The sequence below is a fragment of the Bos indicus genome, chromosome 22 (assembly GCF_029378745.1).
Source record: "Bos indicus isolate NIAB-ARS_2022 breed Sahiwal x Tharparkar chromosome 22, NIAB-ARS_B.indTharparkar_mat_pri_1.0, whole genome shotgun sequence".
In the NCBI taxonomy this organism is placed as follows: Eukaryota; Metazoa; Chordata; class Mammalia; order Artiodactyla; family Bovidae; genus Bos; species Bos indicus.
Window position 1 is genome coordinate 45,499,935 of NC_091781.1, and position 72,089 is coordinate 45,572,023.

At 42.9% G+C, this 72,089-nt stretch overlaps 2 long non-coding RNA genes across 2 annotated transcripts; both read right to left on the reverse strand.

Moving 5' to 3' along the window:
* Window positions 1-15,993: 15,993 nt before the first annotated feature.
* LOC139178616 (uncharacterized) lies at window positions 15,994-23,575 on the reverse strand. The gene is made up of 3 exons (XR_011563009.1): window positions 23,249-23,575; window positions 19,781-19,900; window positions 15,994-17,671 (listed from the first exon to the last, which is right to left on the reverse strand). It is a non-coding gene; the product is annotated as an uncharacterized lncRNA (long non-coding RNA).
* Window positions 23,576-31,058: 7,483 nt separating this feature from the next.
* LOC109575800 (uncharacterized) lies at window positions 31,059-55,320 on the reverse strand. Its single transcript, XR_002183296.2, has 3 exons — window positions 52,497-55,320; window positions 39,158-39,327; window positions 31,059-31,425 (listed from the first exon to the last, which is right to left on the reverse strand). It is a non-coding gene; the product is annotated as an uncharacterized lncRNA (long non-coding RNA).
* Window positions 55,321-72,089: the final 16,769 nt, after the last annotated feature.

Here is a 72,089-nt window from a genome sequence, read left to right on the forward strand (position 1 = left end):
GACGTTCCTTAAAAGCTTAAAAACAGAAGTAGCAGAAGATTCAACAGTCCCACTCCTGGGCATACATGCAGAAAAAAATCTGATTAAAAAAGATACGTGCACATCTATGTTCATAACAGCACTATTTACATTAGCCAAGACATGGAAGTAACCTCAATGTCCCTCAGCACATGAATGAATGAAGAAGACGTGGTATATATACAGTGGAATATTGTTGTTTATTCAGTTGCTAAATTATGTCTGACTCTTTGTGACCCCGTGGACTATAAACATGCCAGGCTCCCCTGTCTTCCGATATCTCGCAGAGTTTGCTTAAATTCACGTCCTTTGAGTTGGTGATGCTATCTAACCATCTCATCCTCTGCCACCACCTGTCCTCTTGCCTTCAGTCTTTCCCAGCAACAGGGGTGGAATACTACCCAACCATAAAAAATGAACTAATGACATCTTCAGCACATGGATGGACCCAGAGATTCTCATGCTCAGTGAAATAACAAAGACAAATATCATACGATATCACTTACATGTGGAATCTAAAAAACATGATACTCATAAACTTATTTCCAAAACAGAAATAGACCCACAGATAGGAAAAAAATCTTATGGTTACCAAAGGAGAAAGGAGAACAGGGATAAATTAGGATTATGAAATTAACATATACATATTGCTATTTATATTTATATAAAACAAATAACAAACAAGGACCTACAGTGTAGCACAGGGAACTATATTCAGTATTTTTAATAAAGTATAAGGGGAAATAATCTAAAAATACATTATATATATGCTTATATATAAAATGTGTTTATATATACATACATAAAATATACACATATGTGTGTGCATGTATATCTACATACACACAGCCACAGAACATTGTAAAGAAATTGTAATTCAATAAAAAATGATAAAAATTAAAAAATCTTTTGAACCTATGGAAAGAAAAAAAGTAAAAGAAGAAATTATGGCTGAAACATTCCCAAACCTAAAGAAGGAAAAAGATATCTAGGTATAGGAAACGCTGAGAGTCCCAAACAAGATGAACCCAAAGAAACTTACACTAAGGCATATTATAACAAAAATGGCAGAAGTTAAAGATAATAAAAGTATTCTAACAGTCGCAATAAAGAAAAAAGAGTTACTCTGGAACCTCCATAAGGCTATCAACTGTTTTCTCTACAGAAACCTTGCAGGCCAGAAGGAAGTGGCAAGATATATTCAAAGTCATGAAAGGAAAAATCTGTAAGCTGAATACTCTACTCAGCAAGCTCATCATTTATCAAAAGAATAGAGAGAGAGATAAAGAATTTCTCAGACAAGCAAAAGCTAAAGAAATACACTACTATCTATCATAAAAGAAATATCAAAAATTCTTCTCTAAATAGAAAAGCATAAAAACCTGTAGAAAAGAGAAAATCATAACTGGAAAGTAAATCACTTAAATAAGACAGTGCATATATTATAAAAAAATTGAAAAAACTCTGTGAAGTACAGTCATTACAACAGCACAGTATTAGCACAAAAACAGAAATAGAGATTAATGGAACAGGATAGGAAACCCAGAAATAAACCCTTCCAATATGGTCAATTAATCCACAACAAAGGAGGCAAGACATACAACGGAGAAAAGACAGTGTGTTCAATAAATGGTGTTGGGAAAACTGGACAGTAACACGTTAAAAAAAAAAGGAAGTTAGACCATTCTTTAATACCATACACAAAAATAAACTCAAAATGAAATAAAAATCTAAATTTAAGACCGCAGAATGTAAAACTCTTAGAGGAAAACGTAGGCAGAATACTCCTTGACATGAACTCTAAGAATATTTTTTTCAGTCCATCTCCTTGAGTACTGGAAAAACAAGCAAAAATAAACAAATGGGTCCTAATTAAACACAAAAGCTTTTGCACAGCAAAGAAAATCATAAACAAAACAACAACCACCACCTCATAATGAGAGAAAATGATGCAACAGACAAGGATTAAGCTCCAAAATTTATAAACAGCTCATGCAGCACAATACCAAAAAATAAACCATCTCATCAAAAAAATGGGCAGACCTAGACATTCGTTCAAAGATGGCATACAGATGGAGACTAGGCACATAAAAAGATGCTCAAGATTGCTAATTATTAGAGAAGTGCGAATGAAACTACAATGAGGTATCACCTCACACCAGTCAGCATGGCCACCAACAAAAAGTCTACAGACAATAAATGCAAGAGGGGGTGTGGAGGAAAGGGGACCTCCTACACTGATGGGAATGTAAACTGGTACAGCTGCTATGGAGAACAGTATGGAGGTTCCTTGCTGCTAAGTCGCTTCAGTCGTGTCTGACTCTGTGCGACCCCATAGACGGCAGCCCGCCAGGCTCCCCCGTCCCTGGGATTCTCCAGGCAAGAACACTGGAGTGGGTTGCCATTTCCTTCTCCAATGCATAAAGTGAAAAGTCAAAGTGAAGTCGTTCAGTCGTGTCCGACTCTTAGCAACCCCATGGACTGCAGCCCACCAGGCTCCTCCATCCATGGGTTTTCCAGGCGAGAGTACTGGAGTGGGGTGCCATTGCCTTCTCCGATCGATGTTCCTTAAGAAACTAAAAACAGAGCTACCATATAAACCAGCACTCTCACTCCTATGTACATATCCAGAGCAAAACATGGTTGAAAAGGCTGCAAACGGTTGACCACTGCACTGCAATGGTCACTGCAGCACTGTTTATAATAGCCAATGTATGGAAGCCATCTAAATGTCCATTGACAGATGAATGGATAAAGAAGATCTGCTATGTATATACAGTGGAATATAATTCAGCCATTAAAAAGATTGAAATAATGCCATTTGTAGGAGCATGTAGGGACCCAGAAATAATTATACTAAGTGAAGTAAGTCAGACAGAGAAAGACATTTTTATATATATATATATCACTTAAGTGTGAAATATATATATATATAAACTAAACAAATGAGCTCATTTACAAAACAAAAAACGACACAGAAAATAGACTTCTGGTTACCATGGGGTAAGGATCGGGGAGAGGGATAGAGTAGAAGATAGAGATTGACAAGTACACACGGCTGTCTTTAAAACAGATAACCAAAAAGAAATTATCATATGTGCACAGAGAACTCTGCTCAATACTCTGTAATAAGCTAAACAGGAGAAGAGTTTGAAAAAGAACAGATATCTGTATAACCGAATCACTTTGCTGTACACCTGAAACAACACTGTTAACCAAATACACTCCAAAATAAAAGTTTTTTTTTTTTTAAAACAGGAATAAAAAAACAATTATATGACAAAAAATGGACAAACTATTAGAAATGGACAAGTGTCTAGAAATGCACAGCTTACTGAAACTGAATCAAGAAGAAATAAGATATTCTGAACAGAATGATCACTAGAAGTAAAATAGAACTTGCAGGGAGTTTTTAAAAACTCCCTGTGGAAAAAAAAAGTCCAGCACTAGATGGCTTCACTGGAGAATTCTACCAAACATTTAAAAAAGAACATGTACCAATGCCTCTCAAAACTTTCTAACAGACCGAAGAGGAGAGAATACTCTCAAAGTTATTCTGTGAAGCCACTCGGATACCAAAACCAGACAAAGACACTACCAAAAAAAGAAAATCACAGATCATGTAATTTGATGAATGTACATGCAAAAATTCAACAAAACATGAGCAAACGAAACCCAACAATACATAAGAAGGATCATACACTGCAATCAAGTTGGATTCATCCCAGGGTCACAAGGATCATTCAAAATAGGCAAACCAATCAGTCTGATACACCACATGAAAAAATGAAATAACAAAAGCCACACGATCATCTCCATAGATTCAGAAAAAGCAACTGACAACATTCAACATCCATTCGTGATAAAAACTCTTACCAAAGTGGATACAGAGGGAACACATCTCAGCATAGTAAAAGCAGTTTAGGATAACCTTACAGCCTACATAATACTCAAACACTGATCTATTTCAAATCTTCCCACTAAAGTCTGGAATAAGACAAGGAAGCCCACTCTCACCACTTCTATTCAACAAAGTATTGGAAGTCCTAGGCTTAGCAATCAGATGAGAAAAATAATAAACCATATCCAAATTAGAAGGGAAGAGGTAAAATTGTCATTATATGTAGATGACGTGATACCATATTAGGAAATCCTAAGGACTCCACACAAAAACGATTAGAATAGAAAAACAAATTTAGCAATGCGGCAGGATATAAGATTAACATACAGAAATCTACTGTATTTCTTTACACTAACAATGAATGGGAAGAGAAAGTGAAAAACAAATCACTTTTAAAACTGCATCAAAAAGAACAAAATAGGAATTAACCTAACTGAGGAGGTGAAAGACTTATACACTGAGAACTATAAAACATTGATAAAGATAAGAGAAGATGGTTTGAAGAAATATACCATTTTTTGGTATTAAAAAAAAAAGAAAGAAAAACAAATAACCTAATAAAAAAACTGGCATGTGGGTGCGTGCTAAGTCGTTTCAATTGTGTTTGACTCTTTGCGACCCCATGGACTGTAACCCACCAGTCTCCTCTGTTCCTGGGATTCTCTAGGCAGGAATACTAGACTGGGTTGCCATACCCTCCTCCAGGGGATCTTCCCTACCCAGGGATCGAACCTGTATCTCTCACGTCTCCTGCACTGGCAGGCAGGTTTTTTATCACTAGCACCACCGGTATAAGACCTAAATAGACATTTCTCCAAGGAAGACATACAGATGGCTAAGAGGCATATGAAAAGATGCTCAACATCCACGAGAATCAGATAAATGCAAGTCAAAAGTACAACTGAGGTATCACCTCACACCAGTCAGAATGGCCATTGCCAAAAAATATACAAACAATAAATGCCGGAGAGGGTATGAGAAAAGGGAACCTCTTACAGTGTGGATGGGGATGTACACTGATACAGCCACTGCAGAGAACAATACAGAGGTTCCTTGCTGTGCTGTGCTGAGTTGTGTCCGATTTTTTGCGACCCCAAGGACCGCAGCCTGCCAGGCTCCTCTGTCCACGGGGATTCTCCAGGCAAGAATACTGGAGTGGGTTGAAAAAATAAAAATAGAACTATCACATGACCCAGCAATCCCACTCCTGGGCATGTGCCTAGGAACATCACAATTCAAAAGGATACATGCACCCCAATGCTCATCGCAGCACTATTTACAATAGCCAGGACATGGAGACAGCCTCCTTGTCTATCGACAGAGGAATGGATAAAAATGATGTGGTGCCTATACACAATGGAATATTATTCAGCTATAAAATGAATGAAACGCTGCCATTTGTTAAGGCATGATGGACCTAGAGGCTGTCATACAGAGTGAAGTCAGTGAGAAAAAGAAAAACATAGAGTGTACATTAATGCATCTATGTGTAATCTAGAAAAATAGTACAGATGAACCTATTTGCAAAGCAGAAAGAGAGACACAAACATGAGAGCACAAACGCATGGACAGCAAGGGGTGGGGGGTGGTTAGGACACACTGGGAGACTGGGATTTACGTATATACACCGACTGCTGTGTATGAAACGGGTAACTAATGAGAATCTACTGTATAGCATGGGGGGTGGAGGGGAGAATCTGTTTGTAGCATATACATTAAGTTAACCTTAAAATGCATCCTAATATACATTGCTGCTAAGTCGCTTCAGTCGTGTCCGACTCTGTGGGACCCCGTAGACGGCAGCCCACCAGGTTCCCCCGTCCCTGGGATTCTCCAGGCAAGAACACTGGAGTGGGCTGCCATTTCCTTCTCCGATGCATGAAAGTGAAAAGTCGAAGTGAAGTCGCTCAGTCGTGTCCCACTCTTAGTGACCTCATGGACTGCAGCCTACCAGGCCCACTGTGCTAATTTGATCTCCTCTCCTTATCCCCTGGGGCTTCCCAGATGGCACAGTGGTCAAAGAATCTGCCTGCCAATGCAGGAGATGCAATATACATGAGGTACAGACAAATCGAATGGTTCAAAGCTGAATGGTTCTATGAAGACCTACAAGACCTTCTAGAATTAACACCCAAAAAAGATGTCCTTTTCATTATAGGGGACTGGAATGTAAAAGTAAGAAGTTGAGAGATACCTGGAGTAACTGGCAAATTTGGCCTTGGAGTATAGAAAAAAGTAGGGCAAAGGCTAACAGAGTTTTGCCAAGAGAATGCACTGGTCATAGCAAACACCCTCTTCCAACAACACAAGAGAAGACTCTACACATGGACATCACCAGATGGTCAATACCCAAATCAGATCGATTATATTCTTGCCATCAAAGATAAAGAAGCTCTATACAGTCAGCAAAAAAAAGACCAGGAGCTGACTGTGGCTCAGATCATGAACTCCTTATTGCCAAATTCAGACTTAAATTGAAGAAAGTAGGGAAAACCATTAGACCATTCAGGCATGACCTAAATAAAATCCCTATGACTATACAGTGGAAGTGAGAAACAGATTTAAGGGACTAGATCTGATAGACAGAGTGCCTGATGAACTATGGACGGAGGTTTGTGAGATTGTACAGAAGGCAGGGATCAAGACCATCCCTAAGAAAAAGAAATGTAAAAAGGCAAAATGGTTGTCTGAGGAGGCCTTAAAAACAGTTATAAAAAGAAGAGAAGTGAAAGGCAAAGGAAAAAAAGAAAGATATACCCATTTGAATGCAAAGTTCCAAAGAAGAGCAAGGAGAGATAAAAAAGCCTTCCTCAGGAATCAATGGAAAGAAATAGAGGATAACAACAGAATGGGAAAGACTAGAGATCTCTTCAAGAAAATTAGAGATACCAAGGGAACATTTCATGCAAAGATGGGCTCAATAAAGGAGAGAAATGGTATGGACCTAACAGAAGCAGAAGATGTTAAGAGGAGGTGACAAGCATACACAGAAGAACTATATAAAAAAGATCTTCACGACCCAGATAACCACAATGGTGTGATCACCAACCTAGAGCCAGACATCCTGGAATGTGAAGTAAAGTGGGCCTTAGGAAGCATCACTACCAACAAAGTTAGTGGAGGTGATGGAATTCCAGTTGAGCTATTTCAAATCCTGGAAGATGATGCTGTGAAAGTGCTGCACTCAATATGCCAGCAAATTTGGAAAACTCAGCAGTGGCCACAGGACTGGAAAAGGTCAGTTTTCATTCCAGTCCCAAAGAAAGGCAATGCCAAAGAATGCTCAAACTACTGCACAATTGCACTTATCTCACACGCTAGTAAAGTCATGCTCAAAATTTTCCAACCCAGGCTTTGATAGTATGTGAACCGTGACCTTCCAGATGTTCAAACTGGATTTAGAAAAGGCAGAGGAACCAGAGATCAAATTGCCAACATCTGTCGGATCATTGAAAGAGCTACAGAGTTCCAGAAAAACAACATCTATTTCTGCTTTATTGACTATGCCAAAGCCTTTGACTGTGTAGATCACAAAAAAATGGAAAATTCTTAAATAGATAGAATACCAGACCACTTGACCTGCCTCCTGAGAAATCTGTATGCAGGTCAAAAATCAACAGTTAGAACTGGACATGGAACAAAAGACTGATTCCCAATCAGGAGAGGAGTACATTGAGGCTGTATATTGTCATCCTGCTTATTTAACTTCTATGCAGAGTACATCATGCAAAATGCCAGGCTGGATGAAGCACAAGCTGGAATGAAGACTGACAGGAGAAATATCAATAACCTCAAATATGCAGATGACACCACCCTTATGGCAGAAAGTGAAGAGGAACTAAAAAGCCTCTTGATGAAAGTGAAAGAGGAGAGTAAAAAAGTTGGCTTAAAATTCAACATTCAGAAAACTAAGATCATGGCATCCGGTCCCATCATTTCATGGCAAATAGATGGGGAAACAGTGGAAAGAGTGAGAGACTTTATATTTTTGGCCTCCAAAATCACTACAGATGGTGACTGCAACCTTGAAATTAAAAGACGCTTGCTCCTCAGAAGAAAAGCTTTGACCAACCTAGAGAGCATATTAAAAAGCAGAGATGTTACTTTGCTGACCAAAGTCTGTCTAGTCAAAGCTATGGCTTTTCCACTAGTCATGTATGAATGTGAGAGTTGGACTGTAAAGAAAGCTGAGTGCCAAAGAATTGATGCTTTTGAACTGTGGTATGGAGAAGACTCTTGAGAGTCCCTTGGACTGCAAAGAGATCCAACCAGTCAATCCTAAAGGAAATCAGCCCTGAATATTCACTGGAAGGACTGATGCTGAAACAGAAACTCTAATACTTTTGGCCACCTGATGTGAAGAACTGACTCATTAGAAAAGACCCTGATTCTGGGAAAGATTGAAGGCGGGAGGAGAAGGGGACGACAGAGGATGAGATGGTTGGATGGTATCACCGACTTGATGAACGTGAGTTTCAGCAAGCTCTGGGAGTTGGTGATGGACGGGGAAGTCTGGTGTGCTGCAGTCCATGGGGTCTCAAAGAGTTGGACTTGGCTGAGCGACTGAACTGAACTGAACAGACACATACTGTTTGATTCTACCTATTTGAGATACCTAGAATAGTCAAATTCACAGAGTCAGAAAGTACATTGGCAAGTCCCAGGGGCCAGAGGGTGGGGTGGGGTGGAGAGGGGAAACGGGGAGCTAGTGTATAATGGGGACAGAGTTCCAGTTTAGGAAAGTGAAAAATTGGGGAGGTAGATGATGGTGGGGGTTGTACAACAGTGTGAATATATCTAGTGGTACTGAGCTGCACAGTTAAATATGATTCAAATAGTGTGTTTTATATTATATGACTTTTACCACATAAAAAACATACAAAAAAAAAAAAAAAAAAAGAGGAAAGCTATTCCATGCGCTTGGGTTTGAAGAATACTGTTAAAACAGCCATGCTGCCCAAGGCAATCCACAGAGTCAATGTGATTCCTGTCAAACTAGCCATGATATTTTTCATAGAACCAGAACAAATGATCCTAACATTTATATTGAACCATAAAGATCCAAACTGCCAAAAACATCCTGAGGACAAAGAAGAAAACAGGAGGGATAACTTTACCAGACTTCAGACAATACTATGAAGCTACCACATTTGAAACAGAATGATACTGGCAGAGAAACAGACGCACGGATCAATGGAACAGGAGAGAAAGCCCAGAAATAAAGCCACACATCCACAGTCGACACATTTTCACAAAGGAGGCAAGAATATCCAATGGGGAAAAAACCATCTTTTCAGCAAGTGGTGTTTGGAAAGCTGGACAACTGTATGTAAATCAATTAAGTCAGAATGCACCCTCACATCATACACAAAAATAAACTCAAGATGGTTCAAAGTCTTAAACGTAAGACATAACACTATGAAACTCCTACTAGAGATTATAGGCAAAAACTTCTCTGAGATAAATCATAGCAATGTTTTCTTAGGTCACCTCCCAATGGAACGTGCTCAAGCTTATAAGCTTTTATACAACAAAGGAAACTTATAAACAAATGAAAAGACAACCACCGAATTGGGAGAAAATATTTGCAAGCAATGTGACCAATAAGGATTTGATATCTAAAGTATACACATAGCTCAGTTCAGAAACACACACACAAAATTAAAATGGGTAGAAGACCTAAATAAACATTTTTTTTCAAAGAAGGCATACACATTTCCAGTAGCCACATGAAAAGATGCTCAACATTGCTAATTATTAAGGAAATCCAAATCAAAACTACAGTTGGTCTGAGGTATCATCTCAGACCAGTCAGCATGGCCACAATCAGCAAGTCTACAAATAATAAATGCGGGACAGGATCTGGAGGGAAAAAGAACCGCCTGCACTGTTGGTGGGGAAGTAAGTTGGTGAAGCCACTACGGACAACAGGGAAGAAGTTCATGAAAAAACGGAACATAGAGATGTCGTTTTGTTCTTGTTGTTGAGTCTCTTAAGTCATGCCTGACGCTTTTGTGACCCCATGGACTGCTGCCCACCTGGCTCCTCTGGCCATATGATACAGCAATTTCACTCCTGGGCATGAATTTGGAGAAAACTCTTAATTCCAATAGTTAAATGCAGCTCAGTGTTCGTAGCAACATTATTTACAGTAGCCAAGAGATGGAAGCAACCCAAATGTCACGAACAGATAAATGAGTAGAGAAGATACACATACACAGAATGGATTACTACTTGGTCATAACAAAGAATTAAATAATGCCATTTGTAGCAACATGGATGGATCTAGAGATCATCATACTTAGTAAATCAGTCAAAGACAAATTCCAACGACATCACTTATATGCCCAGTCTAAAATATGACACAAATGAATGTATTTACAAAACTAAAACAGACGCATGGACTCAGAAAACGAATTTATGATTACCAAAGGGGACAAAGAATGGGAGGGGGTGTAAATTAGGGACTTGGGATTAACAGATGTAGAGAACTATGTATAAAATACATTAACAACAAGGTCCTACTGCATACCACAGGGAACTATACTCAGTATATTATAACAACCTATAATGGAAAAGAATATGAAAAAGAAAAAATAGAGAGAGAAACATACGCAGACCAGAATCACTTTGTTATACACTGCACACTAACACACCATTCTATATCAACAATACTTCATTGAAAAAGAAAACACAAAATGTCAACTAACTACCAAAAAGTCCCTCTTCCCAGCTCTAGATTCAGTGTTCTCCATCACCTGAATGCAACTACAAACTACCCAAGTGAACTCAGATTTGTGACACCCGATCATTACAGAGAAAGCAAGCTTTCTGCAAGCCAGTGCTGTATGAGTTTTGGTGTACTGTAGATCATTGCATTCATAGCAACCAGAAATTTCCATAAACCACTTGCAACCCTAAAATATGTGTTTTTGTTTTTAACTTTCTGTGAATGGAATTCCTCATTTACACATCCATCCTTTTGGATTTTTTTTTTTTAACACTGAACATTTATGTACATTTTTAGAATGATAGTAAAAGCAAATGTATAAGATTAATTGTGATTTATTGTTTTCACTAGGTGGTAAGTGAGGTGACACTAGGCAAGTTTTTTTCTTCCTATTCTTTGGGGGAAAAGATTTGCTGAAACATCTATTATCATGAGCAGACTGTATGCGCTATTTTAATGCATATAAGAGATGACTTCAGATTAAGTTACCCAGTAGTCACACCGTAACCTGGCCCAGTGGAAGAACATGGAAGCTGGAGCTAGCAGACTTGGGTTTGAATCCTGATACAACTCTTGAGTGAATGGCATCATGGCAAAGCTTTGAGTCTTAAGTGTCTCTTGTCTATGGATCCAGGGATCACACTATTTCGTAGGAGTTAATATTTAACATGGTGCTGCATGTGAAGAACAGATTACTTGGAACCATTCAATAAATATTGGCATTTGCTTTCCCCTTTGCTTATGTTCCATGAAGCTGGGCTGTTCAAACCTCCACATTATTTATTCTGCTAGCCGCGAGTTAGAATCACAAACTGCAGTTAAACATACTAATATTGCATTTCTTAAAAACAAATGTCTTATTCTAGCTGGTGTTTCTTCTACATTCTCCTCAGCAACAAAGTTTGTTTCGTACCCTCCACAGAATAGCAATATCCCAGAACACCAATATGCCAGGTAATTTGATAGGGATCTCACTGAATCTGCCCACTGCCTTGGGTAGTATGGCTATTTTAACAGTATTCTTCAAATCTAAGAGCATGGGACAGCTTTCTTTTCCTAATGTTGTTTGTGTGGTAACAGTCACATAATATAAAACATACTGCTGTAACCACATTTAACTGTACAGGTCAGAGGCGCTATGTACCCTCATATTGTTATACAACCCTCACCATCATCCGCCTCCCCAGTTTTTCACTTTCCAAAACTGAAACTCTGTCCCCATTAAACACCAACTCCCCGTTTCCCCTCTCCACCCCACCCCACCCTTTTGGCCCTTGCGTTTGCAAGCAATGCAACCAATAAGGGCTTAATATCTAAGGTATACAGATAGCTCCGTTCAGTAACAAGCACATTTTAAAAATGAGTTGAAGACCTAAATAGACATTTTTTTCAAAGAAGGCATACACATTTCCAATAGCCACATGAAAAGATGCTCAACATTGCTAATTATTAGCGAAATCCAAATCAAAACTACAGTGAGTTATCACCTCAGACCGATCAGAATGGCCAGCATCAACAAGTGTATGAATAATAAATGTGGGAGAGGACGCGGAGAGAAAAGGAGCCCTCCTGCACTGTTGACGGGGAAGCAAATCGGTGTAGCCACTACGGACAACAGTGTGGAAGTTCATTAAAAACTAAAAGCAGAGGTGTCATTTTTCTGTTGTTTTTCTTAATTCTCTAAGTCATGTTTGACTCTTTTATGACCCCATGGACTGTAGCCCACAGACTCCTCTGTCCATATGATAACAGCAATTCCACTGCTGGGCATATATGTGGAGAAAACTCTTAATTCCAAAGGTTACATGCAGCCCAGTGTTCAGAGCAGCATTATTTACAATAGCCAAGACATGGAAGCAACCGAAATGTCCATTAACAGGAGAACGGATAGAGGAGACACACACACACACACACACAGAGGCTTGCTGCTCAGCCGTAAAAAAGAGTGAAATAATGCCATTTGCATCAACATGGATGTACCTAGGGATTATCATTCTCAGTGAAGTAAATCAGTCAAAGATGAATTCCAATGATATCACTTATACATACAATCTAAAATATGATACAAATGAACTTATTTAGAAAACCAACAATTTTGTAAAGTTTAAAAATAAAATCAAAAAAAAAACTAAAAAAAAAAAAAGACAACCAAAACAGACTCATGGACCCAGAAAACAAATTTATGGTTACCAAAGGGGCCAAAGGATGGGGAGGGATAAATTAGGGATTTGGGATTAGCAGACATAAACTACTATGTATAAAGTACATTAACAACAAGGTCCTACTGCCCAGCACAGGGCACTACACTCAGCATATTGTAACAGCCTACAGTGGAAAAGAATGTGAAAAAGAAAACATATACACATAGATATACATGTAGAACTGAATCACTTTGTTTCACACCGGACACTAATACAACATCATAAATCAATTATACTTCATTTAAAAAGAAAATACACAAAAAACCAAATGACTACTGAAAAGTCCCTCTTCCCAAAACTAGATTCAATGTTCTCCATCACCTGAACGCAACTATAAACTACACGAGTGAACTCAGATTTGTGACACCCGATCATTACAGAGAAAGTAAGCTTTCTGCAAGTCAGTGCCATATGAGTTTTGGTGTATTGTAAATCATCGCATTCACGTCCTATAGCAACCAGAAATTTCCATAAACCACGTGCAACCCTAAAATATGTGTTTTTGTTTTTTAACTTTCTATGAATGGAATTCCTCATTAACACATCCACCCTTTTGGATTTTTTTTTAAACATTGAATCTTTATGTATATTTTTAGAGCTATAGTAAAAACAAAATGTTTAAGATTAATTGTGATTTATTATTTTCATTAGGTGGTAATGGAGGTGACGCTAGGCGAGGTTTTTCCCTCATATTTTATGGGGGAAAAGGTTTGCTGAAAAATCTATCATCGTGAGAAGATTGTATGGGCTATTTTATTCCATATAAGAGATGACCTTCAGATTAAGTGCCCCATTAGTCACACGGCAACCTGGCCCAGAGGAAGAAATGGATGATGGAGCCAGCAGACTTGGGTTTGAATCCTGACACAGCAACTCCTGAGTGAACAGAATCACAACAAAGCCTTTGAGTCCTAAGTGTCCCTGTCTATACAACCAGGGATCACACTCTTTTGTAGGATTCAATGTTTAACACAGTGCTGCATGTGAAGAATAGGTTACTTGGAACCATTCAATAAATACTGGCATTTGCTTCCCCTTTTGCTCATGTTCCATTAAGCTGGACTGTTCAAACCAAACTGCCGTTAAACATACACTATAATGCATTTCTTAAACACAGATATCTTATTCCAGCTGGTGTCAAAATCAGAAATCAGATTAGATCAGTCGCTCAGTCGTGTCCAACTCTTTGCTGCCCCATGAATCGCAGCACGCCAGGCCTCCCTGTCCATCACCAACTCCCGGAGTTCACTCAGACTCACGTCCATTGAGTCAGTGATGCCATCCAGCCATCTCATCCTCTGGCGTCCCCTTCTCCTCTTGCCCCCAATCCCTCCCAGCATCACAGTCTTTTCCAATGAGTCAACTCTTCGCATGAGGTGGCCAAAGTACTGGAGTTTCAGCTTTAGCATCATTTGTTCCAAAGAAATCCCAGGGCTGATCTCCTTCAGAATGGACTGGTTAGATCTCCTTGCAGTCCAAGGGACTCTCAAGAGTCTTCTCCAACACCACAGTTCAAAAGCATCCATTCTTCAGCGCTCAGCCTTCTTCACAGTCCAACTCTCACATCTGTACATGACCACAGGAAAAACCATAGCCTTGACTAGACGAACCTTTGTTGGCAAAGTAATGTCTCTGCTTTTGAATATGCTATCTAGGTTGGTCATAACTTTCCTTCCAAGGAGTAAGCGTCTTTTAATTTCATGGCTGCAGTCACCATCTGCAGTGATTTTGGAGCCCAGAAAAATAAAGTCTGACACTGTTTCCACTGTTTCCCCATCTATTTCCCATGAAGTGATGGGACCGGATGCCATGATCTTCGTTTTCTGAATGTTGAGCTTTAAGCCAACTTTTTCACTCTCCACTTTCACTTTCATCAAGAGGCTTTTGAGTTTCTCTTCACTTTCTGCCATAAGGGTGGTGTCATCTGCATATCTGAGGTTATTGATATTTCTCCCAGCAATCTTGATTCCAGCTTGTGTTTCTTCCAGTCCAGCGTTTCTCATGATGTACTCTGCATAGAAGTTAAATAAACAGGGTGACAATATACAGCCTTGACGTACTCCTTTTCCTATTTGGAACCAGTTTGTTGTTCATGTCCAGTTATAACTGTTGCTTCCTGACCTGCATACAAATTTCTCAAGAGGCAGGTCAGGTGGTCTGGTATTCCCATCTCTTTCAGAATTTCCCTCAGTTTATTGTGATCCACACAGTCAAAGACTTTGGCATAGTCAATAAAGCAGAAATAGATGTTTTTCTGGAACTCTCTTGCTTTTTCCATGATCCAGCGGATGTTGGCAATTTGATCTCTGGTTCCTCTGCCTTTTCTAAAACCAGCTTGAACATCAGGAAGTTCACGGTTCACATATTGCTGAAGCCTGGCTTGGAGACCTTTGAGCATTACTTTACTAGTGTGTGAGATGAGTGCAATTGTCCAGTAGGTTGAGCATTCTTTGGCATTGCCTTCCTTTGGGATTAGAATGAAAACTGACCTCTTCCAGTCCTGTGGCCACTGCTGAGTTTTCCAAATTTGCTGGCATATTGAGTGCAGCACTTTCACAGCATCATCTTTCAGGATTTGGAATAGCTCAACTGGAATTCCATCACCTCCATTAACTTTGTTCGTAGTAATGCTCTCTAAGGCCCACTTGACTTCACATTCCAGGATGTCTGGCTCTAGATGAGTGATCACACCATCGTGATTATCTGGGTTGTGAAGATCTTTTTTGTACAGTTCTTCTGTGTATTCTTGCAATCTCTTCTTAATATCTTCTGCTTCTGTTAGGTCCATACCATTTCTGTCCTTTATTGAGCTCGTCTTTGCATGAAATGTTCCTTTGGTATCTCTGATTTTCTTGAAGAGATCCCTAGTCTTTCCCATTCTGTTGTTTTCCTCTATTTCTTTGCATTGATTGCTGAGGAAGGCTTTCTTATCTCTTCTTGCTATTCTTTGGAACTCTGCATTCAGATGTTTATATCTTTCCTTTTCTCCTTTGCTTTTCACTTCTCTTCTTTTCACAGCTATTTATAAGGCCTCCCCAGACAACCATTTTGCTTTTTTGCATTTCTTTTCCGTGGGGATGGTCTTGATCCCTGTCTCCTGTACAATGTCACGAGCCTCATTCCATAGTTCATCAGGCATCTATCTATCAGATCTAGGCCCTTAAATCTATTTCTCACTTCCACTGTATAATCATAAGGGATTTGATTTAGTTCATACCTGAATGGTCTAGTGGTTTTCCCTACTTTCTTCAATTTCAGTCTGAATTTGGCAATAAGGAGTTCATGGTCTGAGCCACAGTCAGCTCCTGGTCTTGTTTTTGCTGATTATATAGAGCTTCTCCATCTTTGGCTGCAAAGAATATAATCAATCTGATTTCAGTGTTGACCATCTGGTGATGTCCATGTGTAGAGTCTTCTCTTGTGTTGTTGGAAGAGGGTGTTTGTTATGACCAGTGCATTTTCTTGGCAAAACTCTATTAGTCTTTGCCCTGCTTCATTCCGTATTCCAAGGCCAAATTTGCCTTTTACTCCAGGTGTTTCTTGACTTCCTACTTTTGCATTCCAGTCCCCTATAATGAAAAGGACATCTTTTTTGGGTGTTCGTTCTAAAAGGTCTTGTAGGTCTTCATAGAACCATTCAACTTCAGCTTCTTCTGCGTTACTGGTTGGGGCTTAGACTTGGATTACTGTGATATTGAATGGTTTGCCTTGGAAACGAATAGAGATCATTCTGTCGTTCTTGAGATTGCATCCAAGTACTGCATCTCAGACTCTTTTATTGACCATGATGGCTACTCCATTTCTTCTGAGGGATTCCTGCCTGCAGTAGTAGATATAATGGTCATCTTAGTTAAATTCACCCATTCCAGTCCATTTCAGTTCGCTGATTCCTAGAATGTCGACATTCACTCTTGCCATCTCTTGTTTGACCACTTCCAATTTGCCTTGATTCATGGACCTGACATTCCAGGTTCCTATGCAATACTGCTCTTTACAGCTACGGACCTTGCTTCTATCACCAGTCACATCCACAGCTGGGTATTGTTTTTGCTTTGGCCCCATCCCTTCATTCTTTCTGGAGTTATTTCTCCACTGATCTCCAGTAGCATATTGGGCACCTACTGACCTGGGGAGTTCCTCTTTCAGTATCCTATCATTTTGCCTTTTCATACTGTTCATGGGTTCTCAAGGCAAGAATACTGAAGTGGTTTGCCATTCTCTTCTCCAGTGGACCACAGTCTGTCAGATCTCTCCACCATGACCTGCCCATCTTGGGTTGCCCCACGGGCATGGCTTAGTTTCATTGAGTTAGACAAGGCTGTGGTCCTAGTGTGATTAGATTGACTAGTTTTCTGTGAGTATGGTTTCAGTGTGTTACAAAACTTAATTCATAGGACCGGTAAAATTTTTTTTTGTTTAAAACGTTGGATGATGGAAGAAGTAACAAAGAATTAATAAGTGAGAAGAATCAGCACCCATATAAGGCAAGTAGTCTCTTTTCTAAAGTGAAGTCAAAATCAGTAGAACATATCTCCTACCATTCCCCAGCACCAAAGTTCATTCCATTCCCTCCACAGTACACCAATATTCTAGGACCCGAAAAGGATCGTCTAGAAGCCAATTCCTTTGTTCCAAATCAACAAGAAGCAACAGCAGCCGGTTTCTGTGGGCCACAAACAGTTAGTTCACAAGATCTGCACTTACCTGGATCCCCGTGTCTCACTGTCATAATCAGAGCACCCTCAAGACGTTGCCTGGAGACTGAGGCTGGAGGCCAAGGATGGCCCAGGTCACATCTCCCATCCTCTAGGAGCTCACAGCCTAGTGAAGAGGAGATTAAGTACTCACTAAATACATATTAATATGAACAGCTACCATTTACTGAGGACTTACTCTGTGGCACCGGTAGGCACTGCTTTAAATACAAACCCTGTATGCACTCACTTAATCCCCATGAGAACTCTGAGATGGTCACTGCCACTTGACAGGTGAGGAAACGGGTGCAGAGGGGTTAAGATGTTTGCAGAGACCTAATCACACTTAGCGTTTTGCATGGCGAAGGAAACTAGAAGCCTGAGACAAAATATCTGCAAACATCCAACTGACAGTGGATTAATCTCCAACATATAGCAACAGCTCACGCAACTCGATAAAAATAAAAACAAAGGTCCCAGTCAAAGAGTGGGCAGAAGACCTAAATAGACATTTCTCCCAAGACGACATACAGATGGCAACAGGCACATGAAAAGATGCTCAACATCTTTAATTATTAGAGAAACAGAAACCACAATGAGGTTCCACCTCACACCAGGCAGAATCGTTGTTGTTCAGTTGCTAAGTTGTGTCCAACTCTTTGCAACCCCACGGACTGTAGCACACCAGGCTTACCCGTCTTGCACTATCTCCCAGAGTTTGCTCAAACTCCAACCACCACCACCACCGCCACCTCACACCAGTCAGTATGGCCATCGTCAAAATGTCTACAAATAATAAATGCTAGAGAGAAAAGGGAACCCTCCTACACTGTTGCTGGGAATGTAAATTGGTGTAGCCACTATGGAAAACCAATATGGAGATTCCTTAAGAAACTAAAAATAGAGTTACTATATGATACAATTATCTCACTCTAGGGCATATATCTGAAGAAAACTCTTAACTCAAAAAGATAACATGCAGCTCAATGTTCATAGCAGCACTGTTTACAATAGCCAAGACATGAAACAACCTACATGTCCAACAAAGACGAATGGATAAACACGTGGTATGTATGTGTATATCATAAACACGTGCACACATGCGCACAGAGGACTACTACTCAGTCATAAAAGAGAGTAATACCAATGGCAGCTTCAGAGCCTGCCTCCATACGGTCCTGAGCGCACTCCTTTATCCCTCTGAGCCTCAGCTTCATCGTTACATGGGCTTGATTGCAGGGATTAAAGGCTACAAGCAAATGTGCTTGGTGAGTATCAAAGGCCTATAGATCACAGGGGCGTCTTTCTGCCCCCTTTTCTTTCTGCTTTTGGAGTTCTAAAAGCAGAAGTGTGCACTTGGTTGAGCTGATGGGAGGGAAGCCTGTGTGGTTGGAGTGGGGTTCTGCAGAAGACAGAGCCTGAATTCTTGAGGAAGGGAAGTCAGGGAGATACCCTCCAGCAGGAGGGCTCTGGAAGGCGAGGAGCAGTGGGAACAGGGAGCACCCAGATGCCTGGCTCTGCCCTGGTATCAGTGCTCACGGGGGTGCAGCTCAGGGGGAGAGGCCAGGCTCGATGGGCCCAACACTCCTGTTGGGCATCTGCGCTGGGGTGATGCAGCTGAGGTCAGGTAGCAACTGGTTCTAGACGGAGGGCAAGCCCAGGCCCATGTTCCTTGCACCCCAGGAGCCAGGAGCTCATTAAAGAGAAGGGAAGGAGCAATTACCTGCCAACTTCAGAAGCAAAAGACCAGAAGGAGCGGGGGCAGGAGGAGGGTGGTTCTCCACCTGGGGCTCCAGAAGTGTGCCAGGACACAGAGGGGATGAAAGGAAGATGGAGACGGCTTCTGGGGTCATCAGCTGAGGTCAGGACAGGGTCAGTCAACCAGGTGGCCCGGAAGGCTGGGGAGAGTGGCTGAGGCTTGATCTGACCTGTCATGGGGAGCCCCAGGGTGCCCTGGACAAGGAGGGGCAGGCTTCAAGGGAGAGAGGGGCTGTGGGCGACTGAACTGCGGGGGAATGGGGAGGAAGGAAACCCCAGATGGGGCTGTGCCCTGTATCAAAGGTGGTGCTGTCAAACAGAAATATGCCAACCCCCTGGGTAATTTACAATTGTAGGATAGCCCATTAGAAACAGCAAGAAGGTGAAATTACTTCTGATAATATATTTAACCCCATATATCAAATATTTGTTATTTCAACATGAAATCAATGCAAAAATTACTATTGCAATGACTCACATTTCTCCTGTGCCAAGTCTTCAAGGTCGGGAGTGTCTCTTGGCCAGGACACCCGGATGCAGATTAGCCGCTTTTTGGAGTCATAGGCAGCTGGCAGCTGCAGCATAGGACAGCACAGGTCTAGACAGAGGAGAGGCTGGGCTGAAATGACTGCGGACGAGGCCTTTCCCGGCTTCCATCTGTGCCCTCTGTAAACTGCCACCAGCTCGAGGGCTCTGCTGTCCTTCAACACGAGCCATGAGCAAGGCAGCACCCCTGGCCAGCCTCCTCTCTGCTCTGGGGCCAGGCTGGTTACCTGTCTCCCGTGAATGCCTTGAACATTACTTAGCCCTGGATTTCTCAGATGGTCCGGGAGAAAGGAGTTGGTCTTAGAAAATTAATGTCTCTCTATTCTGAAGCGCCCCCATCTTCCGAGGGCTAGGGTGGGCTGAGGAAGTGGGTTTCAAGTCCATGGTAGTCGCTCACCCCAAGATAACGCGTGGAGAAGGCGGCGTTGGAGACCTGATCGGGAGCTGCAGCCAAGAGCAGGGGAGGCTAATTTAAAACAGCTGATTGGTATGGGTAACCAGGTGCCACGGATAAGACGCTTTCCCTTGCTTTTAAGCCCCTCCTTTAAGCTGCCCCTGCACCTCCTTGATTCGGGAGAAGAGGAACTGGCTTCTAGAGAATCCTTTTAGGTTCCTGGGATGCCAGTGTGCCATGGAGGGCACACGACAAACCGGTGCTGGGCAACTCGGGTCTGAGTCTCAGCTTTATGGCCTCGAGAGAGTCGGGTCGTCTTCCTGCACCTCAGTTTCCTTACCTGAGATGTGAGAACGGGAATGCATATGGTTGGGGGGTTTATTCAAAGGCTAAGATGTGCGTGAAGCCCCTCACCTGGGACACGAGGGCCCCACAGATGGGAAGTGACTTACGGGTTCCGATTACTGTCACTGCCATTGCTGTTCATGGAGCAGGGCCTGGGCTGAGTTTGTGGTTTGGGTCGGCAGAAGCAACAGGAAAAAGATGTGGGGGGCAGGGAGGGGCCCATGGAGGGATGTCTCCTTACCACAGCCACTCTGCAACGGGTCTTTGAGGGATGAAGGTGGAGCCAGAGGCCCCCCATGATGGGCAGGGCGTGAGAGGGGGCGGCCGGGAGCTTGTCCTGGGCGGGCAGGCGGGCGGGCGAGCGGCTCTCCAGCCATAACTGTGAACTCTGTCTGGGGGTCATGTTCTTCCCCACAGGTTTCCAGCTCCACCTCCCACGTCCAGAGTTACCCAAACATTTTCCAAACCAGTCTGACCCCTTTCTAATGTGTTCCAGATGCACTTGCAAGAAATTGGAAAAATGCAGAGCCAAGTGGGAGGCTGTACATTTATAGGACTGTACTGGGCCCGAAGATTTTGCCCACTGGGTGCCCAGTCCCAGGGGTCCATTTGCCTCCAGGCCTCCTCCTCTCGTCTCTCCCGGGAGGAGTCCTCCCCCAGCCACTGCCCCTGCTGAGGTAGGGTTTGTCTCGGGCGTGTGCACTGACCCTCGGACCCATCACTGGGCTGGTGTCACTCATTTTCTGGCTGTTTATTGAGCACCTACTATTATTATTTTCTTTGTATGATTTTTAAAATGGAGATAAAACTGACATAACATTGTGTCAGTTTCAGGTATACTGTATTTTCTTAATAATTTAGAAAAACAGTTTTGGTCTCACAAACTCCCTGAAAGGGCTTAAAGGAGCTCCAGGGGGTCCAGGGATCACTGGGAACAATGTCTTTAGAGGAAAACTATGTGGATTGAGAGAGCTTAAAATAGGGCAACCTAACCCAGGCTCAGGGACAAGACACTAGAGTGAAAAGGAGGACAGGGTACAGTATGTGCAAAGACCAGTGGTGAGGAAGAGTGGGGTACTCTCGAGGGACTGAATGCAATAATTATGAATCCTCAGCCTGGTGTATACTGGGGCCGCTGCAGGTCCCTCCGCCCCTTAGATTCATATCACTAAAAATGTGTTGACATGCCCAGTACAGAGCTCATCCCTTCCCTCTTGGAACTGACAGCCTGGGAGAGGGACAGGGGATGGCCATTCCCACCAGCATGACTATGATGTGTGCAGAGATGGGGGAATTGGTCTGATTTGTGTGCGAGCAGGTAGGGCACAAACAGCAGGTTTGGAAAGTCAAGGTGGAGGGGGATTTAAGTTCAGTCTTGAAGGGAGAGTAGAGGTGATCCAGGCACAGAGGATGGTGTGTTCATACCCGGCTGAAGGACAGCAGGGCTTAGAGGTTGGGAAGGAAGAGTTAGCCTGTCCTGTGGTGGGAACGGGAAGGTGCGCCGTGGAGGGGTGGGGAGACCAGCAAGACCAGCAAGGGCGATGGCCATTCAGTGCAGGGTGCAGACCAGACCAGCTGACTCAAAGCTCTAAACCCATCGTGGTTTGCTGTTAAGACCACAGGCTGAATTCTAAGCCTTGGCTCCATATCTTGTAGGTAAGTCACTTCATCTCTTTGGACCACCTTATAGATACCACATTGATTGGAGTTTTGGATTCCGGTCTGGTCTGCCTGGGTTCAGATACCAGGTCTGTGATAATTCACCTGTGTGACCTTGGATACATCACTGAAACTCTCTGTGACTTAGCTCCTCCTCCTTATATAATAGGAATAATGCTGGTACCTACTGCATATGATTACTGTATGGAATCAGTTATATGTACAGTTATGGGACTAAAATATTATTCCTGACAGATTCCTCACCCCTAAGAGGGATGTTCATCCCAACTTCCCCACTTTAGGTTTCAGCATCTGAAAAACTCAGGAAATTTGCATCAGGTACTATTTTTATATGAGTACTTCAGAGAGGAGCTGAAGCAGAGGATATGGGGGAGGGGTCTGTCCAGGGAAGGCCCCATAGGGTCCTGCTTGGTTACATCCAGTCCTCTGGCAGGCCTGGGAGGCTGCTTCTGCTCTCCCTGCACAGAATGACCCACCCACCATGGCTCCTTTCCCTCCTCATCCCCATGGACTTGTTCCAAAGGACAGCCTTGTTCTATGATGAAAAAACGCCTCCTGTGCTTTCCAGACTGAGTCTTGTTTTACTACCACACTCAAAGCAGGTGAAGACAGAGTAGTTTGGCAGAGAGTGTTGGGTGTCTGCAGCCTCACCGCACCGGTTTGAATCCTGCCTTCCCTAGGTAACAGCTGAACAATTGGAGCATGTGACTTACTACAAAATGCTCATCTGAAAAGTGAGATAGTAAGACCTCCCCAGCAAGCTGTTAAGAACAACAGAAGCACTTGGAATAGTAGGTTCTCAGCAGATACTTGCAAGGCTTGCTGCTTCTCAGGCAGTGTGCTCAACACTTTGTGTCGCTTGGCCTGACGAGGATACCTTGTAATTGTTCCCACTGGCAGGTGTCAAGTCCATGGCCCAAGGACGCAGAACCAGGAAGGTCCACACCCCACTCCACCTTATTCCAAAGGTTATGCTCTCACCTGCTTTCCATGTTGCCGCCAACAATAAATGCTTTCCAGTCTTCATTTTGCCACTTTCTGGTTGGGAAACTTTGGTTAAGCTGATTCCTTCATCTGAGCCCCGGCTTCCTCCTGCATTAAAAGATAATATGAAGTCTGAGATGTGAGTGGAGAAGAATGTGCCCATGAGGTTGGACTCCCACTGAGATCCTGGCATGGCCTTCCTGCTCCTTCTTGGGGAGAATTTGACCAAGTCTGCATGGTTCCTGCCTCAGTTTCCCCCTTCCATAAGAACAAAGTAAACTGCCTTGATGGATTCTGAGGCTCTTCCTATAACTGGGCCGTCTGAGCTGCTTCTGGGGAATCTGAAGTCCAGAGAGGCTAGGAAAACAGCAGAGCACGGAACTGTCAGAGCTGACAAAGCAGCCAGGGCCCTTCCCTCACCAGCTTGCTGAGACTCAGTGTGGCAATCAGGATGAGCCCCCTCCGGGATGCCGTACCCAACTGAGAGGCCCCTCAAGTGTTGCAGAGTGGGGGCACTGGGATTCAGCCTGCCTGCCGCTGAGTTCTGGCTTTACTTCTTAGTTGCTGTGTATGTGACCCTGTAGGATGAGTCACTTACTCTCTCTAAACTTTGGTTTCTCCATGGGTAAAATGGGGTAGGAATGCCTCCTTCGTTGGGTCGCTGAGGGAGATGAGGTCATTCACATAATGGGCTCAGCACTGATCACAGAGTCGAGCAGGTGAAGTGCTGACTGTAGCCGAGAGCCTCGCATCCGATCCAATGTACACTCCAGTCTCTTCGAGGGCAGGCACCTGTCTACCAAGATCTATATCCCCGGGGCCCAGCACAGCACCTGTCCGTGCTCAGCAAATGCGTCTGAAATAGGGAATTAGCTCCTTCCAGTCACAGATGAGGAGTCTGAGAATCAGAGAGGGAACAATCAGTGCCCAGACAGCCAGGTGGTGGGAAAGGCAGTATAGGAACCCAGCTTCTAGAATTGAGGCTGATGGTGTATCCGTGGCCGTGCACAAAACCTTGAACTTTGTCATTTTGTCGACAGTCACCTGAGAGTGACTTGGCATGTCTTCACTTAGTGCCATGGAGTGGGAGAGCGGGGATTCAATGTCTTTGGGTTTCCACTGGACCTTGGGAGCTAGCAAACACCTCTATGAAACTGATTGTGATCATTTATATGTAGAATCTAAAATATGGTACACATGCACTTACCTATGAAACAGAAACAGAGTCACAGACATAGAGAACAGATTTCTGGTTGCCCAGGGGTGGGGTGAGGGACAGACAGATTGGGAATCTGGGGTTAGCTCATGCAGACTGTTATATACAGAATGGATAAACAGTAAGGTCCTAGTGTATAGCAGTATACACTGTATACACTCAGTATACACAGTATACTCTGTTCAGTATCCTGTGATAAACCATAGTGGAAAAGAATATGCAAAAGAATGCATAACTGCATCACTTTACTGTACAGCAGAAATGAGCACAGCACTGTAAATCAATTACACTTCAATAAACTAAAACAAAGACAAAAAGCCAAACCCTGATTTTGGGAGGTCCTCACAGCCTGAGAGAATGCAGAGGGAATCTCTGGGGTACAAATAGCGTAACTGTGCTTGCATACTTACAGTGGGGCTTGCCCAGGAGATGGGGGGTCTGGTGCCAATGTTTCCAGACAGTGATCTTGCTAATAGTCTTTCAGTGACCCGAACATGTCCAAAGGCTTGCACAAGTCTGTCGAGCTCTCCCGTCTACCTAACTGCCCTGGTGTTTCCTAGCTGAGCTTTCTTGCTGGAAGCAGGAGGTGGGTTGAGCAGGAAACACTTTTCTGAGCCCCGTATAATGAGGTGTGGTGACCTCTGGTAGTGAAAGCTCATCCTCCCTCTAGGAAGGCCGCTTGGTGCCTGGGGACAGTAGGCATGGATGGGTGTGATTTGAGGAGATAACGAGAGAGAAAAGGTACTGAAACATGTTTGTCAGATGCAACTTCACTTTCACCTTTCACTTTCATGCATTGGAGAAGGAAATGGCAACCCACTCCGGTGTTCTTGCCTGGAGAATCCCAGGGATGGCGGAGCCTGGCGGACTGCCGTCTCTGGGGTCGCACAGAGTCAGACACGACTGAAGCGACTTAGCAGCAGCAGCGCCCATTCTCTATTTGCCATTTTTCCTTGGGCTTCTTAAAGGCAAGTTCTCCACCCTCCTGCCAACTCCTGCACAAACTGTAACTTCCGGTCCTCTCCATCTCAGCAAGGATGCCATCACCTGTGCAGTTTAAGCCAGCTATCCAGTCCCCACCCTTACCTTTTCCCTTTCCCCACGTGCAATCCAGCACTGAGTTTCGTGGGCTCCATCTCCAAAATATATATCGACTCTAGGCGGGCTCTGCATTTGCACCTGCCACTTTGGTCTCAGCCACTTTGCACCTCTCCTGGACTCCTGGAAGAGCCAGCTGCCTTCTGCTTCCACCCTGCTCCCGTGTGGGCCCAGTGATCAGATGCTGCTCAGGTCTTGTCTCATCAGCCTCCTCTCCCCCCATTCCCAGCTGCCCCAGCACAGGTGGGTTTTCTGAACCTGCATGCCCCAGGGTCTTTGTATTTGCTGTTTCTGTGTGCCTGGAATTTGTTTCCCTCATGGCCCTGCACAAGCTCTACTTCTGTCCTCCTTGGGGTGTCAATTCAAATCACATTTCCCCAGTGATGCCGTCCCTGACCCTGGCCCTCAGTGCCTCCCTGCATCTCACCCCAGCGATGTGCTCCAGGGTGTCTTGCTTAGTCTATAATCATCTTATTTTCCTGTTTAGTCTGTCTTCTGGAACAACAAACCTTTTCAGTAAAGGGCCAGATAGAAAATAGTTCAGGCTCTGTGGCCCTATGTCTGTCGCAATGATTCCACTCTGCCGTTTTAGTGTGAAAGAGTGCGATGTATAAGTGAATGTGTGTGGCTGTGTTCCAACACTTTACTTGTAGACATTGAAATTCATGTAATTTTCATGTGTCACAAAACACTCTCTTTTTGACTTAAAAAAACTTCAAAAATTAAACAAAACAAAACAAAACAAAAAACTCAAAACATTTTTTTTAGCTCCTGGACCTTATTCAGTGGGACAGTGCGCTTTCATTCGCCAACCCCTGTTTTAAAACATAAGCTCTATGAGGCCAGGCTTCTACCTGTCTTTTCCATCACAGTACCCCAAGTATACCACAGTTCTTGGCACATAAAAGATGCTCACTAAATTCTGGGGGAATAAAAGGAGACAGAGGGGGCTGTATCTGGAGCTCACTGGACTTGTCTCAAACACGCAGCCATGATGTTTCTGAAAACAAGGAATAAAGGAACCAGGATAAAAAGGAAGAATGATTATGAGACAGGCATCTGAAGACCTGTCAACACAACTCTCTGGACATCATGTCCATCCTCGCAGTCAGAACAACAATCGACCACCCATGATCTGTATTTTCTAGGCCTAGAGATTCTTTCAAGTCAGCCCAAGGAGCCATTGCGCTGTGTGAACAATCTGGTGAGCTGGCAAGTCAGCCAGGCTTTCAGAATTCTAACCCGTGGAAAAGCCATGGACATTTTGTCCTGGCTCCGAGAGTTACCATCTGAATAAATTAATATTTACATGCTTTTATGAGGAAAGTTACTCTTGATCTTTGAAAAGGAAAATCAACCTTTCAGTCCCACTTGGCATTTGTATCTTTGTATCTCTCTTAGTTGACACCTTGCCACTGGCTCAGAATAAATATTTCTCTGATATTTTTTTAATAGCATTTGTCCCCCTGCTATAGCTTTGAGACAAAATACTTTTCTGGATAATACTCTAAGAAGGAAAATACTTGGCTCTCTCCTCCATAATTTTTGATGGAACCTGTTTATTGCCTGTGGTCATTCCACTGGCGGTCATTTGATGCTTTGGGCTGCTGAATGAGGCCCCGTTTGGGCTGTGTCTCCGGACACCAGTAGAAACATTTGGAAACCTTAAAGAAAACTCAGACAATTGGCTGAATTTTGGGCAAAATATAACCAGATTCTACTTCTCACCTCATATCAAAATTCTGGATGAGCTAAAGATTTAAACAAGGAGAAAACATGAATGAACAAAGCACGGGGGATAAAAATGTCTCTAAACATGTTACTGAAGGCAGAAACATAAAGACAATTACAGAACTTCCTTGGTGGCTCAGTGGTAAAGAATCTGCCTGCCAAAGCAGGAGACACAGGTTCGATCCCTGGTCTGGGAAGATCCCACATACTGTGGAGCAACTAGGCCCACGCGCCACACTATTGAGCCTGTGCTCTAGAGCCTGGGAGCCGTGACGACTGGAGCTTGCGTGTCCTGGAGCCTGTGCTCAGCAGCAAGAGAAGCCACCACAATGAGAAGCCTGCTCACCTCAACTTGAGAGTGGCTCCTGCTTGCTGCAACTAGAGAAAAGTCCATGCAGTGAAGACCCAGCACAGCCCAAAATAAAGTACAATTAAAAAAAAAAAAAAGACAATTACATAAGAGGTAAAAATCTTCAGCACCAGACTATCCCCGCCAAATCTCTTAAAATCTTGAGAAACCACAACCTTACAGAGTTATTTGCTGACAAAGCGTTAATTAATTAAATTGTTTTTTATCTATCTTCGGGAGAGGACATTTAAATTCTACTTTATTACCATATTTCAATTATACAATGCAGTGTTATCAACTAGAGTCACCATTAGACATTGATCCTCGGAACTTACTCCTTTTATACCTGAATTTTTTTTTAATTTAATTTTATTTTTTAACTTTACAATATTGTATTGGTTTTGCCATATATTGAAATGAATCCACCACAGGTATACATGTGTTCCCCATCCTGAACCCTCCTCCCTCCTCCCTCCCTGTACCATCCCTCTGGGTCATCCCAGTGCACCAGCCCCAAGCATCCAGTATCGTGCATCGAACCTGGACTGGCGACTCGTTTCATATATGATATACATATTTCAGTGCCATTCTCCCAAATCATCCCACCCTCTCCCTCTCCCTCTCCCACAGAGTCCAAAAGACTGTTCTATACATCAGTGTCTTTTTTGCTGTCTCGTATACAGGGTTATTGTTACCATCTTTCTAAATTCCATATATATGTGTTAGCATACTGTATTGGTGTTTTTCTTTCTGGCTTACTTCACTCTGTATAATAGGCTCCAGTTTCATCCACCTCATTAGAACTGATTCAAATGTATTCTTTTTAATGGCTGAGTAATACTCCATTGTGTATATGTACCATAGCTTTCTTATCCATTCATCTGCTGATGGACATCTTGTAAGTTTTTACCAATTTCTCCTTATTTCCCCAGCTCCTAGACCCTGATGATGACTTTTATACTCTCTTTCTCTTTTTTTAGATTTCATATAAATGATATGCAGATTTTGTCTTTCTCTGTCTGGTTTACATCACCTAGTATAATACCCTCCATTTTCATCCATATTGTTGCAAATGACAAGATTTATTTTTCAGTGCTGAATATTCCATATACACACATATAGACACACACAGATATATATATGTGTGTGTATATGCGCCGAAGAATTGATGCTTTTGAACTGTGGTGTTGGAGAAGACTCTTGAGAGTCCCTTGGACTGCAAGGAGATCCAACCAGTCCATTCTGAAGGAGATCAGCCCTGGGATTTCTTTGGAACGAATGATGCTAAAGCTGAAACTCCAGTACTTTGGCCACCTCATGCGAAGAGTTGACTCATTGGAAAAGACTCTGATGCTGGGAGGGATTGGGGGCAGGAGGAGAAGGGGACGACAGAGGATGAGATGGCTGGATGGCATCACTGACTCAATGGACGTGAGTCTCAGTGAACTCCAGGAGTTGATGTTGGACAGGGAGGCCTGGCATGCTGCGATTCATGGGGTCGCAAAGAGCTGGACACGACTGAGCGACTGAACTGATCTGATCTAATCTAAATATATATAAGATAAAAATACATCTTATATAAAAATGTTATATATACATTTTATATACATAAATATAAAAAATGTTATATGTATTTACATATAAGATTATTTATCTTAAATATATTTATGCATAAGATATGTACATATAAAACTTTTTCTTGGTCCATCACCTGTTGATGGACACTCTGGTTGTTTTCATATCTTGGTGATTTTGAATGATGCTGCAATGAACATGGGAGTGTACAGCTATCTCTTTAACATAATGCTTTGTTTCTTTGGGATATACACCCAGCAGCGGGATTGCTGAATCATATAGTAATTCTATTTTAATTTCTCAAGGAACTTCTATGCTGTTTTCCATAGTGGCTGCAGTTTGCATTCTCACCAGCAGTGCAAAGGGGTTCCCTTTTCTCCAAATGCGTGCGTGTGTGCTAGGTCAGTTGTGTCCGACTCTGCAACCCTATAGGCTGTAGCCTGCCAGGGTCCTCTGTCCATGGGATTCTCCAGGCAAGAATACTGGAGGGAGTTGCCATTTCCTCCTCCAGCGGATCTTCCGAGGGATTGAACCCACGTCTGTGATGTCCCCTGCACCGGTAGGTGGGTTGCCTTTTTTTTTTTTTTTTAACCACCATATCCTTGCTAGCATTTGTTATCTTGTCCTTCTGAAAAGCCATTCTAACAGGTGTAAGGCGATAGCTCACTGTGGTTTTGATTTGTATTTCTTTGATGGTCAGTGATATTAAGCATGTTTAATTTCTTTAATTTATACAAGTATATAATCATTGAGGAGAGAAAAACCACAACCGAAAACTGTGGAGTAACTATGTAGAGCTGTATACATAAGGCTGTTGGTAGAAAAATGAATAAAGACCATAAGCAGATGACTCACAAAGTAAGTTCAACTAGCCAACAAATATTTGAAAAAAATGTTTACTCTTATTAGTAATTTAAAAAACCCACAAAACAACCCTGAGATGCAATGTTCTGCCTGTCAAACTGGCAACTGTGAAAAAGAACGAGAGTGAGTGCTTGGTGGGCTCTTGGTGAGGCCTCGTGGCTACATTTACCCGAAGTTCCAAACTCAGCAGTTCTACTTCCAGGAATTAAGAGTCACACAGTGTTTGGAGGGTTTCCTGCACTTGCATTACCATTAGGGCAGGGACGCTGTCTGGCTTAGTCACCCTTTGTGAGCACCTATCAGATGCTTGGTAAAAGCTGACTGAATATTGGATAACTGAGTGAACATGAAGAGATACAGACGGAGGAGGAAAGAGAGTTCTAAGCAGCAAGACACTGGAGGCCTTCTCTGTGTTCATCAGCGGAACTGTTCAAACTTAACAGCCTACGTTGCCAAGTGTCCAGTGGTGTAACCAGTGACCTACTAGCCAGCTGACTAAATTGATATGAAATCAGTCAAGAGGAGACGTGTACACTTTGTCTTCATTCGTCAGGTATTTTGCTATGCACACCGCTGTTGCCTCTGTGTTGAACTGGAGCCTAAGCATATGAAACTTTTTCCATATTAAAGGGTTAAATATATTTATTATCCCTTACTGCTAGATTGTTAAAGACCTAATACACCAAGCACACACATGCCTTTCTTCTAGCCTCCTCTGGTGTCAGAAAATACTACCTTCTACTTTAGTAGGCACCCACTACGCGCGCGCGCGCGCGCGCGCACACACACACACACACACACACACACACACACACACACACACACCCCGCCCCCCAGACCTCAGCCCCAGAGTTACCGGCAGTATCAAAAACCTTGGAGAATAACATTCCTGTTTGAGGCAATCTAATTAAACTTCTCCTGTCAACTCAAAGTGGCCCCCAATGGACAGATCAAACCTATTTTTAGGTTCCGAGTGTTATAAGAAGAAATATTTAATTAGAATGGGGGTGTTTAAAATAGCTTTCTCTCTTAACATCAGTGCCTGCTGGCTTGTTTTCCCTGATGTCATTAATCACTAGCGAACAGATGTCAGAATTCACAGCTATAGCTCCCGTTGAAATCTGCCTTCTTTGGGTAGTTGGTCCCATAACTCAAAATGCCATGTCTCTCCAGATTTTGGCACTTTCGTACAAGCGAATGGCACTGAGAGCTTTAGACAATTGATCTTTGAGCTTTTCTTCAGAATAAGAGCCCCAGGCAGGGTATTTCGCCCACGGAGCTCTGTGTTTCTTGGCGCCAGTGGAGAGATTGTTGTATTCAGACTGGGGAGTAGAAAATGTTCTGTGAAAAAAAAAAAAAAAAAGAAAATGTTCTGTGGTGTTGCCTTGAGACCTGAGTGAAGAACTGGGCTACATAGAAAGTGATGGAAGGGAGGGAACTCAAGCTCTGTTAGGGTTCAAATCAATTTTTTGGTATTATTTTATCATTCTTTTGGATCAACAAGTTCTTTAGAAACTGGAGAACTAGATTTACTTTGCCTTACCTAACAGTCATGCTGTATGGAAGGTGATTTAGATTAGACTTTAGTTTTTAAAAATCACATGCGTGCTCAGTCACTTCAGTTGTGTCTGATTCTTTGCGACTCCACGGACTGTAGCCCCACCAGCTCCTTTGTCCATGGGATTTCCCAGGCAAGAATACTGGAGTGGGTTGCCATTTCCTCCTCCAGGGGATCTTCCCAAGCCTAGGATCAAACCCGTGTCTCCTGAGGCTCCTGAATTGCAGGCAGATTTTTTTTTTTTAAACCGCTGGGCCATGGTGGAAGCCCAACTCACACAAGCACTTAAGAAACCCCAAGCACTGCGCTCAGAGCTTTATGTGTTCTTAACTCACCTAGTCACCACGACAGCCCTCTGAGGTAGGTAGTATTTTTATCCCCATTTTACAGAAGAGGAAACTGAGGCACAGAAAGGATAAAAACCTTTTCCAAAGCCACTCCCTAGCGGGTAGCAGAACCAGGATTACAACACTCTGGCTCTGGAGTTGGGTGCTTAGCCATGTCTTCTTTATTATGTTATGATTAATAAGGAGTTTCTTTATTTATTCCTAATAGATTTTAAGTGTTGCATGCCTTCCAGAACGTCACCTGCTTGCTTCCTACAAATTACTGTTTTTCTCCTGAGCTCAAAAGTTATTAAAAGTCATTATTTGTGAGAGGAAAGGCACTTTTATACAGCACTTGTGGGAATATATACTAAATCTGTTTGGCCTTTTAGTCCAATGTTTCTACTTCTAAAAATGGATTTAAGGAAATAATTTAAGGTGTGTATAGAGAAATCTGCTTGAAGTGAATAGACACCTCTATTTTGTTTTTAGTATCATCAGAACCTAGACAGTTTCTGGCACACAGTGGGCATTTGACAAAGAAATATTAAGTGAACAAATTGCAAATAACAAACAAATAAAAGACAAAGATACAAACTAAACTTCAAGAGGATGGAATAATTTTATATCTATTTATGGTATGCTATATAGACATTAGAAATCATGTCTAAGAAGAAATTTCATTAAGAGAAGCTTTACATAATCTATTAAGTGGATAAATGAAAACCAAGAGATTAGAGATATTATTTTCTTGGGTTCCTACCACCATCCTAGCAGCAAAATGGTATTTATAATTTTTCTGCAATTACTAAATCATTTATTCACTGTTCAGTTCAGTCACTCAGTGGTGTCTGACTCTTTGTGACCCCATGGACTGCAGCACACTAGGCTTCCTGTTCATCACCAACTCCTGGAGCTTGCTCAAACTCATGTCCACCGAGTCAGTGACGCCACCCAACCATCTCATCCTATGTCGTCTCTTTCTGCTCCTGCCTTCAATCTTTCCCAGCATCAGGGTCTTTTTAAAATAAATCAGTTTTCGCATCAGGTGGCCAAAGTATTGGAGTTTCAGCTTCAGCATCAGTACTTCCAATGAATATTCAGGACTGATTTCCTTTGGGATTGACTGGTTTCATTTCCTTGCAGTCCAAGGGACTCTCAAGAGTCTTCTCCAACACCACAGTTCAAAAGCATCAGTTCTTCCGTGTTCAGCTTTCTTTGTGGTCCAACTCTCACATCCATACATGACTACTGGAAAAACCATAGCTTTGACTAGATGGACCTTTGTTGGCAAAGTAATGTCTCTGGTTTTTTAATATGCTAAGTTGGTCATAACTTTTCTTCTAAGGAGCAAGCATCTTTTGATTTCAAGACTGCACTCACCATCTGCAGTGATTTTGGAGCCCCCAAAATATAGTCTCTCACTGTTTCTACTGTTTCCCCATCTACTTACCATGAAATGATGGGACCGGATGCGATGATCTTAGTTTTCTGAATGTTGAGTTTTAAGCCAGCTTTTTCACTTTCCTCTTTCACTTTCATCAAGAGGCTTTTTAATTCCTCTTCACTTTCTGCCATAAGGGTGGTGTCTTCTGCATATCTGAGGTTATTGATATTTCTCCCGGCAATCTTGAGTCCAGCTTGTGCTTCATCCAGCCTGGCATTTTGCATGATGTACTCTGCATAGAAGTTAAATAAGCAGAGTGACAATATACAGCCTTAAGGTACTCCTTTCCTGATTTGGAACTAGTCTGTTGTTCCATGTCCAGTTCTAACTGTTGCTTCCTGACCTGCATACAGGTTTCTCAAGAGGCAGGTCAGGTGGTCTGGTATTCTCATCTCTTTAGGAATTTTCCACAGTTTGTTGCGAACCACACAGTCAAAGGCTTTGGCATAGTCAATAAAGCAGAAGTAGATGTTTTTCTGGAACTCTGTAGCTCTTTCAATGATCCAACAGATGTTGGCAATTTGATTTCTGATTCCTCTGCCTTTTCTAAATCCAACTTGAACATCTGGAAGTTCACGGTTCATGTAATGTTGAAGCCTGACTTGGAGAATTTTGAGCGTTACTTTGCTAGCATGTGAGATGAGTGCAATTGTGCGGCAGTTTGAACATTCTTTTCATTGCCTTTCTTTGGGATTGGAATGAAAACTGACCTTTTCCAGTCCTGTGGCCACTGCTGAGTTTTCCACATTTGCTGGCACATTGAGTGCAGCACTTTAACAGCATCATCTTTGGAGATTTGAAATAGCTCAGCTGGTATTCCATTGCCTCCACTAGCTTTGTTTGTAGTGATGCCATCTAAGGCCCACTTGACTTCACATTCCAGGATGTCTGGCTCTAGGTGAGTGATCACACCATCGTGGTTATCTGGATCATGAAGATCTTTTTTGTACAGTTCTTCTGTGTATTCTTGCCACCTCTTCTTAATCTCTTCTGCTTCTGTTAAGTCCCTACAATTTCTCTCCTTTATTGTGCCCATCTTTGCATAAAATGTTCCCTTGGTATCTCTAACTTTCCTGGGAGAAGGATATGGCACCACACTCCAGTACTCTTGCCTGGAAAATCCCATGGATGGAGGAGGCTGGTAGGCTGCAGTCCATGGGGTCGATAAGAGTCAGACAGGACTGAGCGACTTCACTTTCACTTTTCACTTTCATGCATTGGAGAAGGAAATGGCAACCCACTCCAACGTTCTTGCCTGGAGAATCCCAGGGACAGAGGAACCTGGTGGGCTGCCGTCTATGGGGTCACACAGCAACGGACACAACTGAAGCGATTTAGCAGCAGCAGCTGGTCTTTCCCATTCTATTCACTGTCAGAGGTCTAGTCTTTCCCATTCTATTCATCGTTAGAGGTATGTTTAAAATTATTCAGCTATTACATTTTATTGTTTTAATGTGTATTTTGTAGTTTTAAACAACTGTTCATTTCAGAACATCACTAGTATTATCTGCCTGGCAACTTGTGAATGGCCTGTATTCTATTCTTTGGGTTTGGAATGTGTTTCACCTCTTCTACAATAAATGTATTACTTTCGTAATCAGAAGAAATAAATGTTTAAAATTTTACCTTCCATGGGTCAAAAGGAAGGAATAAAGATAACTAAGGATAGAGAAAGTAAGTGTTGATAGAAAATTGCCAAAAAAGTGGTTACATTTAGTTGGTGGCATTAGGGTTAGCATTTCACGGCTTTTAATTTACATATGCCCTCCAATTATATGATGATAAACATATATTATATAAACAATAAAACAATCATTTTTTTAAGGGGAAAAGTAGCGCCTGGGTGGGGGATTTTTAAACTTGGCTGCAGCATTCCGCACTGGTTGGGGAATTTTCTGGTCTCCACATAAACTGCAAGCCTCTCCTGCCTGCCTCGACCTTACGATCCTGGCCATCTTGCTGACCCACTAGGGATCGCCATGCCTCCAGGGCCCTGACAGTAGTAGATGTTCCCATGTTTAATGATTGTACTAAAATAGCTGTGGAGTTACTGTTAATTTAGTATTTTAAAATGTGTTCCGCTGGCTTCGTAAGGCACGGTTTTCTCACCTCTACTAATCCCTCATCCCCAGGGTTGACACTGACATCCTGGAGGATTTCAGGTGTATGCACCAGAGGGTCGGGTGCATCAGCGCTTTTTCGGAGTGAAGCCTCTGAACCACCTGGAGGATGGAGTGTTTGTCTGGGAGACTCGCTGTTAGGCTCAGACCCCGACCCTCTGATGGTGTTGAGCCATCTCTGCTATAACTTTTTGGTGGTGAGTTTGTGGGTGACAGTTAAGCCTTAAGAATAGTCACAAAGCTCTGGATGGCCACTGGGGGTCAGTCTTATGCACAGGAGGTGCGAGGGCCCCCCTCCCCCTCCCCCAGTATCTTCCCAGCTCACAAACTGGCCACTGAGATTTTGCCACAGAAGATACTTCTTTTTAGTTTAAGATTTCCAGCAGGGATAATATTTAAACACTGGCAAACATTTACACTTTAATGGGACGGAGGGTTCTGAAAGCATGTTGGATAGGCAAGGACTGAAGATGGCTGACTGCCTCTTCTTATCAGGCTTTGTGTCAGGAGCCTTATAGAGTAACCATAGAATTTATTCTCCGGTTGGGATGCTGCTGAGTGTGAAAGGAGATGCTAACTGTACGGATGCCACAGGCAAAAACTGGGAGTGTGTATGGATGTATCTTGTTGGGTTCATAGCAAAGATAAATTATTATGTCTATTTAGATGAGGGACCTAAGTCTCAGAGAAGTCAAGGAACGTGTCCAACATCCCTGGTTTTACAGTTAATGTTCTTTTACTCCCTTAAGGCTCAAGGTCACTGGATTCCTGAGGTCAACAGGAGAGGGACATCAATGTGGAGAGGGGGTGGGGCTTAAACAGGGTAAAATGAGGAACAACCCAATGGTACTTTGTACACGTCCTGATTTTGTCAGGACCGGCTTTGGAGGCAGTCTGAGATAAGGATCCTGGCTGAAAAAGTCCTCTGTCCCTCTGCTGCTCTGCCTCAAATGTGTCTCATCTCCTGGTGTCAGGCCACCTGTCCAGGAACTGTGCATCCCTCTCTGAGCTGTGTGTGTGGCCTGCCGTGAGGCCAGAGCTCTGCTTCCTGTGTGTTATTTTACTTCCCTGCCATTGTCTTTCTGTCTCAGGTCAGGGGTATGATGGGGAGGGTGTCTCACACAGGGTTTCTCTCATGCTTTGAGGTTTTGAAATTTCCCTGGATTTGCTCCATGACTGAGGGAAAGAGAGAAACTTGTTTCATGTCCTGGAGAGGTTTTCATTACAGATAGCCAAGGAGGATTTGAGGCGCCCATTCCAGGGCCTGGAATTCCAGGGGAGGAACAGGTGCTGAGCATTTATCTCATATGTTAGGGGGCTGCCCACATGGTGCTAGTGGTGAAGAATCCCCCTGCCAATACAGCAGACTTAAGAGGCGTGGGTTCATTCCCTGGGTTGGGAAGATCCCAAGGAGGAAGGCATGGCAGCCCACTCCAATATTCTGGTCTGGAGAATCCCATGAACATCGCTGGTGGGCTACAGTCCACGAGGTCACAAAGAGTCAGACACGACTGCAGTGACTTAGCATGCACGCACACATACGTTATGCGTGTGTTCCCTTAGGAGGGAACATTTCCTCCCTGCATTTCCATGTGAGGGCTTCGTCCCAAGTCAGTATGGCCCACGGAACCACCTTCACCCGGTGGAATTCATTCCACGAGTAGTAAGGTGCTGCTTCTCAACTCCCATTTCTGTCGTATTTTTTCACACATCCTTGGTCTTCACGTCTTGACCTCCTCCCTATGAAGAGGTCATCAAAACTGAACTTAAACTCTCACCTGGAGATTCTGGGATGTCCCAAGGAGAGAGTATGGCAAGAAGAGACCACCCTGCCACTCATCACCAAAGAGACATTCGCAATGGCCCAAGCACGCCTGACTGCACGAAGCCAGATGGCAGCCTGTGCACCTTTTGAGAAGGTCCAAAGCCCTCATGACACCTCTGTTTCTTTCTCCAAGGCTACCCTCAAGGTCACCTCTAGATCTGAGCTCCTTGTTCTTTGAATATATTTTGTAAAATGTACTGTCTCACCATGCATTTTCTCATTACCCCCATTCTATTCAAGGGGAGACCAGAAGTTGCCCCATTTCTACCATAAAACGAAACACAATTCTAGGTTCTGGGTACATGGATGCATCTTCTATAATCTTTCCAAATTCCTACATACAAAAAGGACAGCTGAGCAGCAAAACCACAAACCAACGGTCAACATTTACCAAACATCGCAACTGCCTCCTCCAAACCAGGGTATTCCTACGAACGCCCAAATGGAGAGACGGAGGATAAACCGTTCCAAACCACAAGACTCCCATGCATCAGCATCAATGTAGAAGCAGCAGAGGGTAACAACAGGGAGTCTGGTGAACTTGAGAACAAGAGAATCTGAAAATATATCGCCGGCGACATGGGTGGCCAACTCAGGAGGCGTAGTTGAACCTGGTGGCAGGGCTCATGCTCGCTGTTCACAGGGGAGGGCGAGAACCCCCAGTGAGGTTAAGAACGGCAGGAGCAGCCCAGCCCCAGGGAACTCCAGCAACTGATCCTCTCAAAAACATCAACGGCCCTCTAGTGTTTAGCGTGTTAATCCTAGACACCTTTATTTTTGTTTGCTTGACATTCAAACCCCTTCAGAGTTTCACCCTAACATGCCTTGCCAGTATAATTCCAACCACATCTTTCGATGTGCCCTCCATGCCAACCACGCTGTTCGAGGGGGTTCCACTCGCCTTCTCTGCCTCCTTGCATCTTGCATTCCACTCAGCTATCACAGTATAGCTTGGGTGAATTCTGGATAACATCACTGAAGTGGGCAGGTGCGAGACACAGACGGTGGCTCTCACTTAACTTCTGGCACAACGTTTTTATAAATACACACTCCTTTTAGAAGGGAATATAGCTTCGGCCAGACAGAGTTCACTTAGTTCCACAAACAACAGCAGAACTCCTATCACTGTGGTTCTTGTTACAACACACAAGTTTCCCTTGACTTTCTACTAATGTAAAATAGTTAAATCATGTTTTTATTTAAAAAAAAAATCCACCCCATATTTGGAAAAAGGCTAAAAGGCACTTGCTTGATTTCTGAAATAATGATGGGGCATTTCTGTTTGTTCAGAGAGTGCCAGCCAGGTTCCAGGTCCACACAAGGTGGGGACCTTAACCAGTCTTGAAGATTCTCCAGGGAAATAGATGTCCAAAGAGAAGGCTCCAGTCAATTTGATGTCCCCCTGTTGACTGTGGCTCTGTCCTGCCCCCTGCCCCCATGGGATGTGAACAGAACTGCCCCTGTTGAGAGAGGGCATGGATGCAACATTTTCCATTTTTTCCACTGAATGTGAGTGTGTGGCGGGAGGACGATTTTGATATGCAGAATCCCACCACGTCCTTGGTCAGAGAAACAGATGTACCATATGATTTTGAGTGTGGCACCCAGGATTTGGGTCTAGTTCAAGCACACAGCTCGTAAAAGCCCAGACAATAAAACGTGAAGATGTAAAAGATAAAAGGGTTGCCTTCAGATGCCATAAAATATTGTTTAAAACCATTCTTAACCATAGCATTCTAACCTTTACATTTCCATTTTTATGCATGGAAAAAAGGACTGTTCAGTATTTGTACTAACCGAGCCTCAGGAAATGAACATCTTCTGGCCATTAAAAGCAGGTTCTACTAGTTCAGTAACGGCATGTGAATCACTCTCCTTGCGATCCCGGGCTTGCCATCATGCTGTGGTATGCATTCATTTCCTCGTGCACAGGACCTTGCTAATGCTTTAATTCCTGTAGGTAAATCCTGTGGGAAAATGTCATACTGCATCTGAATTTCTGATGAAAAAGTTTTTTTTTTTTTTTTTTTTAAACTAAAGAGAGATTGGTTGTAGCTGATTTAAGATAGCAACCATTATGGACATCTCTTGAATATAATTATGGTTAGACTTGAACCTTTAAACATTTAGCTAATGCTGTTTTCCAGGCATCATTTAAATTAATAGCAAACTAATAATGATAAAATGAGAGCTTATGTATATTACACATTTTTTGCGGATTAAGCCTCGTGCTTTGTAAATCTTCCCAACATGTCTGGGGCAGGAGCTGATGGGCAGCTCCATTTTATAAATAAGAAAAGTGAGACTAGGAGGTAAAATTAACTTGCCTGAGGTCAAACAGTTCCAGAATTTTCTTCCAAATCTGTCTGGCTCAAAAGCCAAATTTCTTAAATCACTTTTGATGTACTGTATTTCGCCCACTTGAAATTTGTATAAAATGCAAAGTAAATTTTCTTAAAACCAGAAACTTTGTTTAAAATATACAACTGTCCCCCCTTTGACCCTGAAGTTGGGGGACTGCATTGCTCCCTATATAAAGGCAGTGTAGTGGCAGTAAGTAGTTTAATTGCCTGGGTTTTCATCTTTTCATTGGCAAGATTAAGACATTGAGCTAAACACTCTTCCAAGAGCAACTTTTCCTTCTGACAGTCAGTCATTTGTCTGTTCAGCTAATGTTCTTTTGGATTTCTACTATAAGGAAAGACTGGGTGATTTAATTATAAAATGGAATAATGAGGTGTGATCCCTGAGTGTAAAGAACTTGGTTTGATGAAAGAGAAGAATTCACCAATCAGTAGAATCCAGTGTACATCTGTGCTGTAAAAGGTATGTGTGCATGTGTGTATACACGCATGTGAATATGTGTACACACACGTGTATGCACACATGCAGTCACGTGTGAACATGTGTGTGCACAGACACATACACACTCATGCCTGTGGGAAAAAAGCAGAGGCAGGGACTTGGAAATGGTGTTTCACACAAGTGTGACGGTAATTCCACGAGGAGAAGGGGCTGAGTCTGTTTTCAGTCCCCCTGTGTCTCGGACCTGGCAGATCAGTACATATTTGTTGAGTGATGGCATGGGACGTAGTCTGGGTTGTAAAGGATTCAGAAGCTTCACCAGGCCAAGAGGAGGGGGGGGGTGCATGTATTCCAGGCAGCAGGAACAGCATGTATAAAAATGAGGAGCACAGAAATGTCGTGGTGGGCACAGAAGGAAGGTGCCTGTGGGGCAGCAGCAGAAAACACGGCTACAAAAGGTCACCTTTGGCCAGGTTCATGGCAGGCCCACAGCCATGGGATTCGGGTAAAGTGTGACTCTGCACAGCTCCCTCGGTGAACGGACCCTGTAGCTCTGGATGCCGTACTTACTCATAGCTGTTGGACCCAGATTAATTTAACAGACTACTTAACAAATAAAAGGGTAAGAGTGGAAACTCCTCTAGGAAAAGATATTGTGGGCGGGCTCCCATTTTCAGGGAACAAAATACTACCAACCTGAATCAGAGGATCAGAAAGAATCATTGATGTTAAACAATGGCCTGAACCTGAGTGCAGCCCTGTTCGGATGCAGGAAATTCTTCTGCCTGAGGAGGTCCCTCAGTCCATAGGGAGAACAGAGAGTATGAGCAAACATGAGCATCCGTGGAAAGGTGACTTTTCAGCCCTGCCCATTACGAGACAGGATTCTATTTCTCCATCCCCCACATCTGGACTGACTATAATTTGTACTGAAACAGGAGCGGGCCAGACCCCAAGATGCCTTACTTGCTTCCATTCATTCTCTTGCCACACTGCTGCGACCACGTGGACAAACCCGGGCGAGCTGGATGGTTGTTACCCAAAAACTGAAACCCAGCCATGCTCTAGACACGTGGCTAGGGCCATCCTAGACCAGCCAGCCCCCAGCCAGCTCATCCACTGTTCATGACACATGCTTAGGGGAGCCCAGCCTCATTCAACAAAATTGTCCAGGCAGCCAGAAGGGTCATGAACAAGAACAGATGGCAGTTGTTTTAAGGTATAAATGAATGCAGGAAGGAAGGGAGGAGGAGCAAATGTGATGGAAAAGGCTGATGATGTGTTGACTAAAATCTAGCTCTTAATGTGAGTTAGGTCCTGGCTCACCCACTGTACATCCCTTATTTCACTTAATTAGTTCTTGGTTGAATCACATTTGTTCACAAATGCATCAAATCTCTCTTCAAATGAAAGTCAGGTTCCAAAGACTTCCAACTTTTTTGCAAAGTTGTATGCCAAAAGGAGGGGCTTCCCAGATGGTGCTAGTGGTAAGGAACCCACCTGCCAATGCAGGAGATACGGGCTCGATCCCTGGCTCAGGAAGATCTCCTGAAGGAGGGCATGGCACCCACCCCAATATTCCTGCCTGGAGAATCCAATGGACAGAGAAGCCTGGTGGGCTACAGTCCACAGGGTTGCAAAGAGCCAGACATGACTGAAGCAGCTTAGCACGCACGCATGCTAAGGATTTTTATTCACAGGTTTTTGTTATCAAATGAATCTGGGTTTGAATTCCAAATCTGTCTCTTGCCTTCTGTATAACCTTGAGTAATGTATTTACCATGAACCCCAGTGTCAATTTCTGCATCTGAAAAGTAGGATTCAATGACTATACCTCGGAATACTACTCAAGCTTAAAAAAGAAGAAAATCCTGACACCCTTGTTACAGCTGGAAGGACCTTGAGGACATTATGCTAAGTGAATTAAGTCAGAGAGAGGAGGACAGATACTGTGAGAGCTCACTTATATGTGGAATCTGAAAAAAAAAAAAACCTGCAAACACCCAAACTCATAGAAAAAGGGATCTGATTTGTGATTTCCCAGGAATGGGGCGGGAAATGGGGAAGGAATTGGATACAAGTGATCAAAAGGTACAAAATTCCAGTTTTAGGATAATTGAAATATACACAACCGAGGATATAAAGTACCTCATGATGGCTACAGGTAACACCGCTGTGTGGTATATTTTTCAAATGCTAAGAGAGTAGATCCTGAAAGTTTTTATCACAAGGGAAAAAACTTTCTGTTTTGGTATTTGAATGAGATGATGGATGTTAACTGAACATTGTGGTAATGATTCTCACAATATAAGTCAAGTCAATATACGCCTTAAATTTACACAGTGTCATAGGTTAATTATATCTCAGTAATATGGAAAGAAAAAAAAAACTAATACCCCTCTATTGAAGTGAAAGTCGCTCAGTCATGTCCGACTCTTTGCAACCCCATGGACTATACAGTCCATGGAATTCTCCAGGCCAGAATACTGGAATGGGTAGCCTTTCCCTTCTCCAGGGGATCTTCCCAACCCAGGGATCAAACCCAGGTTTCCTGCATTACAGGCAGATTCTTTACCCACCGAACCATAAGGGAAGCTCAAGAATACTGGAGTGAGTAGCCTATCCCTTCTCCAGTGGATCTTCCCGACTCAGGAATTGAACTGGGGTCTCCTGCACTGCAGCCAGATTCTTTACCAACTGAGCTATGAGGGAACCCCTCTGTTGTGTGAGGGTTAAATGAGTTAATCCAAGTGCCTGTCACGGTCCCTGCATGTACCAGTGCCCAGCAGTGACAGCTGCCTTCTTACTGCCACCTGTGAATTTGGACAAGAGAAACTGAACAAGGGAATTGAGGGAAAGAATATCTTATAGCAGAGGTTCTCACCCTGTTTCCAGTCTGCAGCCTGATGATCTCATGACCTTGGGCATGACACACTCACTTTTTGGGCCCTCCCTGCCTTATATTTAATTTCTTATACTTTCTTTTCTCTCCATTAAGAAATACATCAGAGAGTGAAAGTGACATCATAGGCACAACCTTTAAATCACTCTCAGCTATAAATAAAGACTGAATGATTGCAAATTTGAATAGCTTACTACCTACAAATTACTGGCGACAAGCTGGTATCTGTCAGGACCCAGAAGAAGTAATGTGTCTTATGCATCTGCAGGTCTAACCAGAGTGCTCAGACATCAGCTTCCCTCTGCTCTTTGGATTCCGAGCATCACTCAGGCAAAGCCAATGTTGGATCCTTGACACGTGTTCTTGGCATGTAGCTCACTGTCTGGCACATAAGTCGTAATTGATAAGTATTTGCTGAGTGAACAACTGTACTCTCCCACCCTGAGGGAGCAACAGAGCAAAGGTTTCTCCACCCCCAGTAAATCAACGAGCCTCCGGAATTGGAAGGGAGGAACTGGGCAGAATGTCATGACTCGAAGGGTAAACAGGAACTTCCTGTCAGCAGCTAGACTATCTTTTTGGCTTTATCAGCCCAACAAGAGAGAAAGGAGCTTTGGTCCTCCAGTGTACCACTACCAACAGCACAGTTCCCACTCTAAAGCTAAAAGAAGGGTTAGTCTCTTCAAATTCAAGTCTAACTTTCTCTTAAACTTGAGTCTGCTTTCCTTACTGAAAAATCCCCTGGTTAGAGAGGGGAGCAACAAGGTCTAAATAAGGGAAGTAGACAAACAGAGAGAATATTAGATGGTAGTGAATATTAAGCAAAAACAAAAGCAGGGAACAGGGCTTGGCAGTGTTGAGGGGAGTGCAACTTGGCATAAGAGGCGGATTGATTAATAAAGGGAGTAGGTGAGGCAGTGGGCCAAGGGATGTTGGAGGCAGAGTGTTCTGGACACAGGGAACCTCAGGTTTCCGGGTCCTGAGGTGAGAGCATGTTTAGCATGCCTGGGAACCAGCAATGGGACCTCTGAGTCTGGGGCAGAGTGAGCCAGGAAGCCCAATAGGAGGAGATGTTTGGGAGGTAATGGGCTATTGGGTCATGGAGCGCCTGACAGACAGACCATGGTGAATCTGTTGGCTTTTGCTCTGTGAGATGGGAGGGTTTTGAGCAGAAAAACCCTCTGAGTCTGGCAATTAATGGACCGTAGTATCCATTTTTTTCCTGTTTAATGGTCATGTGGATATTCTTTTTTTGAAGTACCTGGTCAAGACTTCTACTCATTTTTCTATTGGGGTGTCAGTCTTGTTTTTTCAATTCTTTTTCTAACTTCACTTGGGCTGCTCTGTTGACAACAGATTGAAGGAGGACAAAGGTGAAAGTGGAGAGATCTGCTGAGAGGCCAGTGGGCGAGGGATGACAGTGACTTGGGAGATGGTGAGAAACAGCTGGATTTCAGATGAGCTTTGAAAAGAGAGCTGATGGCTTTGCTGGTGACTCAGATGTGGGGCAGGAGAGGGAAGCCCTTGGAATGGTGCTCCATCCTCCTAGGGTGAGGCCTGTGATGTATGGAGGTGGCATGATTTCATAGGGGTAGAGATAGATGCCTAAGCGTCTTCACAGATCCTGTAACCAATGGATGTGACTCAGTCCTCCTTTCTGAAATCATTTCCAAGAGTAGTACTATTTGTAGTTTTCACTGAGGGGCAGTCTTCAATCAGAAAGTCAGATGGTCAGCTGGGAGGCAGCTTTGAGATCAGATAAGCCAGTATGTCCCATGGCATCCAGAGGTCCCTGATACTTAGCCAAGGGATTTCATATGACACATAGTAATGAATGTTACTGCATCACCCTTGGAGAAAGCAATTTCCTTTTCAATCCTATTTTCATTATGTATCAAGAAGCAGTCTCAGCTTGGTGGTAAATCTTAAGTGCTTCTTAAACACCTCTTTTCAATGGAGGGAGACTAAGTCTCGAGCTCAGAGCCATAGCAGGCAACAGAATCTCACTGGAATTTAATAACATGGTTTTGAATGCGCTAAATATATTTATCTGTGGACGCACATTTATTCTTTTTATTTTTTTTTGAACTTCTATTTGTATAGAACAGCCAATGACTCTAACATTTGATTCAAATAATTCCTTAAAGCATTAAGAGGATTGCAGATATTCTTATTAATTAAAAAGCATCTTCAGTGAAGTGTACATTCATACCACAGAGCACCCATGAGGATACAGCTTGCTGAGTTTTTGGAAAGTGGGCACACTCTTGCAATCAGTGCTCTGACTAAGACATACAGTAGCAGAAGCACCTCAGGAGTCCCCTTCTCCATAACTGTCTCCCCAACACATCATCACAAAAGGAGACCGCTGTCTTAACTTTAATACCTTAGGTAAGCTTTGCCAGTTCTGAGATTTATGTAACTGAAATCATTCAGTGTAAACTCTTTTATGTTTGCCCTCTTCCGTGTCATATTGCATATCAGAGTTTCATCTGTGTTGTTTACGCCATGCTCATTTATTCTGTTCCATTACTGCATGTTATTCCATGTGCTGCTGCTGCTGCTGCTAAGTCGCTTCAGTCGTGTCTGACTCTGTGTGACCCCAGAGATGGCAGCCCACCAGGCTCCCCCGTCCCTGGGATTCTCCATGTGCTAATACACCACAATTTATTAAGCCATTCTATTGTGGATGGCCTCTGTTTCCAGGCTTTGGTCAGTAGGTTGCAATGAACATTTTCTTGGCTATCTATGCATTTCTATTAGGTAAACAGTTTTCAGTCAATCTTGCAGGTATGCAGCTAAATCTCATTGTGACAGATTTGCATTTCTCGAGATTAATGGAATGGAGTAATTTTTTTTTTTTTCCTGTTTATTGGTTATTTGGATTGGATACTCCTTATTGCCAAATTCAGACTTAAATTGAAGAAAGTAGGGAAAACCACTAGACCATTCAGGTATGACCTAAATAAAATCCCTTATGATTATACAGTGCAAGTGAGAAATAGATTTAAGGGCCTAGATCTGATAGATAGAGTGCCTGATGAGCTATGGAATGAGGTTCGTGACACTGTACAGGAGACAGGGATCAAGACCATTCCCATGGAAAAGAAATGCAAAAAAGCAAAATGGCTGTCTGGGGAGGCCTTACAAATAGCTGTGAAAAGAAGAGAAGCGAAAAGCAAAGGAGAAAAGGAAAGATATAAACATCTGAATGCAGAGTTCCAAAGAATAGCAAGAAGAGATAAGAAAGCCTTCTTCAGCGATCAATGCAAAGAAATAGAGGAAAACAACAGAATGGGAAAGACTAGAGATCTCTTCAAGAAAATTAGAGATACCAAGGGAACATTTCATGCAAAGATGGGCTCGATAAAGGACAGAAATGGTATGGACCTAAGAGAAGCAGAAGATATTAAGAAGAGATGGCAAGAATACACAGAAGAACTGTACAAAAAAGATCTTCATGACCCAGATAATCACGATGGTGTGATCACTGACCTAGAGCCAGACATCCTGGAATGTGAAGTCAAGTGGGCCTTAGAAAGCAACACTACAAACAAAGCTAGTGGAGGTGATGGAATTCCAGTTGAGCTGTTCCAGGTCCTGAAAGATGATGCTGTGAAAGTGCTGCACTCAATATGCCAGCAAATGTGGAAAACTCAGCAGGGGCCACAGGACTGGAAAAGGTCAGTTTTCATTCCAATCCCAAAGAAAGGCAATGCCAAAGAATGCTCAAACTACCGCACAATTGCACTCATCTCACACGCTAGTAAGGTAATGCTTAAAATTCTCCAAGCCAGGCTTCAGCAATATGTGAACCGTGAACTTCCTGATGTTCAAGCTGGTTTTAGAAAAGGCAGAGGAACCAGAGATCAAATTGCCAACATCCGCTGGATTGTGGAAAAAGCAAGAGAGTTCCAGAAAAACATCTATTTCTGCTTTATTGACTATGCCAAAGCCTTTGACTGTGTGGATCACAATAAACTGTGGAAATTCTGAAAGAGATGGGACTACCAGACCACCTGATCTGCCTCTTGAGAAATTTGTATGCCTGTCAGGAAGCAACAGTTAGAACTGGACATGGAACAACAAACTGGTTCCAAATAGGAAAAGGAGTAGGTCAAGGCTGTATATTGTCACCCTGTTTATTTAACTTATATGCAGAGTACATCATGAGAAACGCTGGACTGGAAGAAACACAAGCTGGAATCAAGATTGCTGGGAGAAATATCAATAACCTCAGATATGCAGATGACACCACCCTTATGGCAGAAAGTGAAGAGGAACTAAAAAGCCTCTTGATGAAGGTGAAAGTGGAGAGTGAAAAAGTTGGCTTAAAGCTCAACATTCAGAAAATGAAGATCATGGCATCCGGTCCCATCACTTCATGGGAAATAGATGGGGAAACAGTGGAAACAGTGTCAGACTTTATTTTTCTGGGCTCCAAAATCACTGCAGATGGTGACTGCAGCCATGAAATTAAAAGACGCTTACTCCTTGGAAGGAAAGTTATGACCAACCTAGATAGCATATTCAAAAGCAGAGACACTACCTTGCCAACAAAGGTTTGTCTAGTCAAGGCTATGGTTTTTCCTGTGGTCATGTATGGATGTGAGAGTTGGACTGTGAAGAAGGCTGAGCACTGAAGTATTGATGCTTTCGAAGTGTGGTGTTGGAGAAGACTCTTGAGAGTCCCTTGGACTGCAAGGAGATCTAACCAGTCCATTCTAAAGGAGATCAGGCCTGGGATTTCTTTGGAAGGAATGATGCTAAAGATGAAACTCCAGTACTTTGGCCACCTGATGTGAAGAGTTGACTCATTGGAAAAGACTCTGATGCTGGGAGGGATTGGGGGCAAGAGGAGAATGGGATGCCAGAGGATGAGATGGCTGGATGGCATCACTGACTCGATGGACATGAGTCTGAGTGAACTCCGGGAATTGGTGATGGACAGGGAGGCCTGGCGTGCTGCAATTCATGGGGTCGCAAAGAGTCGGACACGACTGAGCAACTGATCTGATCTGGATTGGATATTCTTTTTTTGAAGTATCTGGTCAAGACTTCTGCCCATTTTTCTATTGGGGTGTCAGTCTTTTTTTTTTAATTGACTTGTAAGTGTTCTTTTCAAGCTTGTTTTGGCTGCTTGGGGTCCCTTGCATTTCCATATTGATTCTAAGATCAGCATATCCATTTCTGCAAACGAGATGGTTAGAATTTTGATAAGGATTGCATTGAATCTGTAGATCAACTTGGAAAATGTTACAGTCTTAATATTAAATATTTTAATCCATGGACACAGATGTCTTTCCCTTTATTTAGATCCTTCTTTTCAAAACATTTTGTAGTGTTCAGTGTACAACTTCTCTACTCTTTAAATTTACTCCTACGTATTTAATTCTTGTTGATGATGTTATAAATGGAACTGTTTTCTTAATTTTGTTTTCACCACTTCTGACTTCTAACTGACAGAACGGTAAGATCATAAATTTGTGTTGTTTTAAGCTATTAAGTTTGTGGCAATGTGTTACAGCAACAAGAGAAAATGAAAATGCTCTTAGTATTCTAGTTCTTTTATATTTGCTTTTATGTACTTTATGGCCCCAAAAAAGGTAAATCTAAGTAAATCTTCCACGTGTAGTTGAAAAAATGTTTTCTCTAAGTGTTGCCCCTTGAACAGCATGAGTTGGAACTGCGTAGGTCCACTTGTATATGGACTTTTGTCAGCAAATATGGACTCTAGTACTACCCCATCCACAGTCAGTGGAGTCTGCAGATGTGGGACCTTGGATATAGAGGGGTTAATGTAAAGCTATATAGGGAGATTTTCAGCTGTGCTGGGGAGGGGGTCTGTGCCTCAACCTTCCTGTTGTTCAAGGGTCAACTCTCTGTACATGTATATATGCCACGTGTAATGTTAGACACCTAGGCTGTTCCCATGTCTTGACTGTTACTCTCCCTATTCTTGTCACTGCTGAACCTAATTTAGGTCTACATATATTTTACATGGCACAGTAAGTTAGTATTATTATTTTATGCAGCTAATATGTATTAGGTTTCACCCACACATTTGTACTTTCTATTGTCTCATTCTTTTCTCCATTTCCATAGCTCCATTTGATCTCATTGTCTTCTGCCCCGAAGAATTTTCTGCAGTATTTCTTTTAATGCATTTCTGTTGTATATGAATTCTCTAGGGTTTAGTTTGTTTGAAAATGTCTTTATTTCATGCACATTTTGAAGGATGTTTTTAATAAGCATAGAGTTCTAGTTGACAATTCTTTGCTTTCAGCACATTGAAGATGTCATTTCATTGTTCTTTGGCTTCCATTATTTTTGTTTAAAACTCAGCTTCCATCATTACTGTTTTTCTTTTGGAGGTAATATGTTTCTTTTCTTTGGCTGGTTTCAAGATTTTTTTTTTTTTTTGTCTTTGTCTTTAAGTAGTTTTACCATGATATGCCTAGATGTGGTCTCCTTTGTTCTGTTTGAAATTGTAAAGTTTTAAAAATATTTAGCTTGACGTCTTTGGGAAACATGGGGAAATTTTCAACTGTTATCCATTTGAATATCACTTCAGTTCAATATTCTCTTGTTTCTCCTTCAGGATCTCTAAATACATACATGTTAGAAATTTTTACCAAGTCCCGTATCTTTTGTATATTAACTATACTTTTCTTTTTTTGCTTTCCATTCTCAGTCTGAATATTTTCTGCTGTCATATATTCCAACTTACAGATTCTCTTTTCTGCAATATCTAATCTGTCAATAAACCCCATCTGTTGAATTCTTATTTTGGGTTATTAGATATTCCAATTCCAGACTTGCATTTTTCAAAGATTCTAGTTCTCTTGAAATTCTCTATCTTGTCGTCTTCTTTCTTGAAGTTATCAACTGTAGATATTTTGAAATCTATATATGATAAGTCACATATAAGATTTTTTTCTTTGTTTTTAGGAATTTGCTTGTGTCTCTTAGAATACCTGGTAAATTTTGGTAAGCGCTGGACATAAAACAAACTATGACAAACTTAGAGCCAACTAGAAATGCTGGATTATGTTGTTTTCTTCCAGAGGGAACCAAATTTTCTTTTGCTTCTGGCACGCTTTTCAAATACTGGTAGATCTTTTTTTTTTTTTTTTTAATCTGGGTTTGAATGGGCTCAACACTGGATTTTAGTCTTTATGAGCATTGAACTATTTCTGCTTCCCTCTCACTTCTAATGTGTAGCCCTTTCATGGTTCCAGTTGGAAGTCTGAAGTGTTTACCAGGGCCTTCTCTTTGGTGGACCCTGAACATCAATTTTTATCATGAGACTGGCTGTAGACTTCTGAGCCTCTGGGTCCTATGAAGTTTACAAATCAGCAATGCCTGGAGGAAAACAGTGATTCAAATACTTGACTTATTTCAGTGTTCTTTCCTTGGCTCTTGGCTTTTAGTTCTTCAGGGCCTAGCTGTCTTAGTATCTCCCCAATGTCTTCAAACAGAAGTTCTTTGTTTTTATTTTTACATTTTATATATTTTATCCAGATTTTTAAGTTGTTCTTGGCAAAGAGATTGGTCTAAAGCAAACTAGTCTGTCATGACTAAAAGCAGGAGTCCATTGTACTTATTTTTGTCATTACCTTCTATTTTAAGACCAGTGATTTCTGGCTTTCCTTTTATATTAGTGAAATAATTTCCTTTCTAAGCAAGTGTATTTATTACGAGAAATGTACAAGTTGTAGCAAAACACGACAAACAGTTTAATAAATACTTGTTTCCCTCCCCAATGTGTAACATACTCGAATAAAGAAGAGTTGACTTAAATGAAAGTACTACATAAATAACAGTACTGATGATGCCTGGGGATGGTAAAAATGGTGGTGATGGGGTTCAAAAAGTTGTTTTATATATAGAGAAAGGGAAATTCACAAGTCATTGTCTTGCTTAACATTATACAGAATATGCCTGGTAGAGCTGACATGATGATTCAGGTGTCTAGGTGCCCGTTGTAATCCTTTATCTGTTGTAACACAGTTCCTAGAGGCAATTCTGTCTCCTTGACTGGCTCTCAGAGGTTTCATTTCTGTAGTTTATTTTCCATTTTGGCCTGCATTCTTCCATGTGTATCCTAAGCCTATTTTTATAATTGTCTTTTAGTTATTGGATTGTAAAAAAAAAGAAAGTAGGCCTAGGCCTAACCCGTGAGTGTGTTTCTGTGGTGTGTGTGCAAGCATGTGTGTGCGCGTGTGTATGTATGTTTCAAATCCCCGTCAATTTTTACTAGCAGTTTCTATATAATGTTTGAGCCCATGAGATTCAGGGTGATTGATCCTTCTAAACGTTCTCCTCCTTTTAAAACTGCATACAAAAGAATGACCAGTTCTGTGGAATTTATTGTTACTAAATCTCCTCTCCATTTGCTTAATTGTATTATTTGCCTGGGGGATGCTGTTTAAATGTGGAGCCAAGTCAGCTAAATGAAACATGATCCTGGCTCAAGAAAATAATGATGTGTCTCTTTTGCTAAATAACAGTCTCCCCCCTCATCTGCAGATGCTTGGAACCACACCCTCATTTTCTGGAGGCCAGAGAGGGTGGTGCCCGGCGTGGTCTTGGGTGTCGAGGGCATTGGCCAGGGAGTGGGCAGACCAGTGTCGCAGGAAGCAGAGCTTGGGTTGGAGACCCAGAAGATGCTGAGGACACCGAGTGACTTGGACAAGTGGGATCCTTGGGCTTTCCTCTGCTCCTGGATTTAGGCCAGGTCTTGTCCCTGCCCAACCAAGAAGCTGAAAACCAATGCTATTGGGTAGCCATTTAGTTGAGAAAATGGTCAAGGCTGGAAAAGGTTCGAGGCAATCACTGCTTCCTTTATATCAAAGATCACAGAGGGGTAGTGGAAGGGGCTTCCCTGGTGGCTGGTGGCTCAGTGGTAAAGAATCCACTTGCCAATGCAGGAGACACGGGTTTGATCCCTGATCTGGGAAGATTCCATGTGCCCTGGAGCAAGTAAGCCCGTGTACCACAACTGCTGAGCCTGCACTCTAAAGCCCAAGAGCTGCAACTACGAGCCCACGCGCTGCAACTATGGACGCCTGCGTGCCTCAGAGCCCGCGCTCTGCAGCAAGAGAAGCCACCACAATGAGAAGCCTGGGCACGAGGAAGAGCAGCCCCGCTCGCCACAGCTAGAGAAAAGCCCACACAGCAATGAAGACAGCACAGTCAAAATGTAAAGACAATGATTAAAATTAACATCTAGCCTCTTAACCCCCTTTTTAAAAAATCACTGGGACTCAGTACTTAACATTTCTAGATTAGTGGTTTTTTTCCAATCATGTCATGACACAACCCATCACAGACAACCATTCTCAACTTTTTAACCTTCCCTCTTGGGGTCCTCTGAAATCAAATAAGAGCAGGGGATGCATCCCAGGTCACTCGATTAATACTTACCAAGTGTCCACGGCGTGCCAGGCGCTGGTCTAGGCTCTGGGGACGTGGCAGCAAGGCCTGCCTGTGTAGAACTGACGTTCAGGGTCAGATGGGGTAAGAAAAGACAAATCAAACACATGGGTGATGTTATGAATGGAAAGTGTTATGGAAAAAAATCAAAAGGCGATAAGGAGGGCTGGGTCAGGTAGGGCTCCTGTGTTAAACAGGGTGGTCAGGGAAGCCCTCCCAGAAGAGGTGAAGAGGATGAACCTTGTGGTTTGGGCTGCAGGGAGAAGTTATAAGTGGCTGCTCAACTGACAGTCTTGAATGCTAGTTGGGATCAGAACTGTGGTAACAAATGTCTTCTAGACCTAAGCCCCTGAGTGTCTGACTCATTAGGTCTAAGCAGAGTCTGGCCATCTGCTTTCTAGAAAACCTTAAGGCAATTCTGATGTGAAGGTTGAAAACCTACTTTAAAATATATGTATTTTACTGTGAACTTTCTGTACTTTGAAAGCCAAAAACATTGTTCTAAGAATTAGAAATTTCACATTCAGAAAGGACTCTCCGGGAGGCTGCCATTTTGTTCGCAGTTACTGAGTGCTTGCTGTTTTGGAGCTCATTCCCCGTTCACTGTCTTATCTGATCTTCTTGACACTCTCACTGCTACAAAGGGACCGACTCTGGGTTCAGAGCTCAGCTCGCTTCACCGCAGGTCTGGGGTGTGGACTCGTGAGTGTGAGCGTCTGCTCGGTCTCTGTCCCATGAAGGCTGCCTCCTTCATCTCTCTGAGCCCAGTTTTTGCCAAGGCCAGCTAGACTGTTGGTAAAACATTTTCCCAAGAAAAGTTTCTGGACCAACTCCTGGGTGTTAGGCCTTTGGGAAAACTCACTTTCTGAATTAAAAGGGACCTCAGAGATCATGTAGCTGCGCAGGAGTAGGAAAGGTGAGTCATGTCTGCCATGATCCTTTGCCCATTACCTCTGTACCCATGGAAACCATCAGTAAAAGAACCTAGATGCAACCTCAGAACCCTCTTAACTCAGGGCACTAGTTAACAGCTACTGATGTAGCCAATGTGGCCCACAGAGAAGAAACTTCTTTGCCATCTGGACTATTCCTTCCTAACCCATCAGAAAGCCAGGACCCAGTGGGGTCACAGTTTATCAAAGACACATGGTTAGTTTGTACCACAGCTGGATCTCATATCAGATGATAGCTTTCTTTTTCTTTTTTTTAATACAAGCCACTTTAAGTGGCCTAGGAATCTCATCCTTCAAACTCTGGTATGTAAGATACATAGCTATAAACAACCATCAGCCATGCTCAGCTTCTGGATGAAATCATTTCTGCACAGTGGCAGCAACATAACATCTGATTCCCACTTTGGAGCTATGCCACATTCTGGGAGGCAGCAGAGGACCGAGGCATGAGTGCCTGTATGGTCCTGCCTTGGTCCCTGTGCTCTGTCGTGGCATCTATTGGTGCTTCCCCATGGTCCGGTCTTCAGTCATCAGCCTTCTGCGAGCACGCTGGTGCCTGAGTCCACATTCCTCATCTTGTCTGATCATTGGCCTGGACCTCAGGGCTGCTGCTAAGTTATTCAAGACTGCCATCCGCAAGGTCCCATCACATCTAACTCTCCTTCGGCTACTGGCCCTGGTTCCTTGTTATCATCCAAGGATGTGGAATATTTCTGTCTGTGGGTCTGAGGGTACTCTGTGAGGCTGTCTCAGGCTCCATTTGCCTTGTCTATCATCTCAGATCTTGTGCATCAGCCTGGGGACCCTGAAGTCTCTTCTCCCTCCGCTGGTACTCAGCATAGTATGGTGGTGGGGAGGACGGAGAAACCGGCCTCGGGTCCCCCTTCTGTCAGTGCATGGATAGGCTGGTATCCGTGTGCCCATGTTCAGGCTTGCCATTCACCTCCTGAGACCTTTCCTCTTACCAACCAGACTCATCCCTCTTCTTCTCCCACATCTACTATTATCCAGAAGTTCCCTCCTCGCACATCTCCTCACACTGCGTGCTAAGTCGCTTCAGTCATGGCCTATTCTTTGCAACCCCATGGACTGTAGTCCAGCAGGCTCCTCTGTCCATGGGATCCTCCAGGCAAGAATACTGGAGTGGGTTGCCATGCCCTCCTCCAGGGGATCTTCCCGACTCAGAGATCTACCCATGTTTCTCGCTTCTCTTGTGTCTCCTGCATTGGCAGGCGAGTTCTTTCCCACTAGTGCCACCTGGGAAGCCCTTGGGAAGAACTGAAAAAAAAAAAAAAAAAAGGTTTTCGGATTTCAAAAGCCAGGAAGAAATTCTTATTGCTTTCTCTGTTCCCTTATCTTGTCCTGAGGCAATGAACTCAGGGTGGCCTTACTTGAACAGAAAGAAAGGGAATGTTGCAATATTCCAAAACATTATCTTCTCACATTAAGTTGCCTCACAAGTCTAGATTTCAAAACTTGCCTACTGACTTTCAAACTACAGTGGGCCAGATCTGACCTGTTGCCTATTTCTGGATGGCCTACAAACTAAGAATGGTTTTTATATTTTAAATAGTCACATTGGGGCTTCCCTGGTAGCTCAGTGGTAATCTGTCAGCCAATGCAGGAGACACGGGTTTGATCCCTGATCCAGGAAGATCCCATATGCAGTCGAGCAACTAAGCCCGTGTGCCACAACTACTGAGCCTGTGCCCGAGAGCCCGGGAGCCATGATTAATGAAGCCTGTGTGCGTGTCTCTCCCAACAAGAGAAGCCACCGCAGTAAGAAGCCCGCACACCACAAGTAAAGAGTCGTCCCTGCTCCTTGCAACTAGAGAAAAGCCCGAGCACACCGGAGCAGCCAAAAATAAATAAATAAAATTATTTTTTAAAAATATAGTCACATTGAAAATTATTGTGAGGTAACTATAGAATATCCCTTATTTGCATCATGGTCCATAAATCTGTAATTATCCAACTTTCTGAGAAAAGTTTGTGGACCCTGGGTTAGAACCCTGGGTGGCAGGGGGGGCATTTTATCTCGGCTCTCTGAGATTATGGGGAAAGGGGTTCCTGGTTTGCCTTTGCTTATTCACATTCCAACTCTTTAAAATAAAATATCATTGACTGCTCTGCCCATACCAACTGAACTCTGTTCCAGGTTGGTTGAAAAGAAAGAAAGTTCAGAAAAGCTAATGAGGAAGAACCTTCCTAATAAAGGTCCCCCTCAGCACGACTGCTGCCCTCAGTCATCCCCGGGAGCAGACGCTGTCTCTCTGGGGAGCTGCTTCCGACCAGCAGTGACATGTGGAAAATCTACTGTGGATATGAAGTTTCCTGCCCATAAGCTTGTATTTTGGCATTGTCCCATAGAATACATTGGGAAACAAATGTAATTCCTCCAATTTGGTTCTCCCGACAGGAAAATATGTCACTCGAGTCAAAGAATAATATATGTTGCTATATATTTTTAATAAAATGAGCAAATTGTTTCTGAGTATTTGGAAGGCTTAATTCTTCATTTGCTAGTTAATTTTGAAACCATTACAGTCCTGTGCATTACTCCCTGCAAAGACATGAAATTAACCGTCATATTTTCTGCTGAGGTCTGAAAGTTGAGCAAGTTACTGTTTGACCCAAATAAGCTTCTTTCCCTTCACATTTGCTCTATCATTAACCTCTTTTTGAGCCTGCAGTAAAAGTTACATCATGATCGGATTCAAGGAAAGGTTTTGTGTAAGCCAGGCCTAACACGGATATTTATTACTGGGCTAGCGGCTCGGGAGTCACATTGATTTGGATAATTTGTTCACAATTTACGCTGTGACTATTTCAGACTCTTGAACACAAACACACGCTCTCCTGTTAACCAACTGCCAGAGTGACGGGCACAATAACTGCCTCTGAGAGCTGGGTTTTGCTAAGATCTTTGAGGAAATCTTGTTGGCGTGGCTGATCTTTGCTATGAGCTGTGAAAATTCATCTTCTTAGTTTTCATTAAGTTGCTGATCATGCCACTTTGACTACTTGTACTTACTGTAGAGTTAGTAGCAATGATGATAATGAAGGTTATCCTTTATATGTGCTCAAGCCTTTATATCTATTCTCTCTTGATCCTAGGACGCCCCGAAGACTAAGAACATAAATACCCTTTCTATTTAAAAGAAGGGAACACCAAGACCCAGAGAGGGGAAACAGATTGGTGGGGACTACACAGCTAAAGTGGCCAGTTCCTCTGTTGTCAAGCTTTAAATGCCACCCACCCCCCACCTTTTGGATCGTGATATCTCTTCTTTTGATTTGCTGGTCAACGTTTGAGGGGACCAGATGACCCCCATTGTCATCAGATAGCCCGAGGGTATTTAAGGTGCCTGAGAATAGAGTGTTTATGGAGTTTAGAATAGACTTAAGCATTTTAGTCCTGAATTTAGAAGCAATTTTACTTTTTTTTGAGGTTTTGGTCAAACCACTTGAGGCAAAATAGAACTTCTTTGTTCAAAGGAAATAGACTTTTTAAAGTCTTGTAAAATAGACCCACAATGCTTTTTGGGACTCAAATAACTCTGACCCAAAACGTTTTAATAAATTAAACATAAGTGGATTAGAAACAGACAGGTTGTCTTTTCATGAAATACACCCAGGCCAGACTCAGAAGGAGAAGCACAGAGAAATGTGTTTAGGGTTTCTGTGGACACTGGCAGGCACACAGCTTGATCTTCCTTTTCTTTCTGATAACAGAAGGGAGATGAACTCTGCTATTATTTCTGAGTCTATTTCTTTGTGCCTTTCCAGTATGCATCTCTGAATGGGGCCGTGTGTAACCCCTTGTGGTACTGAATTGTGTTATCCCCACCTTCAATGGGTAACCTTTAATCAGGCACAGGAGGTGGGGGTGATGGTGTGTGACTTGGCTGTGTCCATTATCCTTGCTCCGATCTGAAGGATGTACAAGTAACATCAATAGCAGGGTAGTGCTGGGAGGTTTTGGTGGGTTGTAAGTAATTGGGAAGACTGGGGGATTTAGAGTGAAACGGACTGGGGTTAATCCCAACCCTCCCACTCACCTGTTACACAAGTAAGCCATGTGATCTTTGTGAACCGTAGTATCCTCAGCGGTACAATGGAAACAATCACAGTCTATCTATCACTATTAACTGGGTGATCTATGTCAAGCGTGTATTTAGCAGGTGAACAGCACATAGTGGGGACGCGAGAGATACTCAGTGTCTGCCTTATGGTGGATGTTGGCTGCTTTTACGTTGCCTCCATGGTCCTTTTCTTACGCATAGCACCTGATTCTCCCTTGGGGAGCCTTCTTCCCTTACCACATGGAGTCATGCTGTGAATGTCAGTTAGGTGACCTTTCCTCAAGAGAGAAGGGAGTGGGCAGGTGGCCTAAGATAATAAATTGTCTCTCCTGGAATCTGATGCTGGAGCCAAGAGACTCAAGGGCTGAAGTTTTTAATGGTTTTTGCTGCCTGGGGAATATATATGTATGTATGTATGTGTCATTTTTAAAGTTAAGATGTGCCATTGTTACCCAATGTATGTATTATTTATATTGCTGAATTAATTTCTAACTGATAAATTTCATCATCGGTATTATCACATGCCTTAGGTAAAAACTAGAAGGCCAAATGGTACATGAAAAGATGCTCAATACCACTCATTATTAGAGAAATGTGAATCAAAACTCCAGTGAGGTACCACCCCACTCCGATCAGAATGGCCAACATCAAAGAGTCTACAAATGCTAAATGCTACAGAGAGCGTGGAGAAAAAGGAATGCCCCTACACGGCTGGTGGGAAGGTAAACTGGTGCAGGCAGTATGGAGAGCAGAATGGAGGTTCTTAAAAAACTAAAAATAGAGCTTCTGTATGATGCAGCAACCCCACTCCTGGGTATATAGCTGCAGAAAGCCGTAAATCAAAGATACACGCACCCCTATGTTCATGGTGGTGCTATTCACAACAGCCAAGACAGGAAACAGCCTAATTATCCACTGACAGATGAATGGATAAAGAAAATGTGGTACATATAAAAAGTGGAATATTACTCAGCCATGAAAACAATGAAATCATGTCACTGGCAACAACATGGATGGATCTAGAGGTTACTAAAGTGAAGTAAGTCAGACAGAGAGAGACAAATATGTGATACCCTTTATATCTGAAATTTTAAAAAATGATACAAAAGAACATATATACAAAACAGAAATAGACTCACAGACATTAAAAAAAATTATGGGAAATTAAGGGGGAAAAAATTAAGGGAAAAAGCAGGGGACAAGGGACAAACTTGGACTTTCCAGGTGGCTCAGTGATAAAGAATCTGCCTGCCAATGCGAGAGATTCAAGTTTGATCCCTGGATTGGGAAGATCCCCTGCAGGAGGAAATGGCAACTCACTCCACTATTTTTGCCAGGGACAATCCCATGGACAGAGAAGCCTGGCAGGCTACAGGCCAGGAGGTCACAAAAAAGTTGGACATGACTGAGCATCTGAGCACACACAAGAGATAACTTAAGGGTCTAGGATTAACATATATGCACTACCATATATAAAATAGATTTAAGGGCCTAGATCTGATAGATAGAGTGCCTGATGAACTATGTAATGAGGTTCGTGACACTGTATAGGAGACAGGGATCAAGACCATTCCCATAGAAAAGAAATGCAAAAAAGCAAAATGGCTGTCTGGGGAGGCCTTACAAATAGCTGTGAAAAGAAGAGAAGCAAAAAGCAAAGGAGAAAAGGAAAGATATAAACATCTGACTGCAGAGTTCCAAAGAATAGCAAGAAGAGATAAGAAAGCCTTCTTCAGAGATCAATGCAAAGACATAGAGGATAACAACAGAATGGGAAAGACTAGGGATCTCTTCAAGAAAATCAGAGATACCAAGGGAACATTTCATGCAAAGACGAGCTCGATAAAGGACAGAAATGGTATGGACCTAACAGAAGCAGAAGATATTAAGAAGAGATGGCAGGAATACACAGAAGAACTGTACAAAAAAGATCTTCACGACCCAGATAATCACAATGGTGTGATCACTGACCTAGAGCCAGACATTCTGGAATGTGAAGTCAAGTGGGCCTTAGAAAGCATCACTACGAACAAAGCTAGTGGAGGTGATGGAATTCCAGTTGAGCTGTTCCAGGTCCTGAAAGATGATGCTGTGAAAGTGCTGCACTCAATATGCCAGCAAATTTGGAAAACTCAGCAGTGGCCACAGGACTGGAAAAGGTCAGTTTTCATTCCAATCCCAAAGAAAGGCAATGCCAAAGAATGCTCAAACTACCACACAATTGCACTCATCTCACATGCTAGTAAAGTAATGCTCAAAATTCTCCAAGCCAGGCTTCAGCAATATGTGAACCATGAACTTCCTGATGTTCAAGCTGGTTTTAGAAAAGGCAGAGGAACCAGAGATCAAATTGCCAACATCCGCTGGATCATGGAAAAAGCAAGAGAGTTCCAGAAAAACATCTATTTCTGCTTTATTGACTATGCCAAAGCCTTTGACTGTGTGGATCATAATAAACTGTGGAAAATTCTGAAAGAGATGGGACTACCAGACCACCTGATCTGCCTCTTGAGAAATCTGTATGTAGGTCAGGAAGCAACAGTTAGAACTGGACATGGAACAACAAACTGGTTCCAAATAGGAAAAGGAGTACGTCAAGGCTGTATATTGTCACCCTGCTTGTTTAACTTATATGCAGAGTACATCATGAGAAACGCTGGACTGGAAGAAACACAAGCTGGAATCAAGATTGCTGGGAGAAATATCAATAACCTCAGATATGCAGATGACATCACCCTTATGGCAGAAAGTGAAGAGGAACTCAAAAGCCTCTTGATGAAAGTGAAAGTGGAGAGTGAAAAAGCTGGCTTAAAGCTTAACATTCAGAAAATGAAGATCATGGCATCCAGTCCCACCACTTCATGGGAAATAGATGGGGAAACAGTGGAAACAGTGTCAGACTTTATTTTTTTGGGCTCCAAAATCACTGCAGATGGTGACTGCAGCCATGAAATTAAAAGACGCTTACTCCTTGGAAGGAAAGTTATGACCAACCTAGATAGCATATTCAAAAGCAGAGACATTACTTTGCCAACAAAGGTTCGTCTAGTCAAGGCTATGGTTTTTCCTGTGGTCATGTATGGATGTGAGAGTTGGACTGTGAAGAAGGCTGAGCACTGAAGAATTGATGCTTTTGAAGTGTGGTGTTGGAGAAAACTCTTGAGAGTCCCTTGGACTGCAAGGAGATCCAACCAGTCCATTCTGAAGGAGATCAGCCCTGGGATTTCTTTGGAATGAATGATGCTAAAGCTGAAACTCCAGTACTTTGGCCACCTCATTCGAAGAGTTGACTCATTGGAAAAGACTCTGATGCTGGGAGGGATTGGGGGCAGGAGGAGAAGGGGACGACAGAGGATGAGATGGCTGGATGGCATCACTGACTCGATGGACGTGAGTCTGAGTGAACTCCGGGAGTTGGTGATGGACAGGGAGGCCTGGCGTGCTGCGATTCATGGGGTCGCAAAGAGTTGGAGACAACTGAGCGACTGACCTGATCTGATCTGATATATAAAATAGATAACCAACAAGGACCTACTGTGTGGTACAGTAAACTGTATGAGTACAGTTGGATTTTATAATGACCTATGAAGGGAAAAGAATCTGAGAGATATATATAGATATAGATACAGATTTGCTGTACATGTGAAACTAACACAACATTGTAAACCAACTATACTTCAATTAAAAAAATTCATAGCAGGCAACATACATACAAAAAATAAAATATAAGTCTGAAACACAGTGTAAGGGAAAAAGAAAATACCATAAAAGAAAACAAAATTTATCCATAAGCCTTTAGCCTGGAGATAGCCTCTCTTTAATATGTTCATGGAGAAGGCAATGGCACCCCACTCCAGTACTCTTGCCTGGAAAATCCCATGGGTGGAGGAGCCTGGTGGGCTGCAGTCCATGGGGTCGCAAAGAGTCGGACACAACTGAGCGACTTTACTTTCACTTTTCACTTTCATGCATTGGAGGAGGAAATGGCAACCCACTCTAGTGTTCTTGCCTGGAGAATCCCAGGGACGGGGGAGCCTGGTGAGCTGCCATCTATGGGGTCGCACAGAGTCGGACTTGACTGAAGTGACTTAGCAGTAGCAGCAGCAGCAATATGTTCATAAATATACTGTCTTCACATATGTGAAGTTTGTATTTTTTGTATGTTTCCTTGAAATTATGGTGTATGAACACTTATAAACCTTTGAAGATGATGTCAGGGAGAACAATGTGTGGGAAAGTCTTTAGAGTCAAGGTAAGGACTGGTTTATAGTCTTGGAAACTTGAATAGAATTTGTATCTTGCTGTTGTGTGAACATTGTATAAATCTTAATTATGTTGAATTGGTTCACAATGCTCTTCAGGTCTACTATCTCCTTCTGCTTTTCTGTCTATTCATTATATTAATTTTTGAGAGTTTGATATTGAAACTCCAAGTAAAGATTTTAATTTATCCACTTAAAAAATAATTGTAATATATGGTGGAACTATATGTATCTTTGTTCTGTGTTTTCCAAGTCTCCTGTGTGTTAATATACTTTCATAACTTAAAAAATTAAAAATGAAAAAAAAAAGAGAAAAAACAGTCAAGGTAAGGAATTATTTGTGGAACTCCAGGGCGTAGAATCTGTGGAATTCTGAGTCGACATTTATGTAGGAACTCAGTCTTAGTCTCTGGAGTATGGCTCTGATGGTCACCTCAGTTCATGCCCAAGAGTACCACTTCTCAAATCCAAAGTGGTTATCCAAAGTTGGCCATCTCCAGTTTTGGGGAACTCTGTCCACCAGATGGATAAGTGATAGCTTAGGAGATGGATGGTCAAAGGGTGAGGTGTTGAACACACTGAGATCCAAAAGATAGTGGGCTGTTGCTGGAGCCACCCCCTCTTTTCTGAATACTGGACATATATTCTTCACAATCGGGACATATTGGACACAGGAGTTACATCCCAAAGAAGCAAGTAAGGTAAAATCAAAAGTAGTCATGGCTACAGTGCACACTGGACTGGTGACTGCTCTTTTGGTAGAACTCTGATTGAAGTGTTAGCTTGCCTCAAGAGACTGGTCTTTATGAACTAAATGTCCAACGCTAGAATTATCCACACTTTGATGATTCCCTGCCTTCCCTCTTCCTCCCCTTTCTTTTATACCCTCAGGTGTAAAGCCAAGACCAGACAGGCACCCAGCAATCTCACACCTTTCATCTTGTACTTCCTCCAGGGCGTATATACATTAGCATGCCAGCTGAAACCATGAGTTCCTTTTTTTAAAGTTTTAAAAGGAATGGTAAAAATAAAGACAAACCGCCCATGTTCTGCTGAGCAATCGTAGTCGGAGTCTCTGAGGTGGAGTGTTTATGTGTGCAGCTCCCCTGGGCTGTGCTTGGAGAGGTGGAATTTTAGATCTAAACTGCAGACTCAGAGCTGCCAGCCTCAGAGGCCGTAACCATAATAAGACAAGTGTGTTAAGTGGTCCCCACCAGTAGGGGGGCATCAGCCTGCAGAACTGGCTTCAACCAGTACCTCCCAACCCTCCATTTAGGGGGTTCTTCAGTTCCTGTACAAATCTCAGGGCACTTCTTTCCAGAGAGCATCAAACCCAGTTTTGTCAGACATCTATCTGGTATTTAAAAAGAAAATTGGGTCATAAAGGACATCTTTACCATCTTTATTACTTGGACCATGGATTTAATAGACTCTGCAACGTTTGTGAACGTGATGGATAGTACATTAGTCAAGTGGCCATTTCCCTTAGAGTCATCACTGCACTACTGATATTGCCCTTTAATGGAAATTAGTTTCAAATTAGCCTACATCTCTATCATTTTGAAGTGTTTTAAAGAAGAATTTCCTCGAACTGATAAAAATTATTGTGTATCATTCTCAGCAATTATAAGCTACTTACATGAAAAGCATTTAGCAAGATATATCAACTGTGCCCTCTAAGGAGTGTGATCACAGCACAGGTTAGCTGAGAGGCTGTGACTCTGGGAGCTAGTGCAGTGCAGTGACTATGTACCTTGGAGCTCGACTACCAGGGTTCAGATCCTGACTCTGGTGTGACTTCACACCAGTCACTGTATGTCTCTGAACCTCGGTTTTCTCATTTATAAGGTGGGGTTTATAATGGGGTAAGCTCATGAGTTTGTGGTAAAGATGAAATAAAGTATTATGCAAAGGACTTATATATCATAAGCACTCAAAAAACAGTACCTGTTTATTACAGTTGGCATTGCTGTGCTGGTGGTGCTTGTTAAAACTATAAATGATGTGTGGGACACGTCCCTGGTGGTCGAGTGACTAAGACTCTGAGCTCCCAAAGCAGGGGGCCCGGGTTCCATCCCTGGTAATGGAACTAGACCCCACATGCCACAACAAGAAAAGATCCTGTCTGTTGCATCTAAGACCCAACGCAGCCAAATAAAGAAAGAAATAAAAATAAACATTATAAAAACACCCGACAGGCCTTCCCTGGTGATAAGAATCCACCAGCCAATGCAAGGGACACGGGTTTGATCCCTGGTTCAGGAAAATTCCACACGCCTCGGAGCAATGAGGCCCACGTCCCACAACTGCTGAAGCCCGAGTGCCTGTGCTCTGCGACAAGAGAAACCACAGCAAGGAGAAAGCCGCACAGCACACCAAAGAGCAGCCCGCGCCTGCCACAGCTAGAGAAAGCCTGCGTACAGCAGTGAAGATCCAGTGCGAACGCAATCAAAATACCAAGAGAAAAACGATAAAGAATGTGGAATCTGTCGTAGAAACGAATTGCTCTGGTCTCTCTGTGTGATAAGAAAATATTTCTTTCTCACTAAATATACTTTTCTAGATTTCAGAAACTCATTTTTGTCAACGTCCTCTGAATTAAACACTTGCTGAGATCATCGATGTATTAGGAACACGGTGAGGAGCTTCGTGGGCCCGCACATTTCCAGAGGAATTGGGGCTACGTGGTGAGCACACAGCATGCTTTCTGACGTGGCACGTTGTAGGGCAATGGCTCCAGTAGCCAGTGTTCCGCAGCCCAGAGGAGGAGCAGTGGCCCGGGTCGGTGTGGTCAGGGGAGATTTTGTTAATAATCGTGGTCTTGAAAGATTTTAAACAGAGGGAGAGGAACAAAGGTGGTATTGCAAATAGGAAAGTACCAGATGCAGGTAGGCAAGGACAATGTTTGTGTATAAGCAAGAAGTACATTTAGTGGCACACGTGAATATGTTCCATGAGAATGTGTGGCTGCAGGCATGGGGAGAGCGACACATCCTAAAGATGCCACACAGATTCTAAACACGCTTCTCTCTTCATCTTAGCCCTGGCTCTCCGGTCGTTTCTCACAAGGAATTGCCTTGCCCAGTGGCAAAATAGCTGTAGAAGCATTGCCCTCATTCTTTCTGGTTCCAGTGGAGTGGGGGAAAGACTCGTGGTCCTTATCCCAACCAGGCAGACCAAGGTCTGATTGGGTCTCGCTGGCTTCAATTAGATCTTGGCTGGCCTATCCCTGGGTCACCCACTGTGGCCTGGGGAATGAGAGATGACTGTCTCAGGTAACACTTGGTTGACTTAAGTTGGGGGAGGATAGACCCCCAGTGCAAAATGGACAGTAGCAGAGAAATACCAGATTCTTGTGGAGAGCAATGTTTTTCACCAGAGGGTGGTTTATCCTCTCTAGGGTTATTCTCTCGAATTTGATACCTGATTTGCCACAACCTGAAAGTCAGGAAATCTATGACATACCTTGGGGATACTGAGTTCACTTCTCTGTACTCTTTTACACTAAAAAATAAAAGTATAACTGGCAACAGTCGTCCAGGTCAAAATGAGTAATACTGGGTTTACTACATGCAAACCATAGCCCCCTTTGCCCCTAAGAGTACTTTGTTTTTTAGAATATGAGGGACAGGATATGACTGAACAGGCCATAATTGCTGCTTTCAAGTTTTTTCAGGACTGCAGCTAACTCATTTTCTCTGATCTCCTTGGTTCTTTGAGTCATTCTGGAATTGGCTCTCTGTGTTTTAGTGGCACTTGGCTTCCTCAAAGTTGAAGAGGTAGAGTCAGGGACTTCAAAAGGCAAACACTACTGAGAAGGATTGAACTACATTTTAAAAATCCGTATTTTTATATCAATGAAAATTCTCCTTATTGTCTCCTCCTTGGAAAGCTTATCCAGTTCCTTCCGGCTCCTTGGAAAGGCTTTCTCCAGTGCCTTACTGCATGGGACATTTTGACAGCTGACTCCGTGCAAGATGGGTTACGATTCCTCTTTCACTGTATCCAGCCCTTTTTTGGCCGAGGACATGATAATGAGAACAGTGATGAATATGGTTGAAGCAAGAGTACTATTCAGCACTCACTATGTTAAGAGCTTGGTACTTATTATCTAATTAATCATCATAATCACACTGCTAGGTTCATCCTGGTATCTCAGAAAATGAATCAATGAGTGGATAAATTATTCCTCACATTTAATAATCTCTTGGGCAGGGAGTAGGTACAGCGGTAAAGAGCGTGTGTGTTGCATTCCTGCCAACTTGGTTCAAAATTTGTCTTTACTATTTATGGCCTGAATAAATTGGGGCAAATAATTGAATTCTGAGTCCCAAGTTTCCTCAGTTGTAAATATTAACTTTTTAATGACTTGGTTGCGAAGAGTTGACTTATTGGAAAAGACTCATGCTGGCAGGGATTGGGGGTAAGAGGAGAAGGGGACGACAGAGGATGAGATGGTTGGATGGCATCACTGACTCGATGGACGTGAGTCTGGGTGAACTCTGGGAGTTGGTGATGGACAGGGAGGCCTGGTGTGCTGCGATTCATGGGGTCACAAAGAGTCTGACACGACTGAGTGACTTAACTGAACTGAACTGTGATGCTTGAGTAAAAATGTTTGCATGACTATTCATTACTCAGTAAGAGATAACTATTATTAATTAATCCTTTTGTGCTCCAGACTAGACTTCTACACAGTTAGTTCTGCTGTGATGGCTGTCTTATAATTTCACATTTACTTCAGTGAGATTGATATATTAGGGAACAATTAGAGCGTAACGCGAATGTTACACTTGGGTCTGCTGAATATTTTGTCCAGAACAAACATTTGGTGAACTCTGGAGACTGCACCCAGCGGAACAAAGACATGTAGGAATTCACAAAATGCCCACCCCTCCAACACCCCTCATCTCCCCCAGGCCAGGGAGGCCACTGTCAGCCACACCACCCACAGCGGGCACTTCAACTTTCCGTCTGATTTCAGATAATCTGCTACTGCACAAGAAGCCCTCCCAGGCTGCAACCCTTCCCAAACCCATTTCCACGGGGGAACACTAGGCCTTTTTCAAGGTAAGTGAAGTTGCTCAGTCATGTCTGACCCTTTGCGACCCCATGGACTGTAGCCTATCAGGCTCCTCTCTCCATGGGATTTTCCAGGCAAGAATACTGGAGTGGGTTGCCATTTCCTTCTCCAAGAGATCTTCCTGACCCAGGGATTGGACCTGGGTCTCCTGCATCGTAGGCAGACGCTTTACCGTCATGTTAACTATAGTACTATGTATTCTTTAACCGCTAAACACATGAACAAATGTGGTGCCATTTTTATAAGATTCATGTCTTAAAAAAAAAAAAATGTGTCCCTGATGAAGATTCTGAGTGCTGTGCTTCAACACCTTTTCCCCTCCCTAGGTCCTGAGGTTTTTATTGCACAACTTTCCATAGCATGCCGATTCTTTTGGGATACACGTGCTGTGTTACAGCAGTGCTGACGATACTGGCCATTTGTCTGTGAAACACTGCTCCCATTCTCAAAGAGCGGTTGCAGTTACATAGAGGGTCTTGTGCCACTAAGGTCTGATTCAGATCATTGGCGTCCAAGCCCCGAATGCTAATGGTTTAACTTCAGAACAGGTGTGCTGTGCAGGATTATTCCTTGGTTTCTCAAGAGAAGCTAAAAGGAAGCCGTGGTTAGCATAGCCTGGAATGTACTGACCTTTCTTCACAGGAAATTGCCGTAAGAAGAGCTTACCAGCACTTTCATTTCTGTCTTTTCATCTCGTGTGTGTGCTTGAAGCCCTGAAGATGGGCAGGTGATACTATCTTTCTGCTTGAATTGGCAGCTGCTTTTGGTAGTAACGATGCCTCACATCAATACAGTGCTTTGATATTTTTACAATGCACTTTTATAATTAATTAGTCTTCTTTACAACTTTAAATAACTGGGGAGGTTGGGAAGACTGTCTTCTTTTTGTTATGGAATGTGTGGGAATAGCACATAAATATGTATGGCTACTTTCCATTTCATGTCATGGCAGATACTATTAGTCAATCCTAAATTTCTTTTGTTGCTGAGCTTGAGTTCTTCTTGAGCCAGTACTCTACAGAGCTCCTACCAATGGGTTGGCAATAGGAAAAGATATATATATATATTTGCCTTCTAAGGTCTAGACTTTTGAGCTCCTTAGGGCAGAATGTATCTCGAGTCTCCATCACAGTACGCATGAACAAATGTTTAATGGGGTGAACTGAGTGCCTGAGGAGACAGGCAAGGCAGGTTAGGTGGTGTTCTCATGGCGGGGATGTCTATATTTTGCAATGCATGTTAGGCAGGGGGATATTAAGAATGTGCTATGGAAAAAGAAGCAGACACATAGAGAACAAACTAGTGGTTACCAGTGGGGAGAAGGAGGGGTCAAGGGGCAAGGGAGGGGGAGGGGTTTAAGACCTAAAAACTGTTAAGTCTAAAATAAGCTACAAGGATATACTGTACAACACAGAGGATACAGCCAGTATTTTGTAGTAACTATAAATGGAATATAAACTTAAAAAATTGTGAATCACTCTGCTGTACACCTGTAACTTTGATAATATTCTACATCAACTATATTTTAATTTAAAAAAATTTAAAAAGAGAATGTGCACTTAGCTGTAACACCCTCAGGCAGCTAATTCCCTAATCAGGAAGTTGGACCCAGGGTGAAGGAGCCGGTATTCTGATCAGAAAGCCTATTTAGCTCTCTTTAGGTCTTCTCTCCATACTATGGACTCTGGGAATTTGCAGAAAGAATGCTAGAAATGGGTTTCCCTTGATAAAATGAGCGGCTTGTCCCCTCATGGTGCTGAGTGCTTGTCCACAGCGTGGTGAGCATTAGAAATGGGTTCTCATTGGTGAAACTGGTATAATTAATACATGTGGATTGGTTGAAATATACTAGGGACAACGTCTCCTTACAGTCAACAGACTATCGGCACATCTTCTATAAGTCAGTCTTTCACACCGGCTGTGACTGGTGCTCCTGAGAAGTCACAGAGCTGGGGTCTCACCAGTTTTCCAGTCCAGACTGTTTGGTAACATCCTTGCCTATTAACGCCTGTTTATAAAGGGCCTTCCAGTGCGGCAGATTTAGGCTGAAACTTGTTTTCAATAGGAAACTTGTGGGGTAGAGCTAACCCTCACTCACATTTAATCAATCATTAACAGTTATATGTGGAAAAAACAAACAAAACAAAACTAATGTTTTAGCACGAGTAGCTTAGGCGGAGAAAGCAATGGCACCCCACTCCAGTACTCTTGCCTGGAGAATCCCATGGACAGAGGAGCCTGGAAGGGTGCAGTCCATGGGGTCGCTAAGAGTCAGACACGACTGAGTGACTTCACTTTCACTTTTCACTTTCATGCATTGGAGAAGGAAATGGCAACCCACTCCAGTGTTCTTGCCTGGAGAATCCCAGGGACGGGGGAGCCTGGTGAGCTGCCATCTATGGGGTCGCACAGAGTCGGACTCGACTGAAGCGACTTAGCAGTAGCAGCAGCAGCTTAGGTGTTTCAGTCAGTAAAGAATCTGCCCACAATGCAGGAATCTCAAGTTCAGGAAGATCCCCTGGAGAAGGGCATGGCAACCCACTCTGGTATTCTTGCCTGGAGAATCCCATGGACAGAGGAGCCTGGTGGGCTACAGTCCATAATGTCTCAAAGAGTCGGACATGACTTAGCTACTAAACCGCCACTATTCAGAACTCTAAAGTTACACACAGAATTAGGTACAATCTGGAGCAGTCACCCACATCACTGCTCTCTCCCTAGAACTGTATGACTTTTTTTTTGGTGGGGCCGCCATGTATGGTGGTGCATGTGGCGCACTGCCCAAGGGCTGCATCTCTAAGAAATACCATGTATATCAATGATAGTGGATGTTAGGATATTTATTACATGCATTTTCTGGAAGATAACAATAGAATGCTTTCTTCCCAAAGATGTAGTGATCATGACAAGTGGAAGTAAAGACTTTTGAGGGAAGGGTTGCCTTCTAATATTCACTAGTGAAGTGCTAGTGAGTTGCTCTCTTAGCATTTCATTTAATCTTTCCCTCAGGTGAAGCAGCAGGAGGGCTCTCATACTGCCTCATGACTGGCACCAAATGAGAATTCCAGAACTTAGTAAGTGAATAAGTAATTAAGAGAGACGGAGGGACTTCCCTGGTGGTCCAGTGGCTAAGACTCTCGCTCCCAATGCAGGGGACCCAGGTTTGATCCCTGGTCAGGGAACTAGACCCCACATGCCACAATTAAGAGTTTGCATGCTGTGACTAAAGATCCCGCATGCTGCAATAAAGATTGAAGACCTTGCATACTGCACACAGCTAAGGCCTGTTGTAACCAAGTAAATAAATATGAAAATAAGCAGAGACAGAAGCTCTACATTCCTAAACATACTAAAGGCCAGTCTTTATGGGTAAAGAACTGAGATAAGAATATAAAGCTCTTGAGGGCTGTGCTACTGTCATGCAATTGAAAATAGATGACAAAAGAGGAGAAATGAAGGGCCTTAATATGCTTGGACCAGTAGGATCTTCCAGTCCCCCAGCTTCCCCAGTGTCTCTCCGCTGAGTCCCACTAAACGCTTTCCTTGGCATGTTTCTGCCTCTGACTTTCTCACAGTCTCAAGCTGCTGTGGGTGTCCGTTCCTTCACTAGAGTGCGTACTCCGGGAGAGCAGGGATTTTGAGCTAGTTTGTTCATGTCGCATCTGTAGCACCTCAGAGAGTGTCCAGCCCTCCATATGCAGTTGTGGGATACGGGAATGCAGACCTCAGACTTCTAGCCTCCAGGACTGTGAGAAACAACTTTCTATTGTTTATCAGCCAGTTGGTCTGTAATATTTTGTTTGTTATAGCAGCCAGAATGGACTATGACACTGTCTAAGTTCCAGTTGCACAGAGGGTGAACTAGAGGGTCAGCTGGGGGTTGATAAGAATTATCTGAGGCCTCTGTGGATGTCTGAACCAGACTGGTTGCTCCTCTGGGTCAAAACTTAATTTTTATGCCTATAACCCATTGCTCATGCTTGATATCCTAAGACCAAGCTTTGCCCTGTCAACTTCTCACCATCTTTACACCAGGAAGGTGTAGGAGCAGGACCAGAAAGAAATAAATCTAACACAAACCAGTTGGCAGCTATAAGATTTAGGGAACTGAGGCCATGAAAGATGACTTTTATCTCAAGCATTTGGCGATCACTCAGCCTCTCCTTTGCAGCATCCTGCTGCCAGCAGAGACCAAATCACCTAGACTCTCTCAGCAGAGCACCTCAGAAGAATATATATTGGGCTCCCAAACTGCTAAGGCCCTCCCTGACCTTCCTGCCATGGTGGTGTCTTCATGGAGCAAAGGGTGGAATAACACCCCTGGACGGCTTTTGCATATGAATTCCTCGCACTTGAAAGTTGCACTTCACTCGGAGATGAAAGTCTGCACTCTGCAGGGGCTTAATAAATGCCTGGGACCACAGACGACAGCTTATGATATGTGGAGACAGACTAACTTTAACAAAACATACGTATACCTATGTAATCCACACTCCAGTCAAGATATAAAACAGTTCCGTAACCCCAGAACATTTCCTCGCCCTTCTTTGTGTTCAGTCCTCCATCTAGAGGTGACCACTGTTCTGATTTCTACTCCATAGGTAAGTTTTGTCTCTTTTTAAGTTTTGCACCAATGAAATCCTGCAATATGTACCCTTCTGTGTCTCTTGCAAAAAAAAAAAACAACACCTTGTTTTTGAAATCTATACAATTGTTTCGTGAAGCAGAGTCATGCCCTTTTCTTGATGAGTCATGTCTCCCTGTGTGACTACATAACAGTGTTCATCCTTTCTCTTGGTGGATGCACGGTAGAGTCACTTCTAGGTTTTGCTTCTTGGAAATAAGCCTCTTTGTGAATCTCTGTGCACAACGTTTTGTGGACATATTTTTCATTTCTCTCAGGTAACTATTGAGGAGGAAAGTTTCTGGGTCAGATGATGAATGGCTGTTTACCTTTATAAGCAACTCCTCAACTGTTTTCCAAAGTTGTTTCATCATTTTACATCGCCATCAGCAGTTCCAGCTGCTCCACACTGTTGCCAAAAGTGAGTAACGTCAATTAAAAACATTTAGCCATTCCGAGGTAGGCTGTGTTACCTCTCCATGATTTTAATTTGAATTTCTTTCATGATGACAAATATAGATTTATGTCCTAATCAGCCATTTGTATATCTACTTTTGTGAATTTTGCATTTAAATGT